Here is a 68522-nt window from a genome sequence, read left to right as displayed (position 1 = left end):
CACAGACTCTCAAATAGCCAAAATTGCGCGCGCCTGTGACGTATACGAATACTGTCTAGGTAGGGCGCTCTTTCGTAATTATTTAGCCACGCATCCCTTTGACATTCAGCGGTGTGTGTGTGTGTGTGTGTGTGTGAAACGACTGGCGGAAAGCGTCCTAAAGCAGCTGTGAGCAATCGGTGTGAAATTTTCTATTTCAGGTTGTTTTCCCCACACGTAGAATCAGTGTGAGAATTAGTCTGTACAATATTTCGTGGAGTGACATTTTAAAATAATTTTTTAAAGAGATTTTACGGATGCATTCGCCCGTAGTACAGCTATCTAAACCGTCGAGCGCCTTTTCGGTGATATATACACGTATAATCGTCAAATGTATTTGTCTATGCTTCATCCGAAGACAATATCGTTGCTGTTTGCCTCCTGCAAATACATTTTTTATAACTTTTGCGCTTAATGAAATGTTTGAAAACCAAAGTGCATGTGTATATATATATATATATATATATATATTATATATATATATATATATAAAAATAAGCACATGTAAAAATATAAACCAAACTAAACCCTAAAGCACGTTTTGACGGTCCCCCGTCGACAATACTTCATAAACCCATATTCCTAGAAGTAGAAATACATTTTGCACGTTAAAACTTTGGGTTGTGCTCTACCGCCCCCTGTTGACCGCTTGGGAACATTACATGAGACAAACGATACTGATCATGAACTTATTTTATTTAAAAATCAAGGAAAAACTGAAAAGACATTTACAAATATCACTACGTTTATATTGATAATGCTAACACATCTGACAATTATCGTACATTTAACACCCTAAAACCTTGCCCCTTCACAATTCCACATTATTCCGTCATGTGATGTAGATAACACAAGCACAAATCAATGAAGAACTCAAGAGTAATAGGTCACATACCCTAAACTGAAAAACAAGCACAATAAATATAAACAAGGGAGCAGTGTATGATCTATACAGAGGACTGATACAGTCAACTGAAACGGCCTCTCTCAGAGAGGAACTATAGCAAAAATCAAGAGAATCCATCACTTTGTCTTCCCGATCGAGTCGAAAAAAGGGTGTTTGATGGCTTCATCCAGGGTGATCCGCTTCGTGACGTCATATTCCATCATCCTCTCTATGAGATCAAACAGCTGTACGTGGTCAGAGCTACCGGAGACCATGTATTGCTGCAAGAACATTAAAGTCATTATTTCATAAGTTGTGTGTTTCAAGATGTATTAAAAGCTTAAAATAAAAACAAAAACCTCAACTGACCCAAAACCAACTTTGTAAAACAACTTCAAGTATGAAAAGCTTACTCTCAGCGGCCTGCACTGCTTCCTAACATAACGTCCCGAGGAGCTGTGAATGTCCCAGTCCAGCTTATCATGGTGAACATATCTCTTCTTCCTGCAAAATGAGAAGAAAAAAAGCCATTTTGATTCTGTTGAAACAAGAGCAGTATGTGGGATAAAAGATAATATAAGAAAAGGTTCAAACTATAAAAAACATCTGCCAATTTATGCAAAAAGATCAAACTAAGAAATAAGAAACAGCTTTTCAGGAACTACAAACAAGAATCTTCCTCCTTTTGCAATTTTTACGCCTTTTCAGGTATCTGTGGTTCCTGCTAATTAAATATTACATAGCTTATTATATAATAGACCATAACTAGATACATTTGAATTAATTGTAGACAAAAAATTCTAGTTTTTCAATTTCCGTAACTTCAATGGCTAAATTGGAGCTAAATTCCCTGATATTACCACAAATCCTGCAAAAATATTTAATTGCACATATTGAAATTACCTTGTTTTCTGCAGCATGTGTGTCGGTATAGGGCCCAGCACTCGCTCCATCATGGCCAGATGCTCTTTACTGTCATGTGTCTGTAATTTCAAAAACCACAAACTACTACATAAGTGCTGAATCAACAAGTAATGTGTATCCAAAGTGAACATAAATTAACTAATCTGAACTTAGAGGATAATGACCTGAAATAGAGTCGATCCCAGATAATACTCCATCAGAATGCAACCCACACTCCACACGTCACAGGAATGACTCCAGCCTAGATCTGTTAGAAACAGACAGATATCTCGGTTATAGCTCACAATACATGCAATCATAGCAAGTGTGTTATCAATGTAGCTCAGAATATATATTTGTAACGACTTACCCAGAATAACCTCTGGAGCTCGGTAATGTCGAGTGGACACCACAGAGGTGTGATGCTCATCTTCATATGTTGCATTCCCAAAATCGACTACTTTCACATCAGGATTCTTCAGAGTTCTCTCATCCCTCTTCTACAATTTCAAACAACAATATTAATTAATGCACTAATAATCAGTTCTATTTTTGTTATCTAAAACTATTGAAAATACTCCGAAATATCTAAGATTGGGCTGAATTGAAACATTTAATTAAATATTTAGACAAAAATTAGAAGAGTTCCACTAGCAACTAAAACAGCTTTAAACTGAATTACTAAAACTGAAAAATATTTTCTACATTTTTTCAGTAACAATTTTTTCCGATAATAGAAATATTTTCTATAAAACCTAATGAAATGACAAAAGCACATACAATCTAAAATATTAAATATTATTATAGATTATTAAATTGTCTGGAGTCAATGTCTCGCCTTACCATTTTTGGATTGTACTTCATGTCATACTCTGAATTAATAAACAGGATGTTCTCTGGTTTCAAGTCAGTGTGTGTCAGCTTATTCTTGTGAAGAACTAAGACACAAAGAAACGCAACACATTACATCAATGTTTTATCCAAAATACACAGAAAAAAAATTAATTCAAGCAAGATCCGTGACTCACATCTGACTGCTCTGATGATCTGGTAGGCCATGTGCCTGATGTGCTTCATAGAGAAGGGCTGAAAGCTATTTTCCTTCAGAAAATCATACGTGCTCAAGCCCAGCAGCTCAAAGGCGATGCAGATGTGTCCGTGGTGATCAAACCAGTCATACATCCGCACACAAGCACTGGAGAAAGGAAGAACAGATATGAAATACTGCATTCCTAATATGTAGTCTGGATATCTATACACTAAGGAGGCTGTAAATTTCAAATGATGTGTGATATATTACACAGCCATACATCACAGAGGTATAAATTACTTAAGATTTCTTTCTTATCTGCTTTTATTGGCACTTACTATCTTCTGTCACAGTCAAGTGAGTTAATCTGCTCCAGCACCTCAACCTCAGACACAGCCGCATCACGATAGCGCTCAATGTTTTTAATGATCTTCAGCGCAACACAAGCTCCTCCCCTGCAATAACAATATACAGTATTATCATTAACATACATGAGAACACAAATGCCTGCACTTATTATCAGACACTTAATCAACCAAAGCATTTCCCAAAACCATTTAAAGCTGTCATGAAATAAATTCTATTTTCTAAACACATACTGCTAATCTTCGAATGAAACGGCATATCTTTCAATAAACGGTTTCATTTTAATGTTTACCACAATACAGAGGATCTGTTGTTATTTACATTTAATATCAGATTTGAGAATGATTAAAATTAATATGGGGTCTTGGGGAGAGCAAAGAAATTTTAACACAGTAAAACGTGGCATGAACACTTACTTTTCATGATCAATGCACTCCACCACTTTACCAAAGGCTCCCTCTCCAAGTGTGCACACAATCTCATCTACGGGTTAAAAGAAAGAGTTAGAAACATGAAATTGACACAACGGTCCATTAAACCCTTTCAAAAGATTTTGCTGCGTTTTGGAACACTCAAATTAGAAAAGCAATGCATAAATAATCGACGAACATAAGACAATACTAGACTGGTGATACACACATCAGGATAAGTCTAAGTGTTCTGTCACAACTGCATTTATCAGGACCCCAAAATTAGCGTGTAAAATTAGTCTGACCCCACAACAGAAAATAAGCAGTGAAAGAAATGAAAAGATACAGAAGAGATACAGAAAAGTGTGTATTCTATACATCTTGCTCTTAGCATGTCTCCACTGTGATAGATCAGGTGACCCTCCTCATCATCCTCAATACTCCTGGATCTTTTCCTGCGATGGTTCCTCTGGGGTTTCGGACCACAGCCATCATCACCATCACCACCATCATCATTAACCCATGAGAATCGAGGGGGACCAGAAAGCGCCATTCATTCATTCACGATTGGGGGGGGGAAGTGATTCGGCCCATTCAGATACCCGCAGCAGTCAGGCCCGGCCACAGGGAGCAGCCAACGCAAATTCAGCCCGCGAGATACACACAGGGCCCACCACATCGTGTGTGTTACAGAAGAAAAACAATGGCAACATATTTTCAGATGAGATACTTTCTCAAACCATTAAGTAGACAATTATAACAATTCATCATTGAAAAACATTCTAGATCTTTATTACCCCTTCATGAATGAGGTGCTTTAAAACATTTTATGTGCTGTGGATATCAAACTAACGATATGTCTTGAGTAAGAACCTTCTTATTATGTCATAATATTAGCATAATAATTGCATCCAACATTCTTCCTGTCATTCATTCAGACAATACTGGAAATGAGGAACTCCCACAGTGCAAATAACAAGAAAGAAGGCACAGAAAGCAGACAGTTGCCATGGCAACGAGAGGCAGACAGTGGCCATACCGAGTCAGAGTGATGGTGCCGGTGTCGGCTGCTCCGCCTGCTGTTGCCAGAGGATTTGCTGTAATGGTGCCAGTCTCGGTCACGCTCCCGGCCCCGGTCTCTATCACGGCACCTGGATCTGTCCCGGTCTCGGTCTCTCTCCTTGTCTTTACAGGCACCTCGGCTGTCATCCTCATGGTCTCTGTATACAGCTCGTCTCTCTTTAGCTTCCAGCCTTTCATTTGAGCTCCTGGTCTCAAGGTAATGCCTATTAAGAAAATGCAGCTTTTTTTTACAATAATAAAAAGAAATAATTTGAAACATACATGCAAATCTACTAAATAAACTGCATCTTTCTTTAGTTTCCAGTCTATTATTTGTGCTCCATAAATCAGTGCATACTGACTGATTCACATTGGATGGAAGATTATAAAAATCAGTTTAGCTATTGTTTTCAATCCTGTGTCTTTATAAGTGAAATTAGGAAAAATAAATATTTATATACATTATTTAAATTTATGACAAAAATATATTTTAGCACATATAAAAATGCATTGCTGGGACAAAGGCAAAATGTAGAAAGTAACATCAAAAGAACAAATGACAAAAAAAACAGTTTAATACAGCTTTAATTTTTTTGTTTTTTTTCCCTACATTAAAATGCATCCTGTTTATTTTATTTTTTGTGAGTAAAAAATAATGTCTACAATGTGTCTTTACTCAAAACACCCAATGTTAAATGTCGTTCACAATAGCTCATACACCAAAATCTCGTCATGCATAGGCCTATTTAAAACAAAAATCATTAAATTACATTAAAAGACTCCAATTAAGGATCACAGTGCAGCCCCCAAAAATTAATTAATTGTTATTTTAAATCTTTGCCACTATCCCTCAGTCAAACCACTAGGTCTTACCCATTTGTCTGCAAGAAGTTTTTAATAATTTAAAATAGTACAATTTAATATGACCACTTTTGCTTCTATATTCTTTAATAAGCATAGACCAGAATAAGAATGTTGATTCCTTTTTACGTAAATATATCTGTTATGCTGAATGATGACATTATTTCAACATTTCATTTTCACAAGTTATTTAAAACATTAGACACATTAAATTCAATAGGTATTGACTTACTTGCATTAGGCTAAAGATTATGAACATCACCAAAGCTATTGTTTTCTAGTCAGGGACTCAAAATAAATTATGTAAAGAAAATGTCACAAAAGGAAACAATAAATAAATTAAATAACATTTTAGCACATATAAAATACATTGCAAAAATAAAAATGATCTTTTGTGGGGTGGGAATGTTTGATAGAAAACAGCCATATTGTTAAGGGAAATAAAATTATCCTGATCTAAGTTTTTAACTTAAACCGAGGCACTAACAGATGACTTAAATCAAGTCTAAAAATGGATGAGACTGACATATTGAGGTCACGTCAACAAATAATTTCCAGGAAGCTTCCAAGAAGGTGGCAAACTTGTCAAACAAGTATTATACAACACACTGCCAGATGTCGTCCACATAAGGCTCAGTGGGCCCTGGCCAAAGAGCAGACATCCCTTAAATTAATAACCTACTGGGTAACTAATATTAGTATAAGATGCATTATACAATTGGTTGATTTAAAAGGAGTCAGAATAAATACAAGAAATTACAGAATGATTCTCACCCTTCGCCGTTCTTGTGGTGATGGTGTTTTTTTCTGTATTTATTTTCTCTCTCGCTGCTGTGCGAGTCTCGTCGGTGTCTCTTCCTGTTCTCCATTCTCTCCTCCAGACTCACCTCTCTCAGCCAGGGAGAGCGCAATCTTGTTTCTCTCATCTGAAAAAACAAGCATAATACAAATAAATAACTTTTATACTAAGTACACATACCATATCCACGGAATCCGTTTCGGTTAATATGCAACGTTAGAGCAGGATCCACAAATACAGTGGCCTCTTTGTTCTAACACCTCGTGACAGCGAAGTGTTTGAACGATGCAAATTATTCTCTTTAGGAAGTCTAAAAAAGGTTAGAAGATAATACCAATAAATGAAACCCATTTAGACAATAAAATGCATTTTATGACACTTACTGCACGGTTAAGATTAATAAACACACAGTCAGCAGCAGCGACGGTGTTAACGCGTTTAGGTGATTAAATAAAAATGTTATTAAAAAGCTACAACATGGTGTGAGTGAAGTAATTAGCGAATACGTAAATCATTACCTTACCTAACTTAAGAAAGTCCTCTAAATAATAGCAGTACTCGATGATTACACGAATTTACTTCCTCCGTCTTCTCTGATGTCGTTGGTTTGGTTTAAAATGGCGTCCGTCAAGCTCTGGAACGTTCGAGAACGAGTCTGTTACGTCATCGCATATGGAGCGCGCGAGAAACTAGTGCTGCGCTCTGCTCTACTGTACTGTACTATGACCTGATCCTTTTAGTAAACAAGAGGAACATCTAGCCTAAACATTACAGGAGATGGTGTGCCTTAAATATGAACCTGTTAGACCAATATGTTTTCTTTTCTATTCTTCTTTCTTTGTGTTTTTTGAAAAACATCATATATTTATTGCATTGAATTTGTGAAATTACTTGGTCCTTGCCCTTTGTGTTTTTTTTATTATTATTTCCAATCACCTTAGTTCAGATCTATGCTATAGTACCTGTTATATTTTATTGCTATATTAGGCCTATAGGCTATTTTATTATATTATATTGTTATATTATTTTATGAATACGTAGCCTATATATGTGTGTATATTTGTGTGTGTGTGTTAACCAGCGCTTTATGGATATATCATAGAATCAATACAATTAGTATATATTAGGCTATTATTTATATATGTATATATTAACCTTTTATTAATATTTCAAGTATGGTATATTTCTGAGCAGTCTAGCAGGTCTGAGCAGGAGGACACTCAATCAGAACCTGATTTTAGAGGAAAATAAAGCTGAGTATCATCTGCATAAATGTGGTATGAAACTTTATGAGACTCAAATATAGAACGAAGAGGGAGCAAATACGGGGAAAATAAAATTGGACACAAAATAGAGCCCTGGGGTACCCCACAAGTGATGGGAACTGAGCTTGATGAAAATTCACCAATTTCCACTGAAAAAACTCCTATTTGTGAGATACGATGCAAATCAATCAAATGCAGTACCACAAATGCCAACCTCAAGATTTTGTATTTTTTTTAACTGTTGGTTACTTTAAAACTAACCTTTATTTGGGAGATCACATGGGATATGTGCATATTTGATCTGTTAACTGGTTGCATATGTCAGATTTATTGCATGACTCAGGCAGGGAAAAGCTGCCCATCAATCAAACATAGTTTACGTAATCAACTGAGTGAGTGTATTTGAGCTACAGTGTTCCTGTAGCTCAAATAGTAGAGCATGGCGCTAGCAACGCCAAGGTCATGGGTTCGATTCCCAGGGAAAGCAAGAGCTGATAAAACGTAAAAACTGTAACTTGAATGCAATGTAAGTTGCTTTGGATAAAAGCGTCTGCTAAATGTAATGGTGAAGGGAATCAAGGGATAGATCAAATAGGCCAATTGATGGAAGGTTTGCAACTTCATGCTCCCTTGTAAAAGCATTGTTTTGTATTTTTAAAACACAAAAATACAGTAGTTTATTTTGATACATGTTGTGGCTGCTGTATGTTGTAGTTTATTTTGATACACTTAAAATTAAGGTATTTGTTTTGTTTTGTTTTTAAATACATTTTGCTGTATCTTTGCCCAACCCAGCAAATATTAATGTAAAAAAAAAACACTCTACAACAACTTTACACCATTTTAGCAACTTGCACCTTATACACTAGTTGCAAACATGCTATTTTTTATGATTGTACAACACAGGGAACATTCAACAATGTAAAGTCCCTCTAGTCTTTGGTAAGACATCCTATATATTTGTACATGCATAAAAATATACATACATATCTATGAGACAACCCCTCAGGGAAACACACGTTTAAAAAAAAACAGGTAGCAGATAAAAACATATTGAATAATACACTAAAACACATACGTATTTATTAACATTAACAATAAAATGTGAGATCTTGAAAAAAAGTAGTTTGAAGTGGTCTGTAATCTACACACTAGATGGCAGTAAACTGTTCACATTAGGTATCTCTCACGAGAACACGGACCGAAGAAGAGGGTTCACCCTCAAGAGTTTTGTTTCCGGCGTGCTTCTTCCTTTTCCTCTTGCCACAGTGTGAGAGATATAGGGGGACTCGGCCCTCCGACAAAATCCGACGCCATCCACCTTTATAGGTGATTCTTTCCTGCGACAAAATGTCCGAGCAGATGACAGTAAGGGGGACCCTCAAGGGTCATAGCGGATGGATCACCCAAATCGCCACCACACCCCAGTTTCCCGACATGATTTTGTCCGCGTCCCGGGGTAAGTGTTCTCAGAGCCGCGATGGAGCTCAAAGAATATCCGCTGGATACACGAGCCCTTAAAATTACACTGATTAATTAATAAGTCCATTCAGCTCAGCTCTGTATAAAACTGATATTATGAGACCTAATTTATGATTAAACGCATGTTTATAATGCAGCACTAGTGAATGGTAGTTACCGGTGTAACGTTACCTGTCTAGTGTGTGGGATGCTTCCAGCTGTCAGAATTATAGTGCAAATAAAAGCTCAGAACTGTTGGGTGATCTTCTGCTGTCCACCTTGCAGACAAGTCCATCATCATGTGGAAGTTGACCCGTGATGAGACCAACTATGGCATCCCCCAGCGTGCTCTGAAGGGCCATTCACACTTTGTGAGTGATGTTGTGATCTCGTCTGATGGTCAGTTCGCCCTGTCTGGCTCCTGGGACAGCACCCTGCGCCTGTGGGATCTGACAACGTGAGTATTTGGAGGGACGGGGCAATCATTCAAGATCTGTTCCACTGGTTTTGAAGTGGTGATGAAACTCAAATGTCATCTGTGTCACTGTGATGATAAAGAGGCTGTTTCTGAACTTGAAACTCTTAGAAGCCCAATGAATGTGGTTGTGCGTGTAAGGAGTTTTCAATCTGTTAGATGCCACAGACCCCCAAATATGTTCCTTCTCATGCCTCCTGCATAGTTTGCAATGTTACATCTTGTCAGATTAATCTGAATTTGTCCATTTTTTTTCTCACCCAGTGGCACTACAACCCGCCGTTTTGCTGGACACACCAAGGATGTTCTGAGCGTGGCTTTCTCTGCTGACAACCGTCAGATCGTGTCAGGATCCAGAGACAAGACCATCAAGCTGTGGAACACCCTGGGAGTCTGCAAGTACACCATCCAGGTAGACCTCTAAATGCTCTTTATGCAAGTTTAGTGCTCACTTTATGGAGAGGTTGTAATTGGAGGTAGTAGTCTTTGACCATCTAACATAAACAGGAAAAATTTAAGTCTTGAATTCAGTCTGATTAAATTTAAGGTCATTTGGTCTTCATAAACAAAATCTCGTAATTTTTAGAGGTCTTAAATGTGTGGACTGGAATCTCAATATGACTTAATGTGATTTTATTAAAGTACAAAAGGAGATTAAATGGAAGTGTTGCATGTTTCAAAGGAAAAAATAGTTTAAAACGTCATATCAGCAAAATTCAGTATTTAACCTCTAACAAGGACTGTTATAGTTAACTAAAAATCCATAAAATGATTGTTTAATTTCTGTTTAAGTGAAAGAATCTGAGATTTTTTATTTTGAGGTTGTATTGGTTTGTATTTAATTTGTGCATGTTATAAAGGCTTTAATATTAAAAAATCTACAGATACTCTGATGTTTAGGTTTTAGTTTGTGCTGTTCTGAAACCCTTTATTTTGACTTGTCCACAGGATGACAGCCACACTGAGTGGGTGTCCTGCGTGCGTTTCTCTCCCAACAGCAACAACCCCATCATTGTGTCCTGCGGGTGGGACAAAATGGTCAAGGTGAGACCTTTGTCTGTACCTTAATGTAAACTAGAATAGTCGCTCTGTGTTTTTGTGATAACTTTACCCTGTGATTAAACAAACCACATTCATATTGTCTGAGCTCTTGGGCTCTGACGACAAGTCCTGCAATTATGATGGGTAATGGATTAAGACCAAAGTGATCAACTTAATCAGGTCACTTTGCATGGATTGATTGAATTATTTGTGTATGCAGCTAGTTTAAGTTACGTGTTTGTTACAGGTATGGAATCTTGCTAACTGCAAGCTGAAGACCAACCACATTGGCCACACTGGATACCTGAACACAGTGACCGTGTCTCCTGATGGATCTCTGTGTGCCTCTGGTGGAAAGGTAATCACGTCACTTTTTTTCTGGGTTTCACTACTGCAGTTAGTGAACAGGTTAGAGGTTTGAGATGACCGGGTAAAGATGATGAAACCTTAATGCTATCTGAATCCATGTGATTATAAAAGAGGCTGTTTCTGAACACAAAAACACTGGGGGGGGGGGGAAACTTTTGTTTTCAGAACTAATTTTTAACTTTCCTATCTGTATTTACTTTTTGTCCTCATTAAAGGATGGGCAAGCCATGCTGTGGGACCTGAATGAGGGCAAGCACCTTTACACACTGGACAGTGGGGACACCATCAACGCCCTTTGCTTCAGCCCCAACCGCTACTGGCTGTGTGCTGCCACTGGACCTAGCATCAAGATCTGGGTGAGTTTGTACATGAACCCATCTCATTCATATGCATGTTTTTCAAATGCAAAGATTTCCCTTTGCTGTCTTGAATATATTTTAACAATAACCATTTATATTGGAGCACAGAAATCAGTGATGAAAGTTCAATGCCTTCTGTAACTCTATGATGATAAAGAGGCTGTTTCTGAGATCTGTTGACCCGAGGGGGTATAACATTATTATACTTCTGTTGCAAAGCTGACCGTTTTCTCTCAACAGGATCTGGAGGGCAAGATCATTGTTGATGAGCTGAGGCAGGACATCATCACCACCAACAGCAAGGCTGAGCCGCCTCAGTGCACTTCTCTGGCCTGGTCTGCTGATGGACAGGTGGGTTTTATTTACAGCAGCCTTTTCCGCCTGGAATGAGTTCCTGAACCATTCCTTGCGTTTCTTTAGTCTGCTCCCGTTGATTATTCCCAATCACTTATAACATCTGAAACCTTATGGTGACAGTCCTGCAAATATGAGGGGACATTAAATATTATTTTAAATCAGTAGCAAGTGCTTCTAAAGTGATGCCTGATTATAATTCCTGTCTCTTTTCTCATCACAGACTCTCTTTGCTGGCTACACTGACAACCTGATCAGAGTGTGGCAGGTGACCATTGGAACCAGATAGACGCCTTTTCTAATGTCTAAATAAAAAGTCTTTAAAAAGAAACTCAGTTGACTTTGTTTACTTAAATTTCTCTGCCTTTAAATAAAGTACAACAGAAACGCAACCATGTGAGTCATTGAAATAGGTTTGAATAGCCGCTAGATGGCGCAACGCAGCTATGTTGATTCATTTATTCGACTGTTGCCTAGCAACAAGGTCAACAAACAGGACTCGACGTTGAGGACGCGACGAGATACGCAGACGCTTGAATTAAATGAACCGTTTTAATGTTGTAAGCAAACATTAATTGTGCTTCCATTGTGGTAAAAAACATTTAACTTTATAATTTGGGAAATGTTTCCTTGGCTGTTCAAGCAACTTCAAATGTAATTGTGACAAAGTCCAGTACGTTAACTGCAGTAAAATAGCGTAACTAGCAGTTTAAGTCATGGAGAGCGACAGTCCTCAAAAACAGATGCCTGCACCTCGTATCTTCGTGGAGAGAACGTTGGCTTTAATTAAACCTGATGCCATCCACAAAACTGATGAAATTGTGGACGTTATTCTTCAATCTGGATTTACAATTCTTCAGGTAAGTATTGATCAGACACGTAGCACGTTTTTTCTTTTTAATAAACATTTTGCATGACGCATAAGATTAATTATTTACATGGTGAATTGACACAATCCCTGATTCCGGTCATTGTGTAAGCACAAGTCAGTCATGTGGTGTCTGATGCCACTACATTGTTTAAAATGAGGCTGATGCAATGTATTAAAACAACTCAAGTCTATGCTATCGCTGTTTCTATTTCCTTCTATCCTTTACTAATCTGGACAGTTGTTAAAACATGGTGATGCTAGTGCTTCTTGTGTCATTGCCTCCATATGAAAAACTGCTTGTATTCCTCATTTGTAAGTCGCTTGGATAAAAGCGTCTGTTTAATATATAAATGCTAATAGTTCATATTTTGTAGCCAATGCTTTAGTTTAAGAATGAGATTTGCATTCTGCTTATGCCTTTATTGTTCTCATTTACCAGAAAAGAAGGCTTCAGCTGAGTCCGGAGCAATGCAGTGATTTCTACGCTGAGCATTATGGAAAGCTACATTTTCCCCATCTGACTGCCTTCATGAGCTCCGGACCGGTTGTTGCTCTAGCACTGGCCCGACACCAGGCTATTGCCACCTGGAAAGCCATAACGGGACCAGTCAGCAGCATAAAAGCTAGAGAGACACATCCTGACTGGTAATGAGTGTCACTGAATGAATCGTCTGTCTATGCAGGTGGTTTAATAACAAAATGGACTTATAAAGTTAAATTTTTTCATGTATTGTAGGGAGAACTATCATCTCACATGAAAAAAATACTAGTGTTTTTGAACCATACTGTAGTAAAGTGTATTATACTGTGTATATTATAGTATTTACAACACTTTAATGAATACTACAGCATACTTATACATACTATATTAACTATAGTGAACTGATAAACTGTAATAAATACTGTAGTAAACTTTAGTTTTTACTACAGTAATCTGTAGTGTATAATATACCCTATAGTTGTAGAAAACTTAAAGTATTGGATAAAGTAATTTGTTTATATAACTATGGTTGTTATATTACCACAGGAACTATAGAATTACCACAACAAATTAATTCAAGTACTTTACTATAGTATGGTTCGAAAGCACTATAGTATTAACTATAAATTACTATAGTATTTTTTTCATGTGGGACAGTGCACCAATAAATTCCTGGAAAAATAAATAGATGCTTTTGTTGGATTTTATGCACTTCAGGATAATAATTTACAAAACCAGTGTTCATTGCAATGCCTAAATCAATCACATAATTCAGTTGTCATTGCAACAAAGCTATATTCATTGTGCATACTGTAATATATGTAAAAGTCATATTTCTTTCCTCTTTCTGGGAAATACTCTTCTGGGCGCACATGTGAATGTCACCATCAGTCTGAGAGCGAGATTCGGCACATGTGACCTGCGGAATGCTGTGCATGGCAGTGAATCCTTCTCTGCTGCTGAGAGGGAGATCAGGTTCATGTTTCCCAACTGTGAGTAAATCTAACCTTGTTCAGATGAGTTCAGTGAACAGGATATGAAAGCATACTTTTTGTCTTTGTCGACTATTTCAGCTGTGATTGAACCTATTCCCATGGGAGATGCTGCCAAAGATTACCTGAGCCGCTACGTCAGCCCAACACTTATCACCGGACTGACAGAGCTGAGCAAGAAAAAGCCACTGGACCCTTTTGTAAGTGTATCTGTTGGTTAAAAGTATTTCCATTCAAGTCATTTTGATAGATTTGGAGTTACTTGAGGGCAAATAAATAATGACAGAATTGTAATTTTGGAAGTATTGCTTTAAAATTGTTCAACCAGTTTCCTGTCTTTTGACACACGGCCCAGCTGATTCAAATGAAATTTGATTTTGACTGTTGGATGAAATCATGAAAATGGGCCTCTCAAAAAAAAAAGGACTCTGAAATCAGATCAGATCACACAGTCTTGGTTTTGATCTTAATCAAACCTTCAGAATGTTGTTCAAAACTCTTTGGTAGGAACGGGATGCCTTTGATTAAAAAAAAAAAAAAAAGATTATACTGATACTAACAGCCGGGTGGATTTCAGGGACAAAGTATAATACATCTTTACAACTGTTTACTGTAAAGCCTTTATCTCTCTCTCTCTCTCTCTATATATATATGTATGTATATATATATATATATATGCTTTTGGCCCTGTAAAATTATCCCCTGCTGTCAATATCAAACAAAAATGGCCATTTATCGCTGATTATTAATTACAATGACTGACACAATCAACATAGATGGAGTCAAAAGAAGTTTTAACTATTTGCATCCCTTATTCCGTGTATATTTGTTTGTTTTTATTTATTTGTTGTAGGTCAGATGAGGGGTTGACTGTTTAAAAAAAAAAGTGACAATGGAAGGGATGTTTGTATTGTTTTATTGTGCTGTTCTTCCTCTTCAGATTAAACACTTGGACACTTCTTATCCCGATTAATCTTTTTTCTGGATTTCATAAAACAGTAGTCAACATTTGAGGTGGATCAAAGAAGTTCATCAGATTGTCTTAAGACAAGAACGCATTGTTTTTAGGTTTTAGGACAACTTTGATGAAAGGTTTTGATCCAGTTCAAAACCTACTGCATATCGATATGCTATTTACTCAGTTATTTTTGTACTGTTATTTTTCTTTACAGACATGGCTTGCAGACTGGTTGATGAATAATAACCCTAATAAACCCAAAATATCTGATGGAAAAGTAGAGGAGGCAGCAGTGTGATTTTTTTTTTTTTTTTTTTCTTCCTCAAGAATTTACCAACAAGAAGTTACTGTATTGCTCTATTTTGGTCGTTTTCTCTCATATCATTTGAACTGTTTTATAAAATAAAGTTTTGCAATTTTGTCTTAGCCCTTTTTTATTGTGCTATTTAAATTGTCATGGTTAAATTAAATGTAATATAAAATTGCAAATGTTCCTAATCCTGTCACTGATTACTATAACAGTAGAAATAAATATTTAACATTATTCAACATCAAATAAAATTGTAAAATAATAAAAAAAATACCCGTCTGGTGGTGATAAATATTTGGTTTACTATCAGTTTTGAAAGTGAAGAACTAAATGCATTAAGACGATTATCTGATCTCGACAACAAAATGAATGTAAGAATGAAAATAATTAAAAGGCCTGTTGCAAATGCAGCTTTAACCTCCTTCCTATCACTATTTTGACTAACGTTAGGCAGAAAAAAAAACTAATTCAAACGCCTGTTTCTTGTATTATCTCCTTTGTAGCTCCCTTCTAGAAAACACACTTTTTAATTTTATTTAAAAGTGGTCAACAACACGTTTATAAACCAAACAAGAACAAAGAGTTTACCCCCCACACGACACGAAGGTTCAGAAGAAGCGCGTTAGGGGGAGGATTTCTGTGACGTTACGTGCGACGCGTTTGATTGGCTATTAGAATGATAGGCGTTCACAGCCACCCAATCAAATGCGCCCTTACTAAACTTCCTTTATCTTCCATCCAGTAATATAAAACCAACCGCTTGTCGGCGCAATAAGGAAGGGCCCACACCGCGGAAAGCATTCCACGGAGATTTCTCACTTGCTGCTTTTACGGTAAAGTATTTGCGTGTAAATTATGAATTTGTTATCCTCCGTGTACGTATTAGTTGCGTAAACGCTTATGTTAAATTATAGCTCAGTAACGCTGTGTATTTTTGATTTAGGAACGCGATATGTTTACATTCTTGTTGCGTATGAGAATGAAAGCGTCGCTGTTCAAAATGGTGGTTCATGTGCATTACATAAGGTGCTTCCTTTCGTAACCATTTCACATTTGCTGCAGTTTTAGGTTTTCACATTAAACTACCACCATGTCAGACGCCGAGCAACAGTATATGGAAACCTCAGAAAACGGCCACGAGGACGATCAGAACGGAGCCGAGCAGTACGAGGAAGGCAACGGGGATGCGCAGGCCGCGGCGCAGGGAGACGCCGGTGGCGACGACGCGGCCGGGGATGAGGAAGACCCACAAAATGGCTCATCGGACGGGGGGCAAATTGACGCCAGCAAAGGAGAGGAAGATGCGGGGTATGTTAAAGGCATAATTGTACTAAATGCTGGGAGGTAAAATCCTTTGTTCCTTCCCGTCTTTGTTGGCGCCATGTGTCTTTTGGAGGGGGATGGGCGCAATGGTGAATTGAACACGGAGAGGAGTTATAAAACGCAACGTTGAGCCTCTTAAGCGAACGTTTTGTATTTTTGTGCGCTTAATTTATATATCTGTGTTGCGTTGCGGTTATTTCTGTTTATTAGTAGAAAGTGGGAGTCTTAAATGCAAGAAATGGGGAAATTTTATGAAATCTGTGATATTACGCCCCCTCCTGGTCTCTCTCTTAATTTCCTGCTTCGTTTCCTCAGGAAAATGTTTGTTGGGGGGCTCAGCTGGGACACTAGTAAAAAGGATCTTAAAGATTACTTCTCTAAATTTGGAGAGGTGACAGACTGCACCATCAAAATGGACCCCAACACTGGACGATCAAGGGGATTTGGGTTTATTCTTTTTAAAGAGTCAGCCAGTGTAGATAAGGTAAGCTTTGGTGCTTAGAAAAACCTGAAGTCTTGTGATTCCTCGATGAGTAGCTAAATTGTCGTTTCTCTTTGCACAGGTTTTAGCACAAAAAGAGCACAGACTGGATGGACGACAGATCGACCCCAAGAAGGCAATGGCAATGAAGAAGGAACCCGTTAAGAAGATCTTTGTTGGCGGGCTGAACCCCGAAACTACAGAAGAGAGGATCCGCGAGTATTTTGGTGCCTTTGGCGAGGTATTGAAGCATGTCTTATAGATCTTTAACTGCTTAACAAATCTTGCAAATAATGCATCGGCGTGTGTTTGTGCAATTATAATGAAATTACTGTATGTTGGCCATGTAAAGTTTCTAGTTTCATCTCTGCACATTTTCTGTTTTTTTTTTTTTTTACTTTTGTTAATCGATGTGTTGGTAGTTCAATTTTTTTTGTACACTTTTTTTTGTTAACATGATGATTTTTGTCATTGCAGATTGAGACTATTGAACTTCCAATGGATCCAAAGACGAATAAGAGGAGAGGGTTTGTCTTCATTACCTTCAAGGAAGAAGAGCCTGTCAAGAAAGTTGTAGAAAAGAAATATCACAACGTCAGTGGAACCAAGGACACAAGTGGAAAAGAAGGCCTTGTGAGTGTTACCAGCGTGAAGTTTAAATTGAATTTACTGATAGATGTGATAAATCATCAGGGTTGTTGTTCTCGATTTGATATTGTGCTACCTATTTGATTATTCATTTTCGCAGTAGTGTTTTATGCAGATGTTCTACTAATTCAAGTCCAATCACTCATTTTATTTTTTCTTCTTTTTCCCAGTGCGAGATTAAGATTGCGCAGCCAAAAGAAGTGTACCAGCAGCAGCAGTACGGAGGTCGTTTTGGTGGAAGAGGAAGGGGGCGTGGAGGTTAGTACTAGAGGGCTGCATTGGGATTGGGACCCAACGCAAATCTCGCGGGAGCGGGCGGTTTGAACTTTGCTGCGGGCGGGAATGGGCGGCTAAAAAAAAACACTGCGGGATCGGGAGGTAACCTAGCGACATGATGTCATTGTCAACAAAATCAAAGTACTTGAAGTCTAAAGAAACGCGTGGTAGCCTAAGCGTTTTAGATGTCCCCGATAGCCCAGGCTATATTCATCTTCCCTACCAGTGCGTCAGAATACATGCAGGTCAGGGAAAGGAACAAACATGAATCTCTTTAATAATAGCAATACAATACTTTTTTTTTCCTGCGGGACGGGAGAAGACACAAAATCAATGCATCTCTATTATCGTGCGGGAATAAATTCTCAGAGTTTTGCGGGTGCGGGCGGGAGTGGACATACATATTGCGGGAGCGGGCGGGAGTGTAACACACACGTTGCGGGAGCGGGCGGTAATGGTCAGAAATTCGGCGGGCGGGAGCGGGATGAAGAAAACAGTCCCGCGCAGGGCTCTAGTTAGTACCCCTGCATGCTTCTCTCCTGTTAGACTGTCTCACCCACCACTCAAACTATAGGCTGCATTAGTCTGTGTGCAAAATTGACCTAGATAATCACTGCACACTCAAATGTTCGTAGATATGCATTAGAAAAACAACGGAGTTTACCCTTGTGTGTCTATATGAATTGAATGCTGTTGAGTTAACTGAGGCAAGTCACTTATTTAGAGCTTCATACAATGCAAATTGTTTCAAAACCACTTAATGGTCATAAACAGGAGGATAATAATCAATGCTGGGAACTTCAAATATGACATACAAATTCAGCTCTAAAAAGACCGTATTCAGTTAGCCAAGTCAGTTCAGTGTTGATTCGGTTCAGTTATGAAACAAGTTAAATTCTGCTATAAGTAGCTCTACAGAGGATAGTGTTTATGACTGAGGCTGGTTTAAACATACTGATGAATCTGAATAACTTCCGATAACTTCATAGAATTAGAAATCCATAATACAAAGTCTTGTCAGAATTTATTATTGCGCACATGCAGATATAATTCCTCTTGCGTATAAGTATACAGATGTAATCTATCTTAAAAGCTTTGGCTGATCTCAGATCTGATTAATCTAAATCCGTTCTAATGCCCTACAAAGCTTGAGTAGAGACCAATCGCTTTATGGTTTTACTAGTTGCTTACAGATATCCGTACATTACTGTGCCATGATGTTTAAAAATGGTTTGGTTTTGTTTTATAGGCCAGGGTCAGAACTGGAATCAGGGCTACAATAACTACTGGAATCAAGGCTACGGTAACCAAGGTTATGGCTATGGTGGCCAGCAAGGATATGGTGGATACGGAGGCTACGGCAACTATGATTACTCTGGTGGATACGGAGGCTACGGCGGTGGATATGACTACAGTAAGCACTGATTGTCCTTGGGGTTTCCTCCCCGCCCCCGTCAGGTTCTTGTGAATGCGAGGGACTCAAGTTCCTTTCTCTGCTCTTCTCTTACCCCCCTAGACCAGGGCAATACAAGCTATGGAAAAACTCCAAGACGTGGGGCTCACCAGAGTAGCTACAAGCCATACTGATCATGTGTAGTGCAGGTATGAATTTTAATTAATCTTTTTCCCACCACTCATGGTAAGGTTAATTTGGTTGTGTTGCTCCATTTACCAATTCATCTCCATTTACCCAGCCAAACTAAAAGGCAGATAGAGTGATCCATTTGGGGGTGGGTTTTTTGGTCCAGTAGGGTTGTAGCGGTAGATCATGATAGGCCCCCATCTCTTCACCTCATTTATTTTTAACATGTTTACAGGCATTCATGTGGCTAAATCTCTGCGTTTTCTCTTTTAAAGGTCGTAAAGCTACCGAGCAGGAACCAGCGGTCTGGTCACAGTGAACATTGGGGTCTTTTACTTTTGGAAGTTGGCAGAATCTGGACTTCTGCTTCATTTTGTACAGAAAACATAAGGAATTGGGGGGCGCAAATGTCACTTCTCACATTAGTTTTTTTTTTTTTTTTTTCGTTGTGTCCTTTTTACATTTCCAGAGATGGAAGTGTTATTTTTTTACTGTACTTTTTGGTACCTTTTTGAATCTAATGTTATTGTATGGTTGTATTTTACATCACGGCTATGTCTACCACATCTAGGCTCAGAGCTCTCAAAATAAACAGTTAAATTTTTCTTTAGTGTTTTTAGATAATTTTTTTTCTGTGTCACCTATGCTCTGTGTTGCAAAGCTGCATGGCTTCAAGGTGAGATGAAAAGGGATTGCCTTCCAATTGTAAGCTTGTCCATTGAAATCTGTAAGTGGCAAGTCTTGGTGACTTTCCTTTTTTTGTTTGTTTTTTTTTTTTTCCTCCCCTCTACTGCTTTTAAGGAGATTTCCTCCCGTCTTGTTAGATATTTAAGAGTGGCTTTAATAGTGATTCAACTATACCTCAAAACATACACAGGTAACTAACAAGATTCTTTCTCAACACTGGATACACATTGCTCCAGTGTCTTGGACACATTTCAAGAAATAAACTTGATTTTTAAGATGTCTATTGTCTAAGTCTTTTGCATTCAATTTGCATAATTGTCTTTCTGAACCAACAAACCCTAGTTTGCATTTAAAGAATTTAGAATGCCTACAAGAAATGATGGTAAGCTTTAACATTATTACTGTACAAAGTTACAGGGAAAACTGGGTTGTATGAGGTTGAGTTCAGTCAGGATTGTTTTATAGAGGCAGCTGGAAGTATAAAAGAATAGGTCACTGGTTAAACTATGCCAGTTTGTATCTAAAGCTGACAGTAATTTGTTTTGGAACAGCTTAGATGGACATGCATGGATAAAGCATCCTGTTCCAAACTTAACCTATTATATAAAGAGAAGAGTTACTATAGCACATGCATCTTTCACTTCTGCTTTTGTTAGAACATAAAATTCTATTTAAAGCAACGGCACACTTTTTACTGTTGTCACATTTCCAAATGTTTTTCCGCTGAGGTGATTATATGCAGGGGATTTGGAGTGAGTTAAGTTAAAACATTTACCCCCGGTTTCACAGATAAGGCTTAAGCCTAGTCCTAGACTAAAATATAAGTCTGAGCTTTTTCAACTGAAATAAACTTGCACTGACTGATCTTAAAATATATCAGTGCCTTTGTTTTGTCTCAAAATGCACACTAGTAATGTTTTTTTCTAAGGCATGTTTATAAAAATTACTTAAATGTCCTAATTGAACTATGGCCTAATCCTGGTTTAGTCTAAACCCTGTCTGTGAAACCGGGCCTTAGAAGGAAATCTATAAGTGGCATGTGTAGTTACAGCATCTACCAGCAGAGGCCATGCTAACCAGCTTAACCTATAGATACTGTATAGGACACACAACTGTTTAAAAGGTTAGTGTTTTTGTTTTTTAAGTAGTACAATTTTAATAATTTGTGTAATAAAATGTATATTTCAATGAATGCTGTATTGCAGTTTCCACAAAAATAAGCAGCACAGATGTTTCAACAATGTTTCTTGAGCATCAGATCAGCATATTAGAACGATTTTTTAAGGATCATGTGATTCTGAAGACTGAATTATGATGCTGAAAATTCAACTTTTAAATTTTAAAATTAAAATAGAAAACCGTTGTTTTATAACCTTACTGTTTTCACTTTATCAAATAAATGCAGCCTTGATAAGCATAAAAGACCCGAACATTATACATCTCTTGTCCATGAGGTATCTTCCAGTTTTTTGCTCCTAGTTTTTCATATGGCACCTGTTTTGATGTTGTGTTCCTTGACAACAATGATGTCTAATGTAATTTTCACAGAACCACAACTTAATTATAGCTTATAAATTTTGCTGCCTTGCAAGCTCTGACAATTCATTCTCTAAATAATAAATCTAGTTTACACAAGTCACATGCCTTTAGCAGTAGAGGGAAGTTCCCATGGTTTTTGTAGCAGAGTTATGCAAATTTTGAAACCCAATGATGAATATCAATTTCCCAGGATGATATTTTTCAAATAAACTCTTGAAATGACAGATATGACAACATTTTTTTTTTTTTTTTTTCATTCAAAATAAAACCTGAGGAAATCCAGGCAAAAGGAACACCAGGAAAACCCTGAGGGCACACAATGGTGTACATTTATGTTCTGATGTGCTTTTTCAGGTGAAACACCAAACTTATGCAACAGTCATTCATTTGGCATATAGTCTGTCTTTACCATTAAACAATCAACAATGTTTGCGGAGATATAAAGCTCAGAAATGAGAGATTTTGCCATGGTTTTGCCCCCGGCTCCCACACAATGCTACATATTCTTAAAAAAAAAAAAAATTAGAAAGTACCATATGTACAATAAAGAACTTTAAAACACAGCCACTTGTCAAAGAATCATGTGTTTTTTTTCTTCTGGTAAACATCTAACAAATACTTTTAAACAAAAGAATAAAACACCCTTTGGGTGTTTAGCTCATTAAAAAGCCCTGTAATCTGGTGAATATGTAATGTCTGCTGATCGTGGGGTAAGCAGCAACATCCCGACAGATATAATAGAGAATTCTCCACAGGAGGTAGATGAAAGATTCAAATGTCCATTTCAAACTGGTTGTCATCAGCTAAAAGAAAAAAATAAAGAGGTTGATTAGAGTGTTTCTTTGAGATATTCTATGGAAGCCAGTTCCCACAACAAAAAGTAATTGTTTGACTTTTTATTTCACAATTATAACTTTTTCCTTGCAATTCTGACTTTATTTCTCATCTTACTATTCACTGAAAAAAAAAAAAAATTCAACTGCGAAATATAAACTCAGAATTGCCAGGCATAAAAGACCAGACAGGATATACCAAAATAATTTTTTTCAGGAGAAACCTGAGGGCTTAAAGTTTCCTGGAAATTTTAAAATGCAGAACAGGTTCTCTTCTCTTTTCTTTTCTTTTTTCTGGAACAGACAGCAATTTTACCTGCCAGATCCTTCTCCTCCTCCTCCAACTCCTCTTTGAGTTCCTGCAGTTTAGACATTGGATGGTGTGAAGGAACGGTCACCCCAGGGATCTGGGGCAAACAACAGGGTGGGGTCCGGGCAATGGGAGAGTTCCTGCAGTCAAGGAGGAACTTTCTGTCATAAATGATCCTAGTTCCTGGAGAAGGGATAGAACGTATATTACAGCGACCAATTAGACAGCTTGAAAAACATATTTACATTCTAGGCTGGGTAGTCCGGACTGCTGAGCGAATCATTGGTACAACCCTCCCCACTCTCCAAGAACTGTACTTATCCAGAGTGAGCAAAAGGGCTGGTAAAATCACTCTGGACCCCTCACATCCAGCACACTCCCTCTTTGAAGTGTTAACGTCTGGTCGACACTATAGATCTCTGAGCACCAGAACGACCAGACACAGGAACAGTTTCTTCCCTCAGGCAATCCATCTCATTAATACTTGACAATAAACGCAGAACACACAACTATTATACATTATTTATTCACCATACTTATTTTTATTTTATCATTTCAAATTTGCACATATCAGACCTGTACATACATAATTGTCTATATTCTATAGTGTTTTGCTGTTTTCTACATATTTGGATATTTGTATATTATTCTTTATTATCGGTGTCCTGTTCTGTTGCACTGTGGAGCTTCGGTCACTACAACAAATTCCTCGTATGTGTAAACATACTTGGCCAATAAAGCTCATTCTGATTCAAATGTTTTAGCACTCAAAAATAGACAATAAAATGTGACTCTGAAGAGGATTTCTGGACCAGCAATTCTAATCTATTTAACAAAACAAAAGAAAGATAGCAAGGAACTTGACGTGCCACTCAACACATCCACGCTATCAGATTGTAAACAAAGACTGAAACGTTTGCCATTTTGTATGCGAAAGGAAGCACTCAAGCTCCCACAATGAAAAACAGGGTGAACTGAATTGCAGGACTCAGCACCTCCCATTTTAGTTCTAGGAAATTTGAGCACATCTGCATGTGAGCAAACGGAGCCAAGACACGAGGGCACGATGTAGCAGATGAACATGTTGTGAACAAACCTGTGGAGCTTAACTAGCCCTGGTTAGGTTTGTTCTGACTGCTAGCGTGTGTTCAACGTAGCGCCATCTGTGTTGTAGCTGAAGCTATACTGTACCCAACAGTGCTACCAGTGGCTGAAAAACAAGTTATGCAATCTTTTGCTATTTAGTTCAATGTGTTCTGGACAAAAGAGGGCTGAGAAAGAAGGGGGAGGGGCAGGGTGTGGACGGAGCTGGTGACAGGGGTTGGACGAACAGTGGTCTCAACTGTGAGCTGCTCTGGTCAGAGGAATGCAGAGAGACCAACCCAACGGTTTCAGCAGGACTTTGTTCTGCTGAAGCATGTTTTGTTTCCTGATTGCTCTTCAGCTTCTCAAAATTCAAGATAGTGGAAGTTTTTAAAATTGCAGGACAATTAAATATAGCATAAGTTTGCAATTTGTGCAAACTGTGACAGTGTTAATTTATTTGTTATTTAAAGAAACAGTACAACAAATACTACCTGCATTAATTATTTCACACAAAATCAAACAAATAATAAAAAAAAAAAAAATACGGTGAAGTTATTTTTTTTATAAAGAACAGAAACCTATTATTGGATATTATTTTTGTTTTTAATAATTTTAATTCTTGGGAATAATTGTGGCATTATGTTCATGACAATTAAGCACTTTTTAAAAAATTTTTATAACATTTAAATTTTCACAACTTTAAAAAAAAAAAAAAAGTGTTTTGTTATATATAGGCCTGGTTTCACCATAATTAGACCATAATTCATTTAGGACATTTAAGTAGTTTTTATAAACATACCTAAGAATAAAACATTACTCGTGTGCATCTTGAGAAAAAACAATGATCTTTATTTTAAGATCACCAAGTACAAGTTTATTTCAGTCGAAACAGCTCAGACAGGCATATATATATATATATATGAATGCACATGCCTCTGAACTGATATTTTGCTTCCCCCCTGAAGGAACATCCATGATACAGTGGCCCCAATGAACCCATTTTCCCGAGCACATAGAGTTCTGTTATTCCTGAAATCCACAGCAACTGTGAAGGAGGAGGGGTGTTTCTAAGAATTGCCTCCCCCTCTGCATGTGCTACAGTTACAGCCACATGCGAAAGATATTATAGTGAGGGACAAAGGAGATTGAGAAACATGCAGGGTAGAGGGTCCTGCCTATTAAGAAAAGGGGTCAAGCATTTGTTTTTCACAAGATTAGATTAACTCAATGCCTAGTATCATATGGGACATGCAAGTCGTAAATCAGATAACCAGACAATGTTTCATAAGCACGGCAGTTGGGCTATCTTGCTGCAGACGGTCTGCCATAAATTATTAACTTGTTGTTCAAAACAAACGTTTGTGTAGCAACAGGAATGGGTACCAGTGAGACGTTTTGCAGGCACACTAGATAGCAGATCATTACAATCTAATAAAATAAACAGAGGTTTTAGTTTTAATGTACTTTGTTCAAATGCATGCCCATCCCCTGGATTAATGCATAAATGCATGATACATAATTAATAAATAAATAATTATTGCAAGTCAACCAATATAGCAAGGTTAAAAAGTATTGCAACAGACTTTCATATTGCTTAAAATAGTTGAGATTGTGCAGTTCAACACATGGGGAGTTGTCACACCATTAGCTCAACCAGTTAGAAATGAGATTCAGTGGTTAAAAATCACAATTATATACGACAATCACCCTTATGCAAAAATATAAAAGATTTACAGGACAAAAAAAAAGTTTTTTAATTTAATTTGTGATCATCTTAACATCTGCTTGCTCTGTTGCTTAATTTGATGAACACAATCCACAATATCTATCTATCTTCCTATCAAAAATCTTGAATATCTATCTTTTTTAATGTGTAAAGTAGGGGATGGGAACATGTGTCTCTCCAACAATTTTACACACACTGCTGAAAGAAAACCCAGCCTAAACTAGACCAAAATGATTTGTTGGTCTTAGCTGGTTAAGGCTGGACAACATGGTCATAGGTGGTTTAGGTTGGTCTCACAAACTGATCAATTGATCAAGTGCACAAAACTCACCTAAAACCATCAAACAGACCATGCTGGGAGAGACCCCCCAAATAATATTTTATACTCCTCTAAATACATGTTCACCAACCTACACTAACTGTACAGGCATAAATCACAGTCTTACCCCCTGGTGTGGTGGAGAAGAGTGTTCCTCCAGGGGTCTGACTGTAGCAGTCTGGGAGCTGGGACCAGTCTTTGAGGTGCAGGACACGCGTGGGAATGGGGCAGCTCTTGCTCTGCTGCGTGTTGGCAGACATCGTGGCTGAAATGCGCTCAAAACTCTGTGCCACTGAACACGATGATATGCAAGGGCTCTGACCAACACTCGTCTATGAAGTGTTTGGTTAAGATGAAACTTAGCTCAACAAAGATATTTTTAGCTTGTCGCAGACAGCGCTGGTCTCGTGATACTCTCTGAGAAGAGGCTGTCCGCGGTGGTGGAGCTGAGGGCTGGGGTGAGGGGTATTTAACAACAGCTCAGACTACGTGACTCGCATCATGTGATAAACGACACTTGAGCAACAACAAAAACAGGCGGTGTAACCTGCACGGTTGCCAGATCTTTCAGGGAAATTGATTTGTTTTTACAAAACTTCTGTCAAGGATTTGAATTTCCACGGCACTTGGACAAGTATCTATGGAAGCCAAGTTGCTACAAATAAATAAATAAATAAATAAACAAATAGTTAGTTAGTTATAATAATAATTGTGACAATAAAAAGTCTATGAGATAAAAAGGTATAAGACAAAAATAGAAATAACAAAATATATGAAAACAACTACTAAGCTACTTAAAAGATTAAAAGATGCTAAATCCTAATTTCGACTTTTTGCGTCATAATTATGACTTACCAACGCAATATTTATTTGTTTGTTTGTTTGTCTGTCAAAAACTTGCTTCCATAATTATAGGATAGGATATATATATATATATATATATATATATATATATATAAAACCTTTTCAACAAATTGTTAGCAAAAGGTTAACCTTTTTTAACCAAAATTATGTTTGCCAACCCCAGGGGTTCAAGTTAATTTTATGATATTCTTATTCTTATTATTCTTATTATTAATGAATGATAATTAATAATTATAATTAATATTATATTTTTGTGTATGTTGATATTTGGAACATGTCCGTTTTATGAACGATGAACAATTAACACTGATAATAGTGTTGTAAATGTAGCCTTTATATTATATAGCCTATATACTGTATATTACTGTATATATAGAAATATTGATCTTTTATTCAGACTGGTTGAGTGATAGGCCAGGCGAATACACATTTAAACCTTTTTATGCAGTCTATGATATTAACAGAAACTGGTGTGAAAGATGTGAAATTTTTAATTTGAATTGGATTATTGGTATTTAAATAGTAAGATAAGTTCCTGATAGTGATAGAGAGAGAGAATGTACTTCATGCACTGAAACAATATAGATGTAGAGTTTCACATCCTAAACAGAAGGTGTCGACAAACGCCTCTTTAGTTTCTGAATCCGCCTCAGATCAGGGAAGAGCGCCGTTTATCGCTCGTTCATATGTGAGCACAGTTCAGCTTCTCGTGTTTTTTTATTCATTTACTTATTGTAGACATATATAACAATTTGTATGGTAAACTACTTTATTAAGGGCTAGATAAATCACATCACTTTGCTTCGGTTGAGTAGACGAAGCGTCTTTGGGGGGTTTATCATAAGGTATGTGGTTCAGCTAGCTCGCTAAGCTAACAGTTTCGTTTTCTCAGTTATGCTAAAGAGTTTCCTTTATTATGTAAATAATTATTTGCTTTTCACATAGAGCCTTGTTTTATGCTCAAAGGAATTTTCTTGTTTTTTCGTTTTAACTGAATAGAGAAAGAATAGAAAATGTTTAGATTGGATTAGCTTTTAATTAATAGTTGGCCCTGCCCTGTTGTTTATTTATTTATTTTGACTGAGCATTTTGCTTTATATGTTGTATGTCTGGGGTAGTTTACCATGCAGTCGTGCTTCATTTCAAATGCAGATAAGAAATTCAGATCACTTTAAAATAAATATTAGTTTTTGTGTTATACTATAGTGCATAATAGAGTCACTATCCTATATATTGTGTTTAAACAGGGTGGTTTCCAGCATGGCGGATGGAGAGGGTTTTGTGGTGAGAGTCAGAGGTTTGCCCTGGTCCTGTTCTATTGATGAAGTTCAGAGGTTTTTCTCAGGTAAAAAAGTCCTCTGCTTAAATCTTTTCCACTTTGGTTATGTTCCCTGACTAATTCTAGCTAAACTTCATCGTAGAGTGCAAAATTGCAAACAATGGGACAAGCATACACTTCACATACACACGGGAAGGGCGACCAAGTGGAGAAGCATTTGTCGAGTTGGAATCAGAAGAAGATCTTAAAATTGCAGTGAAGAAAGATCGTGAAACCATGGGCCACCGTTATGTAGAAGGTAGGCAGCTACTTTTACCTTAGTTAGGATCCCTAAAGAAATAATTCACCCAAAGATGAAAATTTGCTGAAAATGTATGTACACACAGGTCATTCCTTGTAGTTGAGTTTGTTTCTTCATCAGAACAGATTTGGTCAAATTTAGCAATGGATCCTTTGCAGTGAATGGGTGCCGTCAGAATGAGAGTCCAAACAGCTGATGAAAACATCACAATAATCTACAAATGATCCATATGAATCCAGTCCATAATTAATGTCTTGTGAAGTGCAAAACCGTGTGTTTTCAAAGTCGACATCAACGTGTTTGTTTAGAACGGTTTCAGACTGTTTTGACTTCTAAACCATGCTTGATCTGTGCATATTTCTCTCCTGATTCAGACAAGGCAGAGGCAATGGTTTGAATTTAAAATTGTCTTGATGATGGGTTTTTCACTTCACGAGATGGTAATTGATGGACTGGAGTCATGTGGAGTACTTGTGATGTTTTTTATCAGAGGTTTGGTCAATCTGATGGCACCTATTCACTGCTGAGGATCCAGTAGGGAACAGGTGATGTCAAGCTAAATTTTTCCAAATCTGATGAAGAATCTGAATGCTGATGAAGAAACAAACTCATCTACATATTGAATAACCTGAGGGTGTCAGCAAATGTTCTTTTTTTTGGTGAACTACACCAAATAATTCCAGATAAAATACTGATCGATTCATATGTGCTTTCAGTATTCAAATCCAATAGTGTTGAGATGGACTGGGTTCTGAAGCACACCGGACCGAACTGCCCGGACACAGGAGGGGACGGCCTGGTTAGGCTTCGCGGTCTGCCTTTTGGATGCAGCAAGGAGGAAATTGTCCAGTTTTTTGCAGGTATGTCCGATAGGAATTTCGAATTGCTAATAATCAGTATGCCACCATTTATCTTAGGTTTATTTTAGTTCATCGGACCATCATTTGCACTTAAATGAGCTTTGAACATTTAAATTAAAGAGCTCAGTTTCAGTCAAATAATCTTTAAAATTAGGAATAGTTGAAATTTGTATTGAATCTTAAGAATTGGACCATCCAGAAGGACCAAGATGGGTCACTTTTTATCCAGCGTTTTCCATTTATGTAATAATTAGAATTTGTGCTTTCATTTCTTTCTTCTTTTGAATTAAACTGCCTCAGCCCTTTTTGTATTTTTATATACCTAAAACAGATGCACAACAATCTAGATAATTTTTTGGGGCTTATCAAACAAACAAGAGATGGGTTGAGACAGACGCTCAAGAGGCATTTGATTTAAGTGACCCTTCTTTTTCTTGCACAAAATTATCTATAAATTGTGCCAGAAAAGGTTCAAATGTATTGTGGCCCCATTTGGAATGTTTATGTAGTACCATTTCTCATTTGACATAAAGAGAAACCCATAGAGTAATATAAAGTCTTGTTAATGGGCTTGTGACTAAATTTGTCCCCCACTGGGGTTATCTGTCCTTGGGTTGAAGGGTTGGAAATCGTGCCAAATGGGATAACATTGCCGGTGGACTTCCAGGGGAGGAGTACGGGGGAGGCCTTCGTGCAGTTTGCTTCACAGGATATAGCCGAAAAGGCTCTAAAGAAACACAAGGAAAGAATAGGGCACAGGTGGGGATGGTTGGTTGGTTGCCTGGATACGTTGCTTTTCTTATGGTGTTCACCTCAATAAATCATCCACTGCAGAAATGGCAAGATATGACCACAGATGATTTGACGGCAAAAAAAAAAAAAAGGAAGATGAGGTCCAGAAGCCTTAAAGATTATGTATTATTAGTGCTGAGTGAACCATTGAGTTGCACTGTGTAGAATTAGAGAGGTAACTGAATGTGGGTACTTTTGAGACAGTTTAGTGAATTTTTACTCCTAACTGTCATTCACATTAGCATTCAAAGCATTTTGGGTTGTATTGGGCAGTTATATCAGCCAGATGTATTAAAGTTGCGATAGAATTTCTGCAACATTTTTCTGGCAAAAAGCGTTCATTGTAAATTGTCTATAGTGTAGCGATGTATGAAGCACAGTTCATATAGAATACACTTTCAAACCAAGCAGCTTTCCGATGGTTGTAGTGAATTCGTTAAAAGTATGAACCTCTTGCAAAATCTGCAAGGGGAAATCTTTTGTCCTCTCCCTTGAAATGACTGGATTTCATCTGTAATTGCACCTTAATACAACAGTATTTGGACTGTTTATATGTTTGACATGAGTAATATTGTGAAATAGTTTTACAATTTAAAGGGATAGTTCACCCAAAAATGAAAATTCTGTCATTAATTAATCACCCTCATGTAGTTTCAAACCCGTAAGACCTTTGTTCATCTTCGGAACTCAAATTAAGATGTTTTTGATGAAATCCAAGAGCTTGCTCCATAGACAGCAACACAACTGATACGTTCAAGGCCCAGAAAGGTAGTAAGGACATTGATAAAATAGTCCATGTGACATCAGTGGTTCAACCCTAATGTTATGAAGCTACGAGAATACTTTTTGTGTGCACAAAAAAAGAACACAAAAATAATTACTTTATTCAACAGTCACTTCTCTTCTGTGTCAGTCTTCGTTGTGCATTCGCAGCAGTATCACAAAAGGTGTGAAATCAGATGCACTACACCTTGTTTACAAACAGAGATAAATCAGTCGTCATAAACATGTCTAAAGATTTTGACAGAGAGGATGACTTTACATTTTTTGTTCAACCTTACTTATTTGAACCAGAATATACAGACGATGAACTGCGATGGATGTTCTATGTCAGAATGCTGGCTCCTGTGTCAGTATTAAACTGTCATGGTACTATTATAAACACGCATTGAAAACTGACACGGAAGAGAAATTGTTGAACAAAGTTGTTATTTTTGTTTTCTTTGTGCACAAAAAGTATTCTCGTAGCTTCATAAAATTATGATTGAACCACTAGTCACATGGACTTTTCAAAGGTACTTACTACCTTTCTTGGCCTTGAATGTGGTAGTTGTGTTGTTGTCTATGCAGGGTTAGAAAGCTCTCAGATTTCATCAAAAATAGCTTAATTTGTGTTCTGAAGATGAATGACGGTCTTACTTGGAATGACATTAATGACAGAATTTTCATTTTTGGTTGAACTAACGCTTTAAAATAACGGTTTTCTATTTGAAAGTTTTGCAATGTATTCTTGTGATGCCAAAGCTGAATTTTCAGTGTCACACAATTCTTCAGAAATGATTCTAATACGGTGATTTGCTGCTCAAGGAACATTACTTTTTATTTGAGATGTTTGACTTCAACCCTTCTCTGCTTGATCGATAGCCTAGTCACATGGCCACTCAGCACTAAGTTTTATGCAATAGGAATCTCTGTTTTTCTACCATTTTGAAGACTTCAGATCACGAGGACCCAGTTAAACAGGTAATACAAAGTAACCCTAACAGTCTGAAGTGCTTTGCTAGCAGAGAACGAAAGCAGCGTGTCAGTCCAATAAGACCCAGACCACAGTAACACATTGCCAGCTGCCTTCGGGTGACCATAAGAAAAGTTCTTCGTAATGAAGGGTTGAATGAAACTAAATATTTAAGGGTTCTTTATTTTCTGTCTCTCTGTGTCTCTTTTTTTCGGAAACTGTTACGTAAAGTCACTGAACGGAGAGGCTGACTGTTAATTAGTGTCATCCCAGACTCATTCTTACTAAGGGTGTTTGTTCTTTAGACCCGTTTTCAGACAGCCCTTATTTATACTGCACGCAGGAATGCTCTTGTCTCTTGCCGGTAGACCCTGGTGCCATTACTCTGCATTTATGTCCTTAGGTATATAGAGATCTTCAAGAGCAGCCGGGCGGAAGTGCGCACACATTATGAACCCCAGCGTAAGGTCATGGGCATGCAGAGACCAGGCCCCTACGACAGGCCTGGAGGCGGCCGCGGCTACAACAGTATGGGCAGAGGAGTCTCCTTTGAGAGAATGAGACGTGGAGGCTATGGTGGAGGTGAAGTATTTTTGGTTGCTATTAACATTGCTACAAATACTATTGATAGAGCTTAATAATACTAAACCTTGAATATTGCTTTAATATACACTCACCGGCAACTTTATTAGGTTACACCTGTTCAATTGCTTGGTAACACAAATTGCTAATCAGCCAATCACATGGCAGCAACTCAATGCATTTAGGCATCTAGATGTGGTGAAGATGACTTGCTGAAGTTCAAACCGAGCATCAGAATGGGGAAGAAAGGGGATTTAAGTGACTTTGAACGTGGAATGGTTGTTGATGCCAGACGGGCTGGTCTGATTATTTAAAAACTGCTGATATACTGGGATTTTCACGCACAACCATCTCTAGGGTTTACAGAGAATGGTCCAAAAAAGAGAAAATATCCAGTGAGCGGCAGTTGTATGGACGAAAATGCCTTGTTGATGTCAGAGGAGAATGGGCAGACTGGTTAGAGATGATAAAAAGGCAACAGTAACTCAAACAAATAACCACTCATTACAACCAAGGTATGCAGAATACCATCTCTGAACGCACAACATGTCGAACCCTGAAGCAGATGGGCTACCGCAGCAGAAGACCACACCGGGTGCCGCTCCTGTCAGCTAAGAACAGGAAACGGAGGCTACAATTCGCACAGGCTCACCAAAATTGGACAATAGAAGATTGGAAAAACGTTGCCTGGTCTGATGAGTCTCGATTTCTGCTGCGACATTCAGATGGTAGCGTCAGAATTTGGTGTAAAGAACATGAAAGCATGGATCCATCCTGCCTTGTCTAAACGGTTCAGGCTGGTGGTGGTGGTGTAATGGTGTGGGGGATATCTTCTTGGCACACTTTGGGCCCCTTAGTACCAATTGAGCATAGTTTAAATGCCACAGCCTACCTGAGTATTGTTGCTGACCATGTCCATCCCTTTATGACTACAGTGTACCCATCTTCTGATGGCTACTTCCAGCAGTATAATGCACCATGTCACAAAGCTCAAATTATCTCAGACTGGTTTCTTGTACATGACAATGAGTTCACTTTACTCAAATGGCCTCCACAGTCACCAGATATCAATCCACTAGAGCACCTTTGGGATGTGGTAGAACGGGAGATTCGCATCATGGATGTGCAGCCGACAAATCTGCCAATATCAATGTCAATATGGACCAAAATCTCTGAGGAATGCTTCCAACACCTTGTTGAATCTATGCCACAAAGAATTAAGGCAGTTCTGAAGGCAAAAGGGGGTCCAACTTAATACTAGCAAGGTGTACCTAATATAGTGGCCAGTGAGTGTATAAGTTTGGGGTCGGTAAGATTTTCTAAAGTATTTTATTCCCACCAAGGCTACGTTTATTTGGTCAAATATTTGGTAAAAACTGTAATATTGTGAAAAATTATTACAAATTTAAGTAACTGTTTTCTATTTGAATATACTGTCATTTATTCTGTGATTCAAAGCTGAATCTTCAGCATCATTTCTCCAGTCTTCAGTGTCACATGATCCCTCAGAAATCAATCTAATATGCTGATCTGCTGCTCAAGAAATATTTCTTGAAATGTTGAAAACAGTTATGCTGCTTAATATTTTTGTGGAAGCTGTGATACATTTTTCAGGGTTCTTTAATAATTTAATTATTTTATAAAAATATACAAGAAAGTCTTTATAAAAGTAGTTTCTGTTACTTTTGTTGAGGTAATGCCTTGCTGAATAAAAGTATCAATTAAAAAAAAAATCTTGATGACCCCAGATTTAATTTTTTGTGGATATTATACTTTTCTTTTTTTCAGGGTTATGTGATTGATAGAAAGTTAAAAAAGAACTTTTAATGTAATTATTCCTTGCTGAATTAAAGTATCAATTTAAAAAATAAAAATAAATAAAGTACCACAAATGTTTGAATGGTAGTGTGCATATAAAGAAAGATTTAGACACTATGGCACTCGGTTGAAGTAGTTCCAAAATAATAGTTGCAGATTTGAGCTGCTAACTGAATAGTTGTAGGTTCAAACCTCATGTGATTTCAAGGAGACTTTCCTTGTAATAAACTGTGTTTTATGTCACTTTAGATAAGAAAGCCTCTGCTAAATGAAGAATAAAGGAATAGCTTTGCTTTTACTCTGTTCAGATAAATCTTTGAATCTTGCTCTGTTTCTACAGCTTCCTGTCAAGATACTTGTGCACAGTTAAGTAAAACAAAGCGAAAGGCTTATCAGGCAGAATAATTTTTTTCTTAACTTGTTCTTGCTCTTATTTGCCTCAAAGATGGTCGTTATGGAGACAGCGGCTCCTCCTTTCAGAGCACAACGGGACATTGTGTGCACATGAGAGGTCTTCCATACAGAGCCACTGAAACTGACATATACAATGTGAGTCCTTATACACACACATGTGTTTATTTCAAGTGTTTGGTAATAAATGCATTTATTTGATTACATACATGTCCTGTTTACTGTCTATATCCATGTTTTCTTCTCTAGTTCTTCTCTCCACTGAACCCAGTGCGTGTTCACCTGGAGATCGGTCCTGATGGAAGAGTAACGGGCGAGGCGGATGTAGAATTTGCCACACATGAGGACGCCGTGGCAGCCATGTCAAAGGACAAAGCCAATATGCGTAAGTGTTAGAAGAGGAAACAAAAATGAAAAGTCTGCTGTTTGTTTACCCACATCCTTTATTCTTTTGTGTCAGCAGATGGAAGAAATTCATAAAGGTTTGGAACTACTTGAGATTGAGTAAATAATGAGAGAATTTGTTTTTGAGTGAACTATACGTTTAAATTCAGTCCTATTAATGGGTCTTGAATGTCTGCATTCTTCTATTGAAGGAAACTAAACACCTTAATAAAACTTTGGTTATGATAGATGATAATCTGGAGTCTAAAGCCCAAAGAATACTTTGTTTTTGTATGCTTTTGCTAGCGTATGCGTACAGTCGAACGTGCAGCCTTTCAAATTATCCTCCATTTGATAGTGTGAGCAAACGCAGGCGACACATGCAATATGGAAAGCTTCATCTTTGTCCAGCATCTGTAGTTTATTTTTCTAGAAGTTATGACTGATAAAAATGTCTTTGTACTCTTGAAACTAAAGATGCAGCTTTCTCATAACCCCCTCACGCAAGCATTTGGCAGTGCAGCCGTCTCCGCTATTTTATTGTCCCTTTAGTTTCATTTTCTACTGTAAAACAAAGGCCGGGGCCAGTGCCGTCAACTTGTGGAACAACTGATTAGTGCAAAACCAATCAATGCGCAAAGTACAGACGGTTACAAAAATCTGACAGTGCGCATACTCTTCTGATGATTAAAATTTGCATTGTGCACTGTATGCTGACACTTGTGTGCCAATCAGAATCCACTTAGCATTTAAACCAGCAGACGACAAAACTGTTGCATGTGCTTATTATAAACAGAATGCTATCTTCTGTTGGTGTGGATGCTAAGTTGTTATCATTGTTGGTGTGAATGGGCTTTTATTTTCATGCAGAGCACCGTTATGTGGAGCTGTTCCTAAACTCCACGGCAGGGGGTGGAAGTGGAGGATACGCTGGCCAAATGATGGGCGGTATGGGTAAGACCCCTTCTTCACCTCTCCTTCAGACTTTACTAACTCTTACTGAGCAGCTATCATAAATGTATAATTGTCGCTCTGCAGGAAACCAGTCGTCATACGGACACAGCAGCCAGCAGATGGGCTCTGGCTACAGCGGAGGTTATGGTAACCAGAGTGGCATGGGGGGCTACAGTGACTACAGTGAGTGTCAGCTCTTCCGTAGCTCTGCTAGCCGGTTCCCTGCCAAATCCTATCGCCCTTGGACCCCTAGGGGTAGCTGTTTGTAATGCCTGATTAAAAAGCCTTTCGTGTTATCCTGTTGTAGCTGATCAGGTAAATACAATCACAATTAAACAGTACTTCAATGCCAATAATATAATTTTAATAAAGTTTGTCTGGATTTTACATTGACTACATAGTATCTTTCTTTTGAATAAATATGTACCTTTCAATATCATTGTTCACATATTTAACAGAGAGCAAAATTCAGTAAAGGTTGCATGTAAAATGCATAGATTATGGTGATAGTTAGCTTACTAAACAAAACAAAGGCATTTAATTTGATTATTTCATAAATGACATCATCTGTGTCCCAATTCAGGGGCTGCATTCTTCGAAGTCTATGAAGGCCAAACCAAGTATTGTTTATATGGGATGGTCTCGCTAATGGTGGATTGCTCTTGTTCCATAGAAACTGTGACAGCTGCTGTTAATGAGTGGCAGTAAAGTTTGTACTAGACTTTTTGACTCTTATATTGATAAGTTAAATATCAGAGTAAATTGAAACCCAAAACTACATTTAAAAGTGCAATGCTGCTTTTTCTCTCAATAAAAGTCCTCTTATTACTGATTAATTACAGTGAATCTTGGGATAGTTTGGGCTGTGAAGGATCCATCTTTTGCATCCCTCATGGCGCAGGAAACGAAGGACGCATTTTGAGGCTGCATTAATGCATTTAGCCCCTCATTGACGTCTTCGGAATGCTGCCTTTGAAAGATGCAGTCTCTGAATTAGGACATCCAGAATTTATATACAGGATATATAATTAAAGGAAAAATGCTGATGTTTTTATCGATTGCATTGTGCTGGTTTATTGATGCATGTTGCTGGTTAAGGCTTAGTATTTTGGGATTTATAATTTGGTTCCAAATAGACCATCCAGAGAGTTCTTCGAGCAGGTGGAATCTTTTAGGGGTCCAAGTGGGTTAGAATTTGGTGCATCGCTCAAGGCCCTATCACATGACCTCCATCAAAGTCTCCCAATCATCAAACCAGCTTTATCTCTGACACTGGATTGCATGCACTTTAATTGATGTAATGTTTTCACCCAAAGTTTAAACTTTCATCTTTGACCCCATCTGACCATTTAAAGTGCAGTTATTGATTGCCAAACAATTCACCTGATGTATCGTTACATGGGTTTTGCCATTGTGTAAAAACAAATAACTAAACAGGTGTGTTTCCCAAAATCAACCATGGCCGCAAGTTTCATTGTTACCAATAGAGTTTAATGGAACTTGTGACCATAGTTACCTAACGATGCATCTCTTATGATACTGTTTATTGCTTTTGTTTTCTAAATCACCTGTTTTTTTTTTTTATTTAATTAAAATTTTTAATGCAAAATCTGATGGTTTTAGCTGGTTTTTACTCATTTTAGCTGTTTTTTTTTTTTTTTTCACTAAATCATCTGGTTTTAGCTGTTTTTTGGTATTTTTCTTTAAATGAACTGGGTTTAGCTTTTTAACTGTTTAGTTTTTTTTTGCTAAATCAGCTGGTTTTAGCTGGTGTTAAGCTTTTAAAAGTAGTGAATTAAAACAACTATTTACTGAAACAAACTGAAACCCTTTAAACTTCAAGCTTATAAAACTACTTCAAACTTTCTGGCTTGGCTTTTTCAAGCCAAGTTAAATTTGTCGAAAAACTTTATCTAGTTGCTTTTCATGTGGATTTTTAAAAATGTTGCATAGTATTGAGGTACTAATTTCAGTTTTATTCATATATTTTGTTTTCATTTTATTTCAAAGTGTTAGTAATTTTTTGTCATTTTGTAGTTTGTCTATAGATTTATTACTTTTTTTGTTATTTAAATGCATCAAGTTAAATCACATTAAAATTAAAACTGGGCAACTAGCTTAAACGAATTTTGTATTTCAAGTGACAAATATTTTTGTAATGGTTTTAATTTTAGTGTAGTTAACTATAATATCCATGTAAATCACCCTTTCACGACAAACCTGCATTGCTTGTCATGTGACCAGGCCTTGAGAGGCATTGTATAAATGGCGATTCTTTCCACACTGAGAACTCCCTGGTCCTAAAATGTGTATTTCTTTCTCCTGTCAGGTAATCAGGGCGGAATGGGGAGCAGTTACTACGGTGGAGGGAGCCGCGGGTCCATGGGAATGAACGGCCTCAACAGCAGCATGGGGGGAGGCTGGGGGATGTAGCCTCCGGGCCTTTCATAGCTGCTTTACAACCTTCATTTGAACAGTGTCCTCTTTCATTTGTTTGTTCTTTGTTCCCTTCTAAGTTGTGTTTGGCGCTGTACACAAGCAAACTTTCTTTTTCCCTTTTGACATGGTTGAAAACAAATCCTGACTAGAGGTGGTAATTTATGTTAAAGAGACACTCTTTATTTGCTGAAATGTGAAACAGCCCATGTATCACACTGGAGAGGTGCCTGTAAATCTGTTTTTACAGTAGAGTATTAAAGAGGTGATTTTTGTTTCCTCTATGGGCCAACTTTATCAAAACCTTTCGTACAGCTTGACGTCTTTGCACACGGAGGTTTTACTCTGTCAGTGATTGTAGCATCATATCTTAAACTTTTGGCTCCTGCAAAGGTGTTCTGCATGTACTCAATGCTTACTCCAGGCCGATCGTTTCAAGAGTGTTCAAGTAAAAGATTTTTGTATCATTTTAAAGCATGGTGGGAAGTGTTACTGTTTGCATTTGCTTTTTTCCCATGCAGTGTATCACCTGTGATTGCGGTGTATTGGACAAATGTCTGATTCCTTATGGCTTCACGGATGGATTATTACTTTGAGGCAGTGTTTATTAAACCGTACACAATTCTATAAAATCTTCAGAAACTTCATTACAGCTTTATGAAAAGAACAGGAGACAAAAGAGGGTACAACACAGGAAACTGTCATATAATCTAAAATAGACATTTTGAGCCTTATAAAGTTTTATAAAATGTTTTTCGTTGACTGACATGAGCCAAAAAAAGTTGTAGTAAAGTTGTTGTAAATACAATTCATCTGCTCTTTAGTCTTGCATACTATAAATGTGATTTTACCTTTGGACAATGAAAATCATTTACAGACTTCATTCAAGCCTCATTCATGATAATAGCAGAACAAACGTGTTCATAAAACCATTATTCAATTCTATTTATGTAAGAACGGTTTTATGAATGATTTCCACATTTTGAACAATTCACATTTCTACTAACTTCATAAAGGAACTGATCCCAACTTTTGCTTTCTGATAGTGGTATATTTTTGTATGACATGCACAGATTAAATCTTTATAGCACAAGCGCATACATTAAAAAATTGTGATAATTAGTGAAAGATTACAATTCAGTAATTCCATGTCTCCTTAAAAAATAAAATAGAACACTAGAATTTACTAAATCATTACAAAATTTATTCTGTCCTATTTTGATAAGAGGAGACTAAAAAGCATGAGGAGTATCGAAATATGAATCCTCTGCATCCACTCTTGGTGAACACGTGAAAGGCTTATATATGTTAGTGCTCTCCCTAAAATGGAGAATATCATTATAAATACAATCAAATTAATGTTAGTTTCTAATTATCCTTGTGTCTTCCTGTCAAAAAACTTTTCATATGGTTTTGCAACAAAGGCTTTAGTCAAACGGAAGCCAGTGGTGCCACAAGTAATTAATGCATAAATGTTAAAAACAGCGATTGGGAGTTTGATTAATACAGTTGGCTTGTAGTTTCTCACACACACAATCAGCAGAGATGTTGAATGCTGTCAGGAGGAGCCGATGGAGCTTCTCTGGAGCAGAAGGGAATGGCAGACGTCACACACGCGGACAGGTCTGGGGTACGAGGGCAGAGCCAGCTCATTACTGGAGCAGCTGTTGCAGTAGATGTCTCCACAGTTCCTGCAATGGTGCTTCAAACAGAAAGAATCAAGAGTTGAGTTACATGCCAAAGACTGAGATGTAATGACTGACGGAGTGGAGCATCACCCACCTTTCTCCGAGAGATTGAGAATTCTTTTTGGCACTGCTTGCACTGTGTAGCTTCATCGTCTTTTAACCAGGCATGACCCTGGAAAACGAATAAGAAAATTATCAATAAAAAAAATATATATATTATTTGGATACTGAACGTTACTTAAATAATTGGAACAAAATTAAAACCTTTATTAAGCAAGGATGCATTAAAATGACCAAAGGTGACAGTAAAAACAATTTTACAAAAGTCAAACAGTAAGTGTACAAGAAGTTACACAGCAAAGTTAAAAAACAGGAATACTTAGAATGCAATAATAAGAAGCGATCTTTAGCTTTGCTGTGCAAATGGACACAATAAAGGTAACCTCATGAAGCTCTTTTACCTTCAAGGCTTTGTTGACCTCTTTGAAGTCCTCCATCTTGAGTTTGGATCTGAAAGCAGGATTTTGTTAAAGACATTTAGCGTGCTGCAAAGTTCTTCAGTTATGAAATAAACACTTTCAGCTATAAAGCAGCTCTAAAGAAGACAACTGTGAACTGTCATTATCCAGAAATATCAGAAAATGTGAGTGGAGCAGTCTTACTGGCTGAGATGAAGGCCCATCTCCTGTAGAGCCTGTTCCTGCTCCTCACACAGCTGCTGGAGCTGTTTCTTCTCCTGTCGAAGATCAAGCAGCTCCTGTGGAAACAAAGGTAGAGTGTTCTAGATTGAAGCAGTCATAATTTATTAACACAATAATACAAAAACGTCACTCTTGCTTTGATTTTGTATAATTTCAAGTCTTTATTGACTTGTAGTGGTTAGTTTTATGGCGGAAGCAGCAGTGCATCTGACCGTCTGCAGGCCCTGCAGCTGCTGCAGTTGTGTGCGCAGCTCTGCGCTGTTGTCTTGCTCTCTCTGCAGCTCCTTCTGTAGGTTCTGCCGCTGCTCCTTCTCTGCGCTGAGCTCTGACTCCAGGCCTGCCCTGAAAAGAGAACAGAAACAACACGAGTCTAAAAAAATCTAAAGCTAGAGTGGTGAAATTATGACCCCTTTAAAAAAAAAAAAAGAAAAAAAAAAAAGGTTTTACCGTCTTTTTTAATTTAATTTAATAATTTTTTGACTTACATTTCAACAACAATCTTTAGAGAACAAAAACAAATGGGGGAATATAAAAAATACAATTAAGTTTAAAAATGTTCTCTAATACAGGATGAGATTTCTAAAGTGACTATAAAAATAAATATAAATTCAAAAACTATTTTACAGCTGGGTTAAATTTAAAGAGATGCTTCCATACTAGTTTGATTACCAACATTCATCAAAATATATATTTTTGTGTGTTCATCAGCTGAAAGAAAGGCATAAAGGTTTGGAACAACAAGTGTGTTTGAGAAATTATGACAAAATTTTTTGGATGAACTATCCCTTCAAGGTATCTATGACAGCAAAGTTAGAGCATTTCTAGAAGCCTGATTTACACTACCTGAGTGTGTCGAGGTCAGCGAGACGCTTCTGCAGGGCGTTCACTTTCCCTTTCACCTCCGATCTCAGCTCATTCTGGCTTTCATCTGTGTTCTTGCGCACATTTTCTGAATTTTGTAGCCTAAGGAGCAAATACTCATGTTTATCAGATCTTGAAAAACTACATACATACATATTTCATACATATATGTGATCTTCATGTTGTTTCAAACCTGTATGACTTGATTCACCAACATTCTTCCAAAGATCATAAGGAAAACAAAGTCATTAGGTTTGGAACAACATATAGGTGGGTAAATGATGAATAATTTTGAGTAAATTATTCCTTAAAAATGTCCTGGCACCTCTGCTCTAGTTCCTTCATGGCTGCTTCCATCTGAATCATCTTCTTTTCCAGCTCTTGCATGTCCTCCACTTTTTTCTGGGCCACTCGGTCAGACTCCTTATAGGTTAAACGACAAGGCTTAAGTTTCAACTGGTTACATGTAATCCTATTCCAGCAACATGTTGTTCAGACAACAAGATGTAACACCTGTGCTTTGTTGAACATCTGTAAGTTGAGATTCTTGACTTGGTCTAGCTGTTGTCGAAGTGTGACCAGCGTGTCTTGTTTCTCATGCGTGTCCTTTTCCAGGAGTTTCATGGCAACTTCCATTTCCTGCTTCAGACTGATCTGCAGCTCCAGCTCCTTTTGCAGCTCCTGATTTGCCAAACAGTTTATTCAGATACTTTGACTGGCTCCATAAAATATTATAGTTACATTAATGCATGAAAATTCTGTCATAATTTATTAAACTTTGAGTTTCTGTCTTCTGTTGAACATAAGAAGAAGATATTTTGAAGAATGTAGGTAACCAAACAGTTTCTGGGCCCCAGTGACCTTCATAGTATTTTTTCCATACTATGAAAGTAATTGGGGATCAGCAACTTTTTGGTTACCCAAATTCTTCAGAAAAAATAAACAACATGAGGGTGAGTACATTTCCTTTTCTGGGTCCCTTTAATACCATGTAATACAATACAGACTCAAATTTGAAAATGATTTTACATTTAGAGCGGAATTATTTTACATTCTTACCTGCCGAATTCGTTTCTCCTCCTTGTATTGCTTCCAAACTACACTGTACATTTCATCCAAACCCTGCCGTGTCTGTCGATATGTTTCTAGCTCAACCTGGCTGTCTTGTAGAGTCACCTAAACAACAATCCAAAGTGAGTACAATTTTGCTTAGAAAATAAAACTGTCTAGACAGCAGGTAACTTTCTTTTGGAATGCAAAAATACTGCATGGATTTATTTATTAGTAATAAACCACCAGACAGGCCTACATTTGGCCATTTTTAGGGTCGTGGCATTAGATGTTCCCAACTTTTTCTAGCGACTTTTCCAGTGAACAGATGCAGATTTTTTAAAATGATTTCATACTGATTGTTTTCATAATACAACTTTTCTATTGCAACTCTCACCTCTTCTTTCCTCTGACTAGATTGGAGAATATTTGCATTTTCTTGTTTAAGTTGTTCCTGCTCTTCGCGCAGAGCGTTGATTCTGTCTGTGGCTGCTGTAAGCTGTACAAAAGACATCAAATAAATATATTTTTCCATGTTAATCCTGTATTTAATAATGTGCACAATTTAGAACCAAGAAATTACATTACACAAAATATAAGGTCATAATAAAGTCCCTAAAAATCAATCAATCTAATTTTTCCACCTCCTCAATGAGTTTGCTGTTGGTCTTCTCCAGTGAGTCCATCTTGGCCTGAAGATCTGTTACTGTGCAGCTCAGATGCCGGTTCAGTTCTTCTATGTAGTGCTTCTGGTCAAGAATGGCTGTCATTTTTGAATCACTGTTAGCAGTTAAAGAATCAGAAAGAGTCAAAATTACTAAACTAGCTCATAATAAAATAATAGTCTTGTTTCTAGCCATGTAATTAGTGATTTAATGCTTAATCTTTGCTAAGTGATCACACACTCACTCCTGTGTGTTCTCAGTAGCTTGCGGATCCTTTAGATACATTGAGAAGTCAATGACGCCCACCTGCAGAAACAAAAACACAGTGTTTAGCATCAGTGTCATCTGATAACATAGTTTGGATGGCTATATGTTTTACCTGGGAATCCAGATCCTCTCCTTTCACACACAGATTGGCATCGATCACATTCAGACCCACCAGCATCCCTACAATCACAGCTCCCTCCTCCTCCATTATAAGAGCCCCGGGGTCATAAAACTCCCTGAGACAGAAAAAATAAATATTGGGAAGCCCAGAACTGAATAGCACTACAGTACTGTATTTTGTATGATATTAAACAAATTCTGTGGAAGAGTCTAAATATTAAAGATCACTGGAATTTAATAGCTCTTACCCAAGAAGTTCTCTTCTATTTATTAGCACTTTCATGTAGTCTGCGATTTTTTTCTGCATTAGAGCCAGATGCAGCCACGCTCGAGCTCGCCCGAGGCCGGTCCTGAAACAACACAGAACCTCATAAATGTACAGATCAAATCACACTGTTTCAGACAGAATATTATATTCAAGACAAACGCTTGTGATAGGAACCTACTTGATTCCAGGCATATCCCGCACACTGGTGGCAATGTCAGATGACTCAGGGCACAGTTTCTCCATCAACTCCAGAGGAGCCCAGATAGACTTATTCTGACCAATGAAAGTCTTCTTTACTGCACAGGAGGTGAGACAGAAACATGCAGGATTTAGGCCAAAAAATGGGTTAATTTCACAAAACCTGTCAAGAATATCGAGGTTTTAAACTCCAAAATCAAAACAAATAAATAAGAAAAAGAAAAATCACATTTTCCTTCAAGAAATGTAGCCTTTAAGTTTTCATAACAATTAAACACATATCCCTCCTGAAAAAATATATAATATATATTTAAGCAGCTTTGTTATTGTTCACTAAATTAAAACATAAAATCATTTTCATTGCTTGAATAAAATAAATATGAACTGAAATAAAATATATAAAAAAATTATTAAACATTTCTTTCAGCTAGTAACCAAGGCCACATTTTCAATTTCTGAAACCAGAAAATATAAAAACCTAATTTAATTAAGAAATATTAATAAAACTAAAACAGTATAGCAATGATACAAAAACAACACTGCTCTGAAGTATTTATAAATCATGGAGGTATTTGTTGTACTGAAATTTATGTAATTTTCAAAACTAATTACATTGCAGCATTTTATTTTTACTGTATAATAAAAAAAGAATTTATAATAAAAATGACTGTTTTACAATAATGAGAATCAACTCAAACTGAAAATAAAAAATGTCCAGCAATAACATTTCAAGTGGAAAATGTGCACCATCCAAACTAAAAGTCAAACTGTAAATATGCTTCATTTTCATAAGTAAATAGATAGATAGATAGATAGATAGATAGATAGATAGATAGATAGATAGATAGATAGATAGATAGATAGATAGATAGATATTAAATAAATAAATCCATCTAAAATATTTATTTTTTAAAAGAAAAAATAAATAAATAATTTTATTTATTTTTTATTTTTCTCATTTGTTGTGACCGGTCACAGGAATATGTTTTTGTGAGAGTTACCTATATGAATACAGTGACATTTTGTCATTCTACATTCACTTTTAAGATTTATGTCCCATCTCACCTTTTAACCCATGTTTAAGGCAGTGCTCCAGAACCACAAAGAACTGCTGCAGAGGTGGATATTCAGAGTCCAGAGTGCGACCGAGACTGAGGGAGGACTGGATCAGAACCTTAATGCTGAGCTTCATCATGCTGAGGAGATTTGACCTCTCCACCACCATGGGATCCTTCACAGCTGGACAACACAGATGCATTAGCACAAACACTTCCTGTGGCATCTGCAGGATTAATCAGCTCACGGTTACTTAGTTTATCCGGTGAGTCGGTGTAATTAAGTGCAAATGAAAAACAATGACTTAAATATTACGGTAACTTAGAATAATAAATAAAGAGTATTAAACCGAACTTTGGGGGAAAGGGAAGTTCCTGCTGAAAAAAAATTAAAATTCAGAGTCAGGAAGCAGGTGCATTATTCATTTCCTGTATACCGTAATGGTCTGCAAAACAATTATGTCACATATTGGAATTATACCACAAAATAAACCACAGATGTAGGTTGTGTTCTTCACCATATAACACTAGCTGCATTCAAATGTATAAATCACTTGTTATACTCAGAGTATAACCTAATCAAAATGGATAATAGCCCGATATGAGTTGCAAGAATTGAGCTCATGAATACACTAACCTGTGCGATGCAATCAATTGGACCTCTACATTCTTTTGAATGGTAGACTTATGGATCTCTATTACAAAACTGTACTGTTTGATGGAGCAGTGCTGCAATCAGATGATACCATGGTTCTTTGTCATTTACTAAATTACATAATTTTTACTATATTCATACACCATAGTATTTGGGCTAGTAGCTGACGTGACATTTCAAGCGGTGTCAGCAGTGTTCTCTAGTTTGACATGTTATATTTTGAGTATTTATACTTTAATCTACAATATAATTTTTACAAGTATACTGTAGTTTCATACTTCTCGTCAAGAAAATATACAAGCAATTATTATTTTCTCATGTCAAGCATGACAGGGTTTTCAAAACATGAGACACAAGGGAGAGCTGGGAGAGAATGGAAAAGTTTAAAAAAAAGTGTAAAAACAATAAATAAATAAAAAATATGATTGCATTAAAATAACTGCAAATTTTGATAGAAAAGTAACAATAATTGGATTAAATTGACAATTTGATTAAAAAAGTAACAATAATTAAAATAAACTACAGGATTAAAGTTTAAAATTAAATAAAATAATTTTTAAATAAATAATTTATAATAGAAGAAATAAAAAAATAGATTTAAATAATACACATTACAATATATTAGGCAGAAAAACGTGAAAAATACTTTAAACATAATATACTGCACATATTTTTATTTTATTATTAGTTTTTCCAAACACGTAACTGGGTATTTACATATAGATGCAGTAACTGCCATCTAAAATATGACACTGCATGCAATATTTGCAATAATAATAATAATTCATTTATATAGGTTACATTTATATAGCGCTTTTCAAGGCACTCAAAGCGCATTACATACAAGGGGGGAATTTCCTCAACCACCACCAGTGTGCAGCATCCACCTGGATGATGTGACGGCAGCCATAGTGCGCCAGAACACCCACCAGCTTACTGGTGGAGAGGAGACAGAGTGATGAAGCCAATCAGTGCATAGGGATGATTAGAAGGCCATGATGGTCAGAGGCCAATGGGCAAATTTGGTCAGGATGCTGGGGTAACACCCCTACTCCTGGGATTTTTAATGACCACAGAGAGTCAGGACCTCGGTTTAACGTCTCATCCGAAGGACGGTGCTTTTTACAGTATAGTGTCCCCATCACTATACTGGGGCGTTAGGACCCACACAGACCACAGGGTGAGCACCCCCTGCTGGCCTCACTAACACCTCTTCCAGCAGCAACCTAGTTTTCACAGGAGGTCTCCCATCCAGGTACTGACCAGGCTCAACCCTGCTTAGCTTCAGTGGGCAACCGGTCTTGGGCTACAGGGTGATATGGCTGCAGTCTTTTCCCTCATGGCTATTTAATTAAACAGTAAAAAAAAAAAAAGGTTGATTTTAAACTTCATGGTAAATATACACACCTTGCCTTTATACATTCGTACTCATCTGAACGTCAGATATTCATGTTGCATTAAAAAAAAATTACACTGTGAAAAAAGTACTGTGCTTGTATATTTATACACAATATTGTGGCAATACCGTGGTCCCAATTCCAAAAATATGGCATTACCGTTGTACTTTGTTAATTGTGTTATTGACTACTTAGTAAGCTAAGTAAGCGCAGTCGATTAACTTTCTTATCCCCATATTTAAATATTAGAGAGCTGAACAGGTGTCATACCTGCTGTCTTCAGGGGATCTGAGGTGTCAGAGGTGTGTTGTGATGTGTCCGACCCCTTTAACCCCGCGCTGTAGTGATTCACTCCACTGCTCAGCGTCTCCGTCGCTTTACGAGCAAACGACAGAATCGGCGCCGACCAGGAGCTGTCTGCACGTTTGTCCTTTTGGGTATCGTTGGCGACATCATTTTGCCCAGGTTCCGTAGCCTCTGGTTCTTCCTCTTTAGCAGGAACGTCTTCAAATTCAACTTTGGTGTTTGGATCCCCGTCCGCCATGTTTACATGTCAAAACATGTGACTCGAGACCAGAGCAATCGGTTTTTGATCACTCAGGGGAGACAAATCGATCGGCGATTGAGGAGATTTTTTTTAATCTATATTTAGACATCGATTGAAAAAAATAGAACGATTACTAAATACATTAAAATTAGACGATTAGAACAGAAAGAACGAAGATATTGAACAGAAATCAAATAGAAAATAAATAGAAATGTAATACAAAATAAAACCAATAAAAAATGTAAAAAAAATAGATTTAAAAACTTATCCACATACGGACAGACATATTTTAAACCTTTAAAGTTTAACAAATTATGTGTGCATATTGATTGGACTGTCTATGTAGGAGTTTAATGTATCCACTAGATGGCAGTAGCGAACGCCGTTTTGCTCATTTATTAATTTAAATGGCGATGAACTGACCATGCAGTTGTTATGCTTTCTGCTCAGTCAGTGTGCTGTATATCCAAAACTTATCTGATGCAAAGTAGGATTTTAAGACAACTTGAGTGTTAAAAAAATGTTAGATGGTTATGATACATTACCAAAAGACACAAGGTGATATGAAACAAATGCAATCGTGGGTAATAATGTCAAGGATTAAAAATAATTAATTGATTTGTTAGTCAAGTGTTAGTCAGAATCTGAATCTGATTTAGTTGCTTCACTACAGGTGTTTTGAACCATAACTTTCATTAAAACTAACATTGATTTCATTATCAGAGCATTAGTTAATGTCTGTTTAAACAGATTAACATGTTTTGAAACAACTCTAAAAGAAAATCCAATATGGTTTACATAAACCTTTTCCCTTAATGTGCTCATACTGATCCACTTGCATGGCTCTCCTGCAAATGAAATTATAATGACATAATACTACGTTCTTCTTATTACTTCAAACCATGATAAAACCATGGCATGTGTTGTTCTTAACCTGTTATTGTCTTTGGGTCATTTGAGCAAAAAATGTTGATAAGATTTGTTGCAATGGATGTTCAAAGTGAGTCTGTATTTACTGCTCCAATCACAATGGCAATTTATTTGTGAAATATGTTGAAATGGTAAAATTGTATCTATAATACCTACTTTTCTACAATTACAATTAGTTTTAAAATATGTGAGATATTACGAAATGCCAAAAGTGAAGTTAGCCAGGGGAAGAAAAACAAAACAAAACAATTGTGGTACTCCATCAATACTGAAAAACAATAAAATAAAATAAAAGCACTCTTTGTGCTCTATTCAAAAAGTCATGCATTTTTAATTGTTTACTAAGTAGGCCAGATGGTCACAGGTAGGTGTAGATTTTAGCACAGTAGGAGGGTTAAAACTTCTGAAAAAAAGAAGAAAGAGGTGTAGACCAATAAAACAGCTAATAAAACATCATCAAAGGATCTGTCTTGGTCTTGATGCACAATCTGTTACAGCTCTATAGTGGGCGTGGCCACACTCATATTTAAATACATGTCACTGAGACGCGGCTGATTTTTTAACCTTGAAGCACGAGAGACGCTCACAGTAACAAAGTAACGCTTGAAGACACGAAGTAACCATCTACCGCGACTTCAAGGATATTAACACAGCGGGAAGGATTTTATTTTTAACAGCTGAATCTATCGTCGTCATTGCCAGTAGGGAAAATATGAAGTTTATAACTAGTTTGCGTCTTTTCGTCTTTACCATCGGTGAGTATAGCTGACAGACCGAGGTTGCTTGTTGCTGAAGGGTGTCGCATTACAACCCTGTGCTAATTATATAACTGTAACATGCTCAGTTTTTGATAAAGAAACTTTGGTTTTACTAATAGATTATGTGGAAATTCATAACTTTGTTTCATATTCAACTGAGGCTTTTTTTACCATTCAAAACTTCGGATTTGCCCGTGAACCTATTAATGGGTCAACAATGTCATTCTGTTTTAAGAATATTCTGGGATATATTTATTTTTGTCTCATGCGTTCATTCGTTAGCTCAGTGTCTGTGCATGCAAGAGTTTTTGTAAATGAAGCCCCTCGCACCCTCTAGGGGTTTTAGGTAATGCACACAACCTATTATTAGTTTTAAAACATGCTTTATTTGCATGTCAGTCTCTGGATTGTGAAATAAACTCGATTGTATTTATTCTAGTTAAGAGAGAAAATATTAGTGGGCTCTATGCATTAATAACAAAAAAATAAGACAATTCTGAGACACCAGCAAGTATAACGTTTACACTGTAGTCAACAATCCACTGCATAACCATAAACGATCAATCAATCTATCTGACTAAGTTTTAATGGCTATTCACTATGTTTTCCCATTCAGTGGCTGTCACATCGGTGAGCGGTGCGTCTATAGAGCGGTTTGAGAGTGAGAGGCCGGCACAGACTGCTGTGATTGATCTTTTGGAGGCACTGAGTGAGAAGAGATCTACTGTGGACAACAAGCAAGTGGAATATGAGGAGGAAGACGAGTATTACTATGATGATGAAGAGGAGGATGAGTTTTCAGGGGATTACGACGTGCCACTTGGTAATTGATTTAAAAGGGCATTTAGCAGACACTTTAATCCTAAGTGATTTACAATAGAAGAGCATAAGCAATTCGTCACAGATTTTAAGATTTGCATTTATGTTGTAGCTTAAATTTTAGTATGAATAACTGTACATTCTTCTCTCTCACCAAAACAGTTGCTTTTTCAAGCAAACCCAAAGACCCTAGTGCAGTTTTGAGTGCGGAGAAACTTGAAGGCTCGAAGAGCAAGGGGCTTGGAAGGAAGAAGGCCAAAGGAAAGGGAAAAGGCAAGAAAAGGAATCCATGTCTAAAAAAGTACAAGGACTTCTGTATCCACGGAACCTGCCAGTATCTGAAGGACTTAAAGGGGCCCTCTTGCGTGTAAGCACTTCCTTTAAACCATTTCTCCTGTAACTTTGTCGTTCTTTTATTAAAATGGTTATATTTTAAAGCTGTTTAAGAGAATCAATGGCTGTTTTGTTTTTTCCCCAGATGTGACCAGGGCTATTGGGGAGAGCGATGTCACAGTGTCTACCTGGAAGTAAAGCAGAATGAGGGAGCATATAACCGCACTACAGCGCTTGCTGTGGTGGCCGTGGTTCTCTCTTCATTATGTCTCACCATCATTGGACTTTTACTGGCACTCAGGTTTGTATTTAATCTCCCTCATTTTTTTTTTTTTATAAGCAATAAGATGTCTGTAGTCGATCATAATGTCAATTTTTTTTATTTTTTTATCATCTAGGTTTCACAAGCAAGGTGCATATAATGTGGAAAATGAGGAGAAAGTTAAACTGGGAGCCGCCCCACACCAATAAACGAGACTGGAGAGAACGGTGAGTGAGGTCATCCATTCGTACATGCTGCCTAAAATCATCCAGCGTGATTTGACTCCGTCGCCTGACATCTGCGTTCTTGTTTTATTTCAGGGCAACCGTATGGAAATTCTACCTCAAAATGAAGTGGCAAAGTTGAATGTTGTGCGGAGCAGCAGGCACAGCGTGCTGGAGAGGAGGATAGAGTGACCGTGTTTGTTTGGCAGGAGTCGTGGCGCCTCCGTGAAGGGCCTGACTCACAAATGACTCGCTAAATTGTTCACAGGAGCGCTCAAAACCTGCCACAAACTGGAACTCTGACGGACTAACTCTGTCGGGAAGAGAAACCGATCTGTTCGATACAGAATGAGAAGGAACTCTTCGGGTTTGGGAATGTAGTTTTTGAGGCGAGGCTTTTTCTAGTACGGAAGAAGCTTGGCCTGAAATGAGTATTCTTACAAATAAGCATTTTTGTTCATGTCTTGTGCACTGTGTATTTAATCGTTGCTGGCTATGCTTTTAATTTATTTATGTGTATATATAACTATTAATATTTATTTGGATTTAGACCAACCTTGTCCAGCCCTAATGCACTGGCAACGTATTTGAAAGTGTCTGTGTTGTATGTTGATGTAATATTTTATTTATTAAAAGCAGTAGTAATCCGTGTCTATTCAGTAATTGAGTACTGAACAATGGTAGACTGAAAATCAAAATGGTATATTATAATGGTATGCGATTTTTGATATTTTTGATGCATTTAATGAAGAGAATTTTTGGAACTATTATTTGTATTTTGATGTTCAGGACAGTGTTAGAATGTATGTTTCAGCAAACATTATGAAAAGTCATATTTCAAGCTTTTTTTTTTTTTTCCCTTTTTTTTTTTTTTTTTTTTTTTTTCCCTTTTTTTAAGGATTTTTTTATTTATTTTTGGCCAGTAAAATGCTTGCACTGTTACGGAGCAGTGTTCCAATTAAGAAATGTGAATTATTAGTTCATTTTCTGTTTATTTAATTTCAGCATCCTGCTCTTAAGACAGTAGTTGTTTCCTCATTCTCTCATTGTATGTATGGAGTATTTTTAAAATGCTCAGACAAGAAATTAAGGCAAATAATAAAACCTCTTTATATAAAAGACCCAAGTTATTGTAATTTCTTTAGAGAATTGTATGCTCGTTATCTTCCCAAGGAGGAAGATTCCAGTGTGATGCAATGAGTCATTTCCTCATGAGAGCAGTTAGGACCGGTTTCCCATTTTGAAGATATTTTTGAAAACTGGAATGGGGACAAAAATACTGTAATGTCTACGTTTTGGCATAAAAAGAAAATTTTGTCTAGTCCACGTCCTGCTCTCAATTCCAAAGATGTCTTTCATGTGACATGCACCTGTATCCTGAGCATGTGATCTGCATTGTGGCCATTTTACATTGACAATAAACACTCTTTCACAAACACGCCCATCACATGCAACTTCTCACCTTGCATTATTGGTTTGCAGCATCATGAAATTGCACTTCCTTGACTAAAAATTGCAATACTTGGTCACACCTTCAGCATTTTTTACTCCACTGAAATTACTTCTCTAATCTATAAAAACTGGATCCATGACAGACTTAAAAGAGGAACCCCCGCCACAGAGCTCATTTCCTTTTGCATGTTTGAAGTCGGTCTCAGATCCTTTGTTGGGTTTTTTAACCTTTGACCCTCACTGTTTTAAACCAATGTTTAAATGTCTGTGGCAAACCACATTAACTAGCCCAGCTTGTTCCGCACAGTGCCTGTCTGCTTGAATGAATGACTCATGCTGTTTGTTTGTAAAGCTCCAGTTGGGCAACATCATTCATACAGGGGCATCGGAAGACGTGTTTGCCGAGTCCCAACTTTTATCACTATTTGTTAGTGATACTAAAAGACAACGTGAAGATTTATTGTTTTATACTCATATAAGTTCACTCAGCTTTGGGTAATGGGATATGGCGTGGTCAGCTGACCGATCTGGCAGGGGATACTGTTAGTTCATCACACGCTGGGTGGCCGACAGCCCTCTTTTAGGGATGACATCATTCTCATGCTTTATGAGCGATCCAATCTAACTCTGCAACATCTGGTCGGAATACTGTACATATGGGCTTGGGTCACACCCTTGGCAGTATGTGGAGCTTACAGTTCATAATTCAGGAAGGTTATGACATACCAGAGCAGAAATGACCCCTCGACTGAGTCCAGTTTCTCCCAAGCTTCTTCTCTCAATTTCTGTCTCCTGGTGGAGTTTGGGTTCCTTGCCACGGCTACCTTTGGCTTGCTTAATCTTTGTAAAAAAAAAAAAAATCATCAAAGTATGTTTTACAAGAAAATACTGTCAGTCTTGTTTCTTTGTAATTAATTGTGAAATATACTTGTGATTTTTTTCTGAAACTATCACTGCTCTTAAGCTATCAGATGAGAATAAAACTTGAACTCTATTGAGCTGGATGATGACACTTTTGTCTTGTGTAGAACTGTTTTATAGCTGAATTGAATTTGTTTCGTAACAGATTAATTTTGCAACATCAACACTGTTATGGGCGGTTTACACAGAGCACACTTTTGCTTTAAAAAAAGAGGAATGAAGAAAAAGCAATGCAATGAAAAAATGAGAATGGAGTGAATACCGCTTTTCCATTTCACTGTGCTACTTTTCCATTGATTTTCTACGCAGACATTTAACCATTGCGCTTGCATCTCACACGTGATATGGCATTATAAAAACGTAGTCAAAGCTCCATCATTTCACTCGGCAGCCATCTTTGAAATCTCTTTGAATGGGAAACGTCAAATTCACCAAAACTTATGATTAAATTTCCTATTTGAAATCACCAATGAAATCTGACAATAATTGTCTCACATATGTTGTTTCTTTTGCCCAAATAGCATTAAAAAAACTTATTTTTCAGGCTAGATCAGCCAGTGCGCATACGCAGTCCTAAGCGCATGTCCAGAGATTGTCTTATTTTACCGTCTTATTTAATGTAGTATTTACCGTTGGAAAAAGTGTAATGGCTAAATTGGATCACATGAGGCACCTCAGTCATAAAATGGCTTCTGGTCTCCTTCCCTGGGTACCGCCAAAGCCACAGTGTTAGCATTAGCCATTATGCTTTTTTGTCTAAAGGTTGCAGGCTTGCCTTCCAGTGGCTTTGGCATGTCTCAGAAGCCGCTGTCTCTTAGAAGCCATATTGAATTTTATGTGAATAAAAACTATATTTTGCCTACTTAAAGTTTTTTGGATAGACATTTTGTCAGCTGAACAATCGGTAGCCATGTTGTTAAACAATAATCCATTGAACGCACTGCACTTCTATTCCTCATAGCATAGTTTTCATTCCTGTCAAGAATTAAATATGGCGCTATCCTGACTAAGGGCTTACTGAACTGAATCGACACCGAACTGGCTTAATCTCTAATTCTGTAGAGCTTCTTATAGCTGAATTGAACTTGTTTAATAATTGATGAACTTTACACAGCAATTGAACTGAACTGAATTAGCAAAACTGACTTGAGATGAATAATAACACTATTGTCTTTTTAGAGCTGCTTTACAGTGGAATTTGAATTTCTTTCATATTTGATATGAAGTTTGCATCACTGATTCTGTTATTTTCCTGCTTATTACTGAGAATCCACTTTGAAACAGTCTGAAGGTATTGTAAAAGGCGCTATATAAATAAAGGAGACTTGATATACGCGCAGACATTTCTTGTAGTGGCTCTGCCTTTGAGACATCTCCACCGGTTGAGTAAGATGACTAAGTTGAGTAACATTAATTGTTTGCCTGTAAAAACTTGCCTTTTCTCAAAACCTATTTGTTGAGCAAGGTGTTTCCTGCTGTAACAATGGCTCATTTCCATTGTACAATGGAAGTGCGCACACTGACAGTTGGGTATCTCATTAGGCCACCATGAATGTGTTGGGCTAAAGGTTCATTATACACATATCTCAAGAAGGTGTCGTGTCTTAGGTGTTTGTTTTCACTCACTCACCTGTGTTGAGCAGGGAGTGCATGTGGTGTATTAAGGACTGTCTGGCAGCGCAGAAGAGCAGCTGCCGCAGGGCCGGACACACTGTCACTCCGCCGGTGAAACACGAGATCTGATGGATGAGGTGTTGACAGAGCCATTGTGATTCAACACTCAAGGTGCCTGATAGAGCACAGTGAGATACTTGTTCACTATTTACAGCTCAAAGGGAATCTAGAAATACTGTCTGAACATTTACAGAATTTTGGCACAAAAACTTACACATGTAGTAGCAAGAATATAAACTATAGGGAGTTATGGGTGGTGGGTGCCAAGGTGTTGCTATATTATTCTCAGTGGTCATCAGCAGGTTGCTAAGTGGTTGCTAGGTGGCCACAAAATTTGAGGTGTCATTCATGTCCATATAAACTGTGGAAGAAGCTACATCCTGAAATTCAAACTCCTTTTTTTTTTGCATGTTTTCCACTACAGTGGATAGATTAAAAGCCATTTCTAAATGGCTATCAAAAAAGATGTAGCTTAGGAATATTTACTATTATCTTCTATTGCAAAGGACTATGGAAGCCTGTTTCCAACACTGAATAAAAAAATTAAAAAGTAATTGCGGCTTTTTATCTCTAGCAATTCTGATTTCTTTCTCAGAATTGGGAGTTTGTATAATACAATTCTGAGAAAGAAATCACAATTGTGAGATATAAACTTGCCATTTTTTTCTCAGAATTTGGACAATTTTTTATCTCACTAGGTTATATCTTGCAATTCTGATTGTTTTTCTCACAATTGCGAGATAAAAACTTGTGATTCTGACTTTTTTCTTAAAATTGTGAATTTATATATTGCAATTCCAACTTTATAACTTGTAACTGTGAGTTTATATCTCACAATCCTGAGAAAAAGTCAGAATTGTGAGATAAAAAGTCACAATTACCTTTACCTTTTTTTTAATACAGTGGTGGGAATGAGCTTCCATATTAACAGCCTTCCATAATGGACAGATGAGTAACTATTTTGAAATAACTGCTTTTAGAGGAGAAAGAATGATTATGAGAGAATGCTGAATTTATATATATATTATTGACATTGAGGAAATTATTGAGGACATTGAGATTTTTAAAGTATTCCACAATCTTTTTACGCACTCTTTCACAGACTGGAGAGCCTCTGCCCATCTTTACTTCTGAAAGACTCTGCCTCTCAAAGACATCCCTTTTATAGCTAATCATGTTACAGACATGATGTAAGTTAACTTAATTAGTTGCTAGATGTTCTCCCAGCTGAATCTTTTCAAAATTTCTTGCTTTTTTTAACACTTTGTTGCCCCTGTGCCAACTTTTTTGAGACCTGTAGCAGGCATCAAATTTGAAATGAGCTCATTTAGTGGATAAAAGTGTACAATTTCTCTGTTTAAATATTTGTTATGTTCTCTATGTTCTATTGTGAATGAAATATTGGCTCATGTGATTTGAAAGTCTTTTAGTTTTCATTTTATTCAAATTTAAAAAACGTCCCAACATTTCCAGAATTCGGGTTGTATTTAGTTGGATTATCCATAGCACATGGAAGTCTGAGGAGATGGACACACGGCTACGGATTATGTGTAGGAATTGAATGTTTACAGCAGTCACACTTCTAATGTCTCATGGTACATCCCTACATAAACATCAACTGTCTGATGCACCATTAGTCTTTCTCCTAGAGAGCCAGTAGTCCACTTAATCTTCTGTCCTGATGGCCCACATGAGCTGCCATCAGATTCTTTCACCGTGATCTCATGCTGCTGGACAGACACTTGTGTATCTTTATCACGTTATTAAATTCTCACCCGTCTATTTAGATCCCCTGGAGGGTCCGAGCAGGATTGTATGTCAAATGTGAGGAGAGGATATGATAACGCTGGGAGGAGTGGAACAGAGAGGGGACAAAATGACTAAGAAGCCATCTCTTTTTTGCTCCGGGTCCTGCACAAACAAATTCAGTTGCTTTTTCAGTGGATGCTATCAATAAAAGTTGGGAATCTGATGGTGTTCCAGGGCTGTGGCTTGTGTTGAGCATTGCCTTTTTTTACCACATTGCAGAATTCAGTCAGAAGGGCGGGATGTCTTGCACTTAACTCACATATTTAAACAAGAGCCTCCACCCCCCTCACAGCCTCCCATTTCCGGCGAATGCGGTTGGGCAGGATTAAGCTAAAGTGTGCATGCCTTTCTGCCAGAATGACTCTTCCTTGAGCCACTGTTTTGCAGAGAATGCTGATTTTAAATAGTTAACCAGGTTACACTTTCTGAAAATGTCACATTAGGTGTTAGTTATGGTTAAATGACAAAAAAAGAGATAGCAACTTATACCTCACTACTAGAAAATAAACTAAAAACAAGAGGGAAAAATACACTTATAGACAGTGGAAGCCAATGGGGCAAGTACGCAATGAATGCCAGCACATTTTGTTCATATGAACAAATCGAAGTATAAGTCAAAAATGATTTGCTTTTTTAACCATGCAAATTGGCTGACTGGAGGGAATTAATAAGATGCAGGATTTTGTGCTGAAATACTGTTTAACTGTTTAGTGAATTTCACCCACTGAGGGCTCAAACATAAAAAAAAACCTCTTAGTAAAAGAATGACCAGGCAGGAAAAAAGAAACACAAAACAAAACAATTTAAAGATGTTTAAAAAAAAAAAAAAAAAAGGACAATTGACCCTTTGCAAAGACACAACCACTTAGTTACTGTTGCTACATCTGACAAGCCATGGTGCTCTCATGCCACACATCATGTTCTCACGTGAAAAATACATCGCTGAGCAAAGAGGAAACTGACAATGCGCCGACAGACAAGACTTTACTTTTGGTATGAAACAATGTCTCAGCATTCAAATTTTTTCATTTTGTAAGAAACTCAAACAATAACTCTTTTGTGGCTCTTTAATGTGTCTTGACAGATCGCTGTAGCACCTCAGTTTAAGTGGTATGTGAACCGATCATCTCTTCCTCTACTAGTTATAGCACAAAATAAACATGAATGAACATCAGAAGGTATCTTTTTCAATCGCGGTAAGACATCATTTTCAGTGGTGTAGCGCAAGTGCATGCCCTGCGTACCCATCTGCTATGCCACTGACCATTTTTCAAGTTCAGGTTTATCAGACAATATGATAGGTTCACCATTATGACTGGTTAAATCCCCTGTCAATCAAACTCCTGGCGAAGCGTCTTGAGAGCAGCAGTGAATGAATGGTCACCAAGGCTGCATTTATTTGATCAAAAATACAGTTAAAATATCTGTTAACATTAATATCTGTGACGCAAAGTGGGATTTTCAGCATCATTTCTCCAGTCTTTTTCTTACTAATATTTTCCTAATATGCTGATTGGGTTCAAAAGAAACCGTTCTTATTATTATCAATTGCTGAAAACAGCTGTGCTGCTTCAAATATATTTGTAAACCGTGAGTAGAAAGTAAAAAAAAAAAGAAGAAGCTCTGGTACTCTGGCTTTGTTTTCTGTGGTAATTGTTAGCATTTTCCTTTAAGAAGCCTGAATCAGGTGCTGAAAAGACCAGTCTCGCTCTCTAGTTTGCGTGTTGTCTGGTTTCTGAACAGCAAGCCACAGAGAGATGGGAGTAAGGGCCAGAGGAATGTTAGGAGGGGATTTTTCATATGGTGAGCTCACTGCTCTCCTGTAAAAGCTTTGCTTTACAACAAAGACAGATGTAGTAATGGCAAGAATCATCAGCATGCTTTAAAAGGAGTGATCCATTCCTGTAGTTTTAGAATAATGTCCAGGTTTTTTATCTGCACCCAACCCTGTTCAAAAGACCAGCACAGACATGTGTTTTTGATCAATGATCAATACATAATTTTCTTTATCAGTTTTTTTTTGTAATAGTTTGCAGTAAAATGTGCTTAAAACAATATAAATCCTAACACGATTTACAACAATACACTTCTACAGTAAGTAAAACGTCCCTTCTAGTCCCAGAACCCTCAACTTTCGACCTTTGCAATAAGCGGAAACTGTAATGTGACCACAAACCCAGATCTCAGAGTCATCGACTCTAATGTCACAGCGCAGGGTTTTGGCGTTTCTTCCAGGCATGAAAGCCTGGCTCAGAGCACTTAAAAGTCATTTTTCCTGTGTGCTCCACACTTCTTACTCTTTCAAAAGCTGACTGGATAGAAATATGAAAAACAGTTTATTGCTAACAGTCACTTAGACCTGATAGATCATTCAAAATCTCTGCGGTGAGCGCTGATTACTCAGCCATTTCCCCTGGTGAATGTGTAAGTATGAGTCAGAGCACCCAGCCTTTGTGTCTCCATGTGAAACTTCTTCCTCTCAGTGCCCCCCTGTTGTGTTTTCCGGGGTTGACAGGCAGATGAGTGGCCCCAGGGACAATGAGATGATGTAGGCTTATACAGGTCTGGCCCATCATCAATGAACTCGGATCAAACACTCACTGCAATATATAGCATCAGGCAAATGTTACGCTGATGACCTCGTACGTTCTGTGAGTCAACGGACAACATCATTCAGTGAATCTGAAACACGACTGAATCACAGCTACGAACAAATAAGCTGCAGTTGAATATGCAAATACTAAATAAACATGATTAGAGCAGCAATATTGACATTGACTCCATTACTAGATCAATGTTGAGGCTCCGTCCTTTCTAAATCTGCATCCGCAGTTATGATCCGCACATCATAAAAACTCTAAACATAGACCTGTGAATGTGCCATGGTTTATATTCAGATATTGGACCCGTGTGTTATCCGACAGCTTGACCCACAAAAATATCTACTTGCGTCTGGGACTGTGTTTCTGGTCTAATTCACGTTCTACATAAATCTATGGAAGCCTGTATCCACCAGGGAATAAAAAATAAATAAACAAGGTAATTGCGACTTTTTATTTAACTTTTTTTTGTTTGTTTTACTAACAATTTTGAGGGAATTGCAAGATATAAATTTAGATTTTTTTTTTTCATTCTCATTTTTTTCATGTTTTTTTTTTTGACATCTCACAATTTAGAATTTTTATCTTGCAATTTTGTCTCCCCCCCTCAGAATAAAAAAAATTAAATGAAGTTTATATCTCATTTCTGTGTCTGTGTGTGGTTTTATTCTGCCACAGAATAATAAAAAAATGGTAACTGTGATTTAATCTAATAAATCAGATTTTTTTATCTTGTAATTCTGAGGAAATAGTCAGAATCGTTAGATATAAACTCATATTTATTAGATAAAATGTCAGATTTTTTTTTTTTTTAATTTCTTGATTTTATTTTTTGGAAACAAGCTTCCAAACTAATCTGAAGACATTTAATTTATATCATATGTGTTTAATATTTCAACAGGATATTAAATTAGAAGAAACCCTCATGTTGTTCCAAACCCGTACGACCTTTGTTCATCTTCGGAACAATCTTGATAAAATCTGAGAGCTCTCTGATCCTCTGTAGACAGCAATGCAACTGCAATGTTCCCAGGTCCAGAAATGTAGCAAGGACATCGCTAAAATAGTCCATGTGACATCAGTAGTTCAACCGTAACTTTACAAAGCTACAAAAATATTTTTTGTGCACAAAGAAAACAATAATAACATAATCTATTCAACAATTCTTCTTCCCGAGTCACTGTCTTCCGCCATTTTGGAGAGTACCCAGAACATAATCAATGTAATCAGTGTTGTTTACGTTGATCGCGTTCTGGGTTACTCTCCAAAATAGTTCATGTTCTACGCCAATCTAAAGATATTAAACTTTAAAATAGTGTTCAAACCCATTTTATTTACATTATATAATGTGTTGAAGAACAGGATATTCAATAGAAAAAACAACAACAAAGTAGGATGGTAAATATTCAGTTAATAAAATCAATAATGTGCATTAAAAAGTAATTAGGGTTTGATTTCGTATTGATTATTGAATCGGTATATGAACAAAAATTACTGAAACATTGAGGACAGTTTCCAGACCACCTGCAAAAGGAGAGGCTTGCTGTAAAACCAATATTCCCCTACTAATAAAGCTGTACTGAAAGCAGGAAGGAGAACATGGAACAGAAAACAAAGACAGACTTTTATAGCTAGTCATTATAGCTGGTGATTAAACACTGTGCAGGTGGATCTGTGGGTATAAATCACACATCTGCTGAGGTTCATGTTGAGTCTCTCTTACTCTCTGGCTCATAAAGAAACCCAATGGAGATTAAAGGAATGAGTCTGTTCCCTGCTACCATTACGGGTCATTCCCCTGCATTCCTTGTGTAGGCTGGACTGATATTATGGGATGGTGACAGAAACTAAGACGCTTTTGTTTTATTCTGCTTCACATGCCAACTGGCCTGTAGTGAGAATACAAGGTGGATCCTGTGTAGATGCCCTTCCTTGATATTGTAATATGAAATGTTATGATATGTTCTCTGGAATATTTGATTCTGATTGGTCAATTGACACAAAGATCAGTCAAAGAGAGTTCGTAGTGTCAGTGTCTTTTTTTTTTTTTTAAAGAAATTAATACATTTATTTAGCAAAGACTCAAACATTTTTAAGTAGCTCAAGTGTTTTCAGCTTAGATAATAATAATGTTTCTTGGGCAGCAAATCAGCATATCAAAATAATTTCTGAAGGGTCATGTGACACTAAAGACTGGAGTAATGAAGCTGAAAATTCAGCTTTCACATCACAGGAGTAAATATTATATTTAAATAATATTTTAAAAATATTCAAATAAAAAGTTATTTTAACTGTTATCATTTCTCACAATTTTACAGTTTTTATAAATAAATGCAGCCTTATAAGTAAAAAAAAACTTTAAAAAATACTTTTGAAGAGTAGTGTATTCCTGTATGTTGACTATTAAACTGCATATTTGGCCTTTTTTGTTTCACATCTCATTTTTCAGTGTCAGATTAAGGTGTCAGATCATGCAACATCAAAAATTCCCTAATCTTTTGAGATGAAACTATGAAAACATGCTGTAACTCAAAATTTCATCACCATTTTAATATCACTTAATGTCCAAACTTAATATCCAAATGGATATTAAGTGAAACTAAGCTACAAAAATGGCTCACGCTGAAATCATTGGATTACAGACGTCAAATACATGAAAAATGAACATTTACACACCAACAACGCCTATTCAGTATTTAGAAACATAGCCCGCCTAGTCACAGTGAGGAAAAAAAAAAAAAAAGTTGAATAGATATCTATTAACCTTAAAGCCACATGGGAAAGTCACCCAAAATGATAGAAACCAACATTATTTTTTAACATGATTCCACATAATTTCAGTATGAGTTTAATGGTTTGTGCAGAACATTTCAGTGCAGATTTTTTTTTGTCAAATGTAATCCATAATTTGCTGTCAATCAATCAATCAATCAATCAATTTTTGGAGAAGTTTAAAAGGCACAGCAGCAGAAAACGGTCCATTTTATTCTAAGGGTCAGGAGAGGGTTAAAAACAGTCATTAAAATCTAAATTATGGCTATAATGGCACCAAAAAAAAAAAATCTTAACAATGCAAGTGGAACTCAGGAAGAAAAATACATAAAGCTGTTCTGAAGGCACACAAACTTTGACGTCTCCTTTCACCATTCAACAAACACTGTCAACAAGTAGCTCTGACAAAGTGCAGCCTTAATATAAAATCAGCCTTTTGAGAGCAGTTGTTTCCCATTTCCATTCACCAGAAGCTTATGCTATCTTTCTTCTCCTTGTGAGATCTATTCTTGGGTGTTTTCTTTTGAGGCAGGGTTCTTCCACTTCTGGGTTTTCTATAAATAACTTTAGAAGAAGAAAAAAAAAAAACTGATGAAAATTGTAAAAACATTCAAGGCCAGACTCAGATAAGATGTGCTGTTCCTAGCAGTCACTAGTTTAACTGTTAATGGATCAGAACACTTGATTAAATCACAAGTACATTAAATGCATTTAAATGCATAAATTTATAATTCATTGCATTTTACAATTTCTGTCATTTTCAGATTTCAGCTATTATTACTGTCAGTTATCACTACTGCAATCATCGCACAGTAGGCTATATTTCTATATTATTGTGCTTACTTACAGGTTACATCCATACACCAGTATAGCAACAATTTACTGTCCAACAGAAGAAAAAAAACTCATACATGTTTGGCACATCATGAAGGTAAATTTCTGATAACAGAATTTTCATTTTTGGGTGAACTACAGTTTCAATCCCAAACGCTGACAGTGTGATCGTAGCATATGATTCACTCATTCATAAAGACATTCATTTGTTCTTGAATATCAGTGTTTTTAATGATCGGTGAAATTAATGATTCAATGACTCTCTTAATTGTTTTGTTTCTAATAGAATCTGAGTTTTGAACGAATCAGTTGAATGAACAAATCAATGACACACTCAGAAAAACACAAAAGAAGATATTTTGAGTAGGCTATGAGGGAAATAAATAGTCTACTATTAAAGTCAATGCCAGCAACTGTTTGGTTGGACATAATTTTTATTTTGGGGTTAACTATCCCTTGAATTACCGATGTGAGTCTTGAAATGTCCAGTACCTATGTAGTATGGTTCCTTTCACACTGCAGCTCTTTGCTGAAAATACGGTTGAAATACGGTGAAAATATAGGCTACGAAATATGTGAGTATGCAGTTAAAGTCGGGGCTTGATGTCCACTGCAGTATTTGAGCTGCTATCATAAGCTTCTGTGTGAACTCACACCATAGGCTAAATGCGGTTGTCAGTCCCAAACACTGACAGTGTGTACATTGCTTTGATTCAGTGTTTTGAAAAAAAAAATAGGAATGAGTAAATTAATTACCATACATAAAAACCATAGCTGTTGTTGTTGTGAATGGAAAACGTTTTATATGACGCATTCGTATTCCCTGCAGGTCATACCTGAAGAACGCTTAAGAATGCCACCTACAAGCTAAGATAGTAGTGTGTAATCTGTTGCCATGGGCTACATTCTTTATCAGATCTTTATCTGATATGAAACCTTCCGGTGAGAGCTGTTATTACAAAGCTGAGCTATGACTAATGCTGTGACTCTCAATGCCAGTAGCGTCAATGGAGGGCTTTTTCATCGGGGGTGTTCGAGCAAAAGAAGCCCAGGAACTCCCTGAACACCCACGCCACACTTATCACGTTTCCTTTGTTTACTGAGGCGCTCTCTGGCCTCGGTGGATGCTTGTCATGACAGAATGAATTGTTCTTCACCAAGCTAACACAAAACCTAGAGTTGGTGAAGTGTGTTCAGGTGTCAAATATTTACAACAGTTAAAGAATGAGGTTGAGGTTTGTTAATGTTAATGTACAAAGGTGAACTTGAGCTTCAGTGTGGAAAGTTAATCTTTATTAGGAAGTCTGGGAGTGTTTGTGTGTGTATCTATAAGAGTTAATTTTAGAAAACCTGTCAAGAAAATGTCCTAGTCATATTTCACTTCCAAAATCAAAAGAAATTAAAGAAATACTTTACTAAGAAATATTTTACTTAAAGAAAATGTCTTTTTTAAAACCTTGTTTTTTTAATCAGCACATTTCCCTCCAAATTTGCAAATATATCTTTCTAAATGTAATGCTATAATTATTATTTTAATCCCAGCTGCCACTAATGTCACCAGAATTTGGATGGAAATATTCTTAATTTTCCTTCAAACAATGCTACAGTGCAATCCTCAGGGTCTTGAATATTTCATGCAATTTTTGATTTTGACATGAAATGTGACTTGGACATGATTTAGCCAGATCCACCCACATCATCCGACTGCTGTAACATCTGTCTGGAAAACCTGTCATCAGGTTTCTGTCATAAAAGAGGTTTCCTTCTGGTTTATCGTGATGACTGATAGCAAAACATACGGTTTTGTTTTGGCATGTTGTTTCTGTTGCTCTTAGTTTCCCAGAACAACTGGACTTTAACCTCCGCTCCAGACTTTCCATTTGCTGCCACATTACATTATTATTCTTTATTTAGCAAGCATTTGTTTTTATCCAAAGTGACAAGCACAATCTTAAAGGCATACTTCACCCAAAATAAAAATTCTGTCATCATTCTGTCACTCACCCTCATGTCATTGTATGCTGCTACTTTCTATAGGATGCAAAATAGAAAGTTTAAACAATGTTAATGCTTTTCTTTCATATAAAATGGCCACGGCTGTTAAGTTGCAAGTTGTTAAAGATACTTAGAAATATCATTTAAAAAAGGAATTTTGCACCATATTTCAGGTCTTATGAAACCATTTCTGTGGAGAAATTTAAGTCAGCATGCGCTCAAAAACTCCATGTATGTGTTTAAATTCAAATATAGTGCATGTCATAACCAAATGTAAGACCAATTTGAGAACTTGAGAGCAGAATAGATATTATATGACATATGAAGACTTATAAGAATAAGTGCACAAGTCATACAGTCTACATTTAGTGTGTGTTCACACTTTGCAGGTTTGATTCGATTTGCTGGTGCAGTTGCTCTGAGTTCATTTGAACAACTGCTCAAGGGATAGCTCTCCCAAAATTCTGTCATTAATTACTCACCCTCATGTCGTTCCAAACCCATAAGACCTTCTTCACCTTCTGACCCTGCATAGACAGCAACACAACTACCATTTTTAAGGCCAGGAAAAGTAGTAAGGACATCATTAAAATAGTCCATGTGACATCAGTGGCTCAACCGCAATGTTATGAAGCTACAAAAATACTTCTTGTGTGCAAAGAAAACAAAAATAACGACTTTATTCAACAATTCCTTCTCTTCCGTGTCAGTCTTCAATGTGCATTCACAACACAAACCAGGTGTGCACCAAACAACTGGACCAAAACCCACTGAAAAGACACTCTGCAACACAGACCAAAGACAAATAAACAAATCAAAATCCAATTCCTTGTAGCAGATCTTTGTTTTTGTGTGCAATGAAGGAATTCCTAGTTCTGTTTTGACTCCTTTACATATGTTATAAGCTCTACTATATGAGTTTTCAGCTGGTAAAAATACCACCATATGTACACACATACAAAGAGCGTATTTAGCCCGGCATTGTTTTACATGTTCGGTATGTTCATTTGCTCAGGCTGTCCAATCAGTTTGTGTCCGCATCTTTAGACTGAGTTTTGAAAATGACTAAATGTATAATTTTCTTCAAAAAGAACAAAGTGAACTGAACTACAAGTGTGAACACACCCTTAAGATATTTTTTTGGTCTTACCATCCATTTAAGTACAATGCTTAGGGACACAATGATGGTAGCTCACTAACTTCTGGGGTTTGAACCTACAACCTGTGGGACACAAACTTAGACTTCAAACCCTATGCTGACCACCCAAATTTCTGCTCATTTAGATATGAAAATTTGAAAAAGCATATTTTTGTTTTTACAATCCCACCTGTTAGCGTCAGCTGTTAAGGGAACTGGTATGAAGGAGCTCAGTGTTCATCATTATGGCTTGGGTGGAGGTAAGGATCTGTCTAGGCATGCTGGGTGCTCCCTGAGCTTTGCGACACTCTCACAACTCTGGAATGCTGTCCAAAATTTCCACAAAGCCCAAAATGAGTCTGGTTTCTTTGAAACCTATTATTTTCAGGTTGTGTGTTGGATTTTCAATAAACAATAAACAGTTCCTGAAATGATTAAGCTACTGCAATGCTGTTGTGGAAAATACTGCACCTTGGATGTTACTCCACCAAGTTTTAGATTAGTGCTCTCTGATCATATCGTGATTTGACAGCACCATGGCAGGCGGGGATGTTTATCTACAATCAAATAGAAGTACTAACCATAGAACACACTGTCCCACATATTAATAAATGGGAAAATACTTTGAATGGTTAGATTGTGGCTCATCAGACTTAACAGACTTTTCTAGAAGGGAGATTTAGAGATGTGGTTTTACTGTGACAACATATTTCATTTTGTGTAATGCAGTGGAGAACATTCTTTTGCTGTTTTCCAGCACTGTTATTTTAATTTATTAGTGGTGTTTGCCATGGTTAGGGATATAAAACAAACCAAATATCAAATACTACACTTGAGCAATAATATTAGTGACGCTTGCCTGTGTTACAGTCTGTAACTCAGCAAAACAAAAGCCTTGTTCCTTCCAAAACTGGATTTAGCAGCAACTGCCTGGCAGAGTGACAGAGGGTTTCATACTCCCATCATTGTAATGACTCCCAAGAGTTTACTTTGGCCTGAGGAAGGAGATTCATGTGTGACTTACACCATCAATCACAACCCATCATGTCATTCCAGATCTGAAAGCCACGTAACCATTCCTTCATACCCCCACCTAAAATGTAATGTGATATAAATACTGGTATACTTTTTGGAGACGTGTTGCCACCGAAATGCACTGGGCAGAATGTTTCTTCTTGGTGCTTTAAAATTCAAACACGAGCGTGCTTGTTCATTGAGATCATCATGTTGTTTTAAAGCACATTTGAAAGCTCAAGTGTGTGTTTTCTGCACCTCTAGTTGCACCAAACAGGATTGCAGGCATAATGATTCTTACAAACAGGTTTCATGTGTCATTGGTGAGATAATCAGATAGTTCTGCCTCAAATTCATGGCGTTAGTAGAACTAAAGTTAAATTCATGAGCAATGAAAGATCAAAAATAAATGCAATATGAATTTAACTTTGGGTATAATTGTATCCAAATACATTATACTAGTTTATTGCAAATTTGCAATGAATAGTTTTTTTCATTTGCATGGTTTGGCCAGACAATGGGTGAGTTTGTCCAAGTCTCAAAAGTAAATTCAGGCATTCTGTCTGTTGAGGTGCCACTATGACCTGATTGTGCTGGCAGTCAGGGTGTCTATGGGCTGTGACGGGTGATGACATCTAGTTTCAACACCTGTCAGATGGGTGCAAACCCCCCAGCTCTCAGCATTTGTAAAGGCAGAGAGTATTTGTGGTCACTGCTAGTGGGCTTGTGGTTGTAGGAGGAGTGACATTTGTATTATTAATGGGAACCCTGTCGAGGTTGTGAGAGGGATTTATCGAGCATTCAAAGACTCCTGAAGTTCACAGACTCTCTCGTCGAGAAATTTAAGAATATTTTATTGTTTTACACAATGACTGATTTTCTATTCTATATCACAGATGGTTTTAATGACGCTTTCTTGAGAGATTCGTGTCCTTAATGGGATAGTTCACCTTCAGTTGCTGGTCCCCGTTTTATGCCATAAAAACAAATCTGGATT

The 68522-nt window shown here is 37.1% G+C and overlaps 8 protein-coding genes across 17 annotated transcripts; 5 read left to right on the top strand and 3 right to left on the bottom strand.

Moving 5' to 3' along the window:
- Nucleotides 1-717: 717 nt before the first annotated feature.
- On the bottom strand, nt 718-7080 carry LOC306853538 (dual specificity protein kinase CLK4-like). Of its 2 annotated transcripts, XM_079391032.1 has the most exons (13): nt 6880-7015; nt 6332-6483; nt 4674-4920; nt 4013-4103; nt 3641-3707; nt 3197-3313; nt 2857-3023; nt 2672-2766; nt 2199-2328; nt 2014-2096; nt 1829-1908; nt 1339-1429; nt 718-1206 (listed from the first exon to the last, which is right to left on the bottom strand). In XM_079391032.1, exons 2-13 carry the CDS (start codon nt 6481-6483, stop codon nt 1063-1065), a joined length of 1464 nt encoding a protein of 487 aa, XP_079247158.1. In that variant the 5' UTR covers nt 6880-7015; the 3' UTR covers nt 718-1062. The 2 variants fall into 2 exon arrangements, with proteins under 2 accessions (XP_079247158.1, XP_079247159.1); XM_079391033.1 differs by lacking the exon at nt 4013-4103 and having other exon boundaries at nt 6880-7080.
- A 1731-nt stretch (nt 7081-8811) lies between these two features.
- On the top strand, nt 8812-12071 carry LOC306853214 (small ribosomal subunit protein RACK1-like). Its single transcript, XM_079390457.1, has 8 exons — nt 8812-9080; nt 9368-9539; nt 9822-9969; nt 10506-10601; nt 10846-10956; nt 11183-11323; nt 11567-11677; nt 11904-12071. Exons 1-8 carry the CDS (start codon nt 8972-8974, stop codon nt 11967-11969), a joined length of 954 nt encoding a protein of 317 aa, XP_079246583.1. The 5' UTR covers nt 8812-8971; the 3' UTR covers nt 11970-12071.
- A 96-nt stretch (nt 12072-12167) lies between these two features.
- LOC306852804 (nucleoside diphosphate kinase homolog 5-like) lies at nt 12168-15547 on the top strand. Its single transcript, XM_079389895.1, has 5 exons — nt 12168-12540; nt 12991-13196; nt 13924-14024; nt 14106-14224; nt 15197-15547. Exons 1-5 carry the CDS (start codon nt 12397-12399, stop codon nt 15278-15280), a joined length of 654 nt encoding a protein of 217 aa, XP_079246021.1. The 5' UTR covers nt 12168-12396; the 3' UTR covers nt 15281-15547.
- Nucleotides 15548-16032: 485 nt separating this feature from the next.
- Nucleotides 16033-20566, top strand: LOC306852803 (heterogeneous nuclear ribonucleoprotein A/B-like). 3 transcript variants are annotated; one of them, XM_079389894.1, is made up of 10 exons: nt 16057-16125; nt 16355-16484; nt 16533-16600; nt 16931-17099; nt 17179-17337; nt 17574-17729; nt 17915-18002; nt 19270-19434; nt 19537-19622; nt 19878-20566. In XM_079389894.1, the coding sequence occupies exons 2-9, from the start codon at nt 16383-16385 to the stop codon at nt 19605-19607; spliced, it is 978 nt and encodes a 325-aa protein (XP_079246020.1). In that variant the 5' UTR covers nt 16057-16125; nt 16355-16382; the 3' UTR covers nt 19608-19622; nt 19878-20566. The 3 variants fall into 3 exon arrangements, with proteins under 3 accessions (XP_079246018.1, XP_079246019.1, XP_079246020.1); XM_079389892.1 differs by having other exon boundaries at nt 16033-16125; nt 16355-16600; XM_079389893.1 differs by lacking the exon at nt 19537-19622 and having other exon boundaries at nt 16051-16125; nt 16355-16600.
- Nucleotides 20567-21474: 908 nt separating this feature from the next.
- On the bottom strand, nt 21475-26582 carry eif4ebp3l (eukaryotic translation initiation factor 4E binding protein 3, like). The gene is made up of 3 exons (XM_079389891.1): nt 26230-26582; nt 22978-23154; nt 21475-22631 (listed from the first exon to the last, which is right to left on the bottom strand). The coding sequence occupies exons 1-3, from the start codon at nt 26360-26362 to the stop codon at nt 22600-22602; spliced, it is 342 nt and encodes a 113-aa protein (XP_079246017.1). The 5' UTR covers nt 26363-26582; the 3' UTR covers nt 21475-22599.
- A 1023-nt stretch (nt 26583-27605) lies between these two features.
- On the top strand, nt 27606-39545 carry LOC306852801 (heterogeneous nuclear ribonucleoprotein H2-like). 6 transcript variants are annotated; one of them, XM_079389890.1, is made up of 12 exons: nt 27618-27654; nt 27744-27811; nt 28214-28311; nt 28388-28543; nt 29263-29406; nt 30027-30165; nt 32337-32515; nt 34779-34882; nt 34994-35129; nt 35999-36082; nt 36167-36397; nt 38412-39381. In XM_079389890.1, exons 3-11 carry the CDS (start codon nt 28227-28229, stop codon nt 36349-36351), a joined length of 1212 nt encoding a protein of 403 aa, XP_079246016.1. In that variant the 5' UTR covers nt 27618-27654; nt 27744-27811; nt 28214-28226; the 3' UTR covers nt 36352-36397; nt 38412-39381. The 6 variants fall into 6 exon arrangements, with proteins under 6 accessions (XP_079246014.1, XP_079246011.1, XP_079246015.1 ...); XM_079389887.1 differs by having other exon boundaries at nt 36167-36265; nt 38412-39372; XM_079389888.1 differs by lacking the exon at nt 27744-27811 and having other exon boundaries at nt 27606-27654; nt 38412-39400.
- Nucleotides 38683-48038, bottom strand: rufy1 (RUN and FYVE domain containing 1). Of its 2 annotated transcripts, none has more exons than XM_079389883.1 (17): nt 47714-48038; nt 45402-45575; nt 44317-44434; nt 44119-44220; nt 43863-43986; nt 43728-43789; nt 43463-43598; nt 43216-43317; nt 42828-42944; nt 42282-42449; nt 42094-42191; nt 41751-41870; nt 41120-41249; nt 40869-40963; nt 40668-40716; nt 40301-40378; nt 38683-40220 (listed from the first exon to the last, which is right to left on the bottom strand). In XM_079389883.1, the coding sequence occupies exons 1-17, from the start codon at nt 47985-47987 to the stop codon at nt 40077-40079; spliced, it is 2091 nt and encodes a 696-aa protein (XP_079246009.1). In that variant the 5' UTR covers nt 47988-48038; the 3' UTR covers nt 38683-40076. The 2 variants fall into 2 exon arrangements, with proteins under 2 accessions (XP_079246009.1, XP_079246010.1); XM_079389884.1 differs by lacking the exon at nt 47714-48038 and adding an exon at nt 47310-47376 and having other exon boundaries at nt 39100-40220.
- Nucleotides 48039-49472: 1434 nt separating this feature from the next.
- Nucleotides 49473-52767, top strand: LOC306852815 (proheparin-binding EGF-like growth factor). The gene is made up of 6 exons (XM_079389911.1): nt 49473-49675; nt 50295-50501; nt 50660-50864; nt 50976-51131; nt 51229-51319; nt 51413-52767. The coding sequence occupies exons 1-5, from the start codon at nt 49633-49635 to the stop codon at nt 51299-51301; spliced, it is 684 nt and encodes a 227-aa protein (XP_079246037.1). The 5' UTR covers nt 49473-49632; the 3' UTR covers nt 51302-51319; nt 51413-52767.
- The last annotated feature ends 15755 nt before the right edge of the window (nt 52768-68522 follow it).

Source organism: Barbus barbus, assembly GCF_936440315.1.
Source record: "Barbus barbus genome assembly, chromosome: 33".
NCBI classification, from domain to species: domain Eukaryota; kingdom Metazoa; phylum Chordata; class Actinopteri; order Cypriniformes; family Cyprinidae; genus Barbus; species Barbus barbus.
The sequence above is the reverse complement of the archived record's forward strand: the minus strand, read 5'-3'. Positions and strand labels throughout refer to the sequence as shown.

Bases quoted from the DNA above. Each gene is read 5' to 3' on its own strand.
- LOC306853538 (XM_079391032.1), bottom strand. From the start codon at position 6,483: ATGAGAGAAACAAGATTGCGCTCTCCCTGGCTGAGAGAGGTGAGTCTG. The intron at 2,329-2,671 runs GTAAGGCGAGAC...TTGAAATTGTAG, and splicing joins TGAAGTACAATCCAAAAATG to AAGAGGGATGAGAGAACTCT. The intron at 2,097-2,198 runs GTAAGTCGTTAC...TGTTTCTAACAG, and splicing joins AGCTCCAGAGGTTATTCTGG to ATCTAGGCTGGAGTCATTCC.
- LOC306853214 (XM_079390457.1), top strand. From the start codon at position 8,972: ATGTCCGAGCAGATGACAGTAAGGGGGACCCTCAAGGGTCATAGCGGA. The intron at 10,957-11,182 runs GTAATCACGTCA...TCCTCATTAAAG, and splicing joins TGTGTGCCTCTGGTGGAAAG to GATGGGCAAGCCATGCTGTG. The intron at 11,678-11,903 runs GTGGGTTTTATT...TTCTCATCACAG, and splicing joins CCTGGTCTGCTGATGGACAG to ACTCTCTTTGCTGGCTACAC.
- LOC306852804 (XM_079389895.1), top strand. From the start codon at position 12,397: ATGGAGAGCGACAGTCCTCAAAAACAGATGCCTGCACCTCGTATCTTC. The intron at 12,541-12,990 runs GTAAGTATTGAT...CTCATTTACCAG, and splicing joins CTGGATTTACAATTCTTCAG to AAAAGAAGGCTTCAGCTGAG. The intron at 14,025-14,105 runs GTGAGTAAATCT...CGACTATTTCAG, and splicing joins CAGGTTCATGTTTCCCAACT to CTGTGATTGAACCTATTCCC.
- LOC306852803 (XM_079389892.1), top strand. From the start codon at position 16,383: ATGTCAGACGCCGAGCAACAGTATATGGAAACCTCAGAAAACGGCCAC. The intron at 17,338-17,573 runs GTATTGAAGCAT...TTGTCATTGCAG, and splicing joins ATTTTGGTGCCTTTGGCGAG to ATTGAGACTATTGAACTTCC. The intron at 18,003-19,269 runs GTTAGTACTAGA...TTTGTTTTATAG, and splicing joins AAGAGGAAGGGGGCGTGGAG to GCCAGGGTCAGAACTGGAAT.
- eif4ebp3l (XM_079389891.1), bottom strand. From the start codon at position 26,362: ATGTCTGCCAACACGCAGCAGAGCAAGAGCTGCCCCATTCCCACGCGT. The intron at 23,155-26,229 runs GTAAGACTGTGA...TCCCTTCTCCAG, and splicing joins CTTCTCCACCACACCAGGGG to GAACTAGGATCATTTATGAC. The intron at 22,632-22,977 runs GTAAAATTGCTG...TTTTTCTTTTAG, and splicing joins GGAGGAGAAGGATCTGGCAG to CTGATGACAACCAGTTTGAA.
- LOC306852801 (XM_079389885.1), top strand. The intron at 28,544-29,262 runs GTAGGCAGCTAC...ATGTGCTTTCAG, and splicing joins GGGCCACCGTTATGTAGAAG to TATTCAAATCCAATAGTGTT. The intron at 36,083-36,166 runs GTAAGACCCCTT...GTCGCTCTGCAG, and splicing joins CCAAATGATGGGCGGTATGG to GAAACCAGTCGTCATACGGA.
- rufy1 (XM_079389883.1), bottom strand. From the start codon at position 47,987: ATGGCGGACGGGGATCCAAACACCAAAGTTGAATTTGAAGACGTTCCT. The intron at 41,250-41,750 runs GTAGTGTAAATC...TTCTCTTTTCAG, and splicing joins GCTGACCTCGACACACTCAG to GGCAGGCCTGGAGTCAGAGC. The intron at 40,964-41,119 runs GTCAGATGCACT...TTGTTTCCACAG, and splicing joins AGCTGCAGGGCCTGCAGACG to GAGCTGCTTGATCTTCGACA.
- LOC306852815 (XM_079389911.1), top strand. From the start codon at position 49,633: ATGAAGTTTATAACTAGTTTGCGTCTTTTCGTCTTTACCATCG. The intron at 50,502-50,659 runs GTAATTGATTTA...TCACCAAAACAG, and splicing joins GGATTACGACGTGCCACTTG to TTGCTTTTTCAAGCAAACCC. The intron at 50,865-50,975 runs GTAAGCACTTCC...TTTTTTCCCCAG, and splicing joins TTAAAGGGGCCCTCTTGCGT to ATGTGACCAGGGCTATTGGG.